General features: G+C 43.9%; 1 protein-coding gene and 1 long non-coding RNA gene across 6 annotated transcripts; both read right to left on the minus strand.

Moving 5' to 3' along the window:
* Nucleotides 1–2,883: 2,883 nt before the first annotated feature.
* On the minus strand, nt 2,884–14,045 carry LOC133088269 (uncharacterized). The gene is made up of 3 exons (XR_009700509.1): nt 13,962–14,045; nt 11,030–11,149; nt 2,884–2,923 (listed from the first exon to the last, which is right to left on the minus strand). It is a non-coding gene; the product is annotated as an uncharacterized LOC133088269 (long non-coding RNA).
* An 8,246-nt stretch (nt 14,046–22,291) lies between these two features.
* Nucleotides 22,292–48,958, minus strand: MAB21L3 (mab-21 like 3). Of its 5 annotated transcripts, none has more exons than XM_061186121.1 (7): nt 48,909–48,958; nt 47,660–47,906; nt 38,884–39,024; nt 35,779–36,070; nt 31,749–31,927; nt 31,086–31,280; nt 23,424–26,695 (listed from the first exon to the last, which is right to left on the minus strand). In XM_061186121.1, the coding sequence occupies exons 2-7, from the start codon at nt 47,705–47,707 to the stop codon at nt 26,462–26,464; spliced, it is 1,089 nt and encodes a 362-aa protein (XP_061042104.1). In that variant the 5' UTR covers nt 47,708–47,906; nt 48,909–48,958; the 3' UTR covers nt 23,424–26,461. The 5 variants fall into 5 exon arrangements, with proteins under 5 accessions (XP_061042106.1, XP_061042104.1, XP_061042103.1 ...); XM_061186120.1 differs by lacking the exon at nt 48,909–48,958 and adding an exon at nt 48,553–48,604; XM_061186123.1 differs by lacking the exons at nt 23,424–26,695; nt 48,909–48,958 and adding an exon at nt 22,292–22,583 and having other exon boundaries at nt 47,660–48,113.
* Between the last annotated feature and the right edge of the window lie 11,990 nt (nt 48,959–60,948).

Genomic DNA, 60,948 nt, shown 5'->3' on the forward strand with positions numbered 1-60,948 from the left:
TGTCCGCTGGCCTGGATGCCACCTGTCATGTACCCCCAGTTTGTTCTGTATGTAGATCCACACAGAAAAAGCACCAGACCTGGGGGCTGAATAGCACGAAGTTAGAAGCACAAATTATGGAGTCAGATGGCCCGGGTTTGAATCTGTGCTCTGCTGCTGACTAGCTGTGTGACCTGCGCAAGTTACTGAACCTCCTTAACCTCTCTAGGCCTCAGGTTTTCTCAGCTGTGAAATGAGAACAGTAATAATACTTACCTCCTAGGGCTACTGTAAGAATTAAATGGGTACATTTGAACAAAGTGCTGCGTGCTGTACACTGTGAGTGCTCTAAAGAGCTGGGTACGTGGGTGAGAGGGCTGGAGGCCCAGGCGCAGGCGACAGGCTGGCTGATAAGGAGAGGAGCGTGGGACCGGGAGACGTAAATGGTCTGAAAATGACCACAGACCTATGTCTCTGTGCTGTCAACTTTGATATTCTGGAGAGAAAATAAATAAGAGCATATTTCCTCACAGAGTAGAGTGTGCTCAACCAGAAAGCCACAGAAAACAGGAATACTTCCTCATTATTATATAATAATAGCAAAGGTAATGCCTCCTTCTCAAAGGGGCCCAGAGCACTTAGATATTGCATAGTCAGAGCCCGACCAGCATGGGCCCTGCGCTGCGGGGTGGAGGCTGCCGGCTTACCAGCTCGGGCTGCTCCTGCAGTGGGGACAGCAGCACGTGGGCTAAGGGCATCCCGGGGACCCCTCCACACACACACACACACCCCCCACCACCATACTCAACCTGAGGGCTGCATCCTCAGAACTCCCACAGCGGGTCCGCTGCCACGTGGCCAACCCACACGGAGAGGCAACTGACCTTGGAGGTCATCAGCAGCTTAGAAGCCTTGGAAGGGCTCCACAGAAGGAGGGCAGCCCTCTCAACCCACTGCACTGTCAGCAGGAGAAATGAGCTGACGGGGTGCAGGCCTGCCTGCAGCAAATTGGCGCTTCTTCCCCGCCTCTCTCGCAGGCTAAGTTTGTGTCTGAGAAGGTCCCAGGAACAGAGCAGCTAGAGCGATGCTCCACAAGGGAGGGCAGGAAGTGACTCCCCTTCTGTCCAGCGCAAGCCCTGGCTGAGTTGTGGACTCCATTTCCGGGGCAGAGAAACCCAGGTGGGCACAGCTCATGGGTGAGGGCCTCCCGTGTCTGTCCAAGCTCTGGATTGGACTACACGCAAAGAGAGTATGAAGAAGCAGAGACCCACGGAAGGATTCCATGAGGCCAAAGCAATTTCAGAGAGTTGCCGACTTGCTAGGGCCACTGAGGCAAAGAAAAGCTGTCCAGGATCAAGTGTGAGTCTGGTACCATGAAGCCTTGATACTTTTCTCCACTATTAAACATATTTGGTATTTTCCTTTTAGGAGAAAGTGGGAAGCATGTGGCTTCCGACTTGAGGAGTTCTTAACGCCCTTCTTTTGGCCAACCTGCCTCCCTGGGCTCTCAGATACCCACTCTTACGCTTGCAGCTGATCCTAAGCAACTTCAGCAAAGGATGGATGGATCATGACCATTTCCTGAACACTCCGGCAATTGGCACCAGGGAACCCCATAGTCACAACCCTTTTTGACTGGATTTCTGTGAGGTCTACGTCTCGTACAGGTGTCATAAGACAAGTGAGACCACTGTATTCCTGGTGATTCGTGTAAAGGCAGGTACACAGTAGGTGCTCACAGTTTTTCAGTGCCTTCCTATCACTGATAGCATAATAAGAGCAATGACCTCAGCAACAACAACGATCACCACCGTTCGCCAAGGGCTCATTATTGGCTGGCGCAGTTCTGCATGCTTTGTATGTACTGTCTCATCTAATGCTCTCAGCAACCCCATGGGACAGGTACTCTTCCGAACCACATGTTACAGATGAGGAAGCTGAGGCACCAAAAGGTTAAGTACTTTGCTTAAAGCCACACAGGTCCTAAGTGACGGGGCCAGCATCTGAATCTGGATAGAGTCCAGCATCTAGCTGTGAGGCACAGACTTCAGCGCTCCCCCTCCAGCTTCAGCCCGTGACACTCTCTACCTCACGTCCCGCTCACAACTTTTGCACCCCTCTGTCTCTCTCTCTCTCTCTGTCTAGGCTGTTTTCTACCTCATCACCCTCCCCCCACTTTCTCCTGGCTAATAGCTTCCTGTCTTTCCAGACTCATTTTACCTGCTGCCCCCTCTTGGAAGGCTCCCCCATCTGCACGCCCTCAGTCCCAAGGCTGAGCTGGGTGACCCTCATTTGTGCTTCCCTAGAAACATGTGTATGACCCCACTGCACTTGCTGTGAGGGCGCATTTATTCTCTCCCACAGAGGTCAACAATGATGTCTTATCCATCATGGGATCACCAGCGCCTGGCAGCGTGCTTGGTACTTGGCCATGGCTCGTTGAGTTGTGAACATTACCTATAAAGGGCCAAAGAGTAAATATAGACTTTGTAGACCGCATGCAGACTCTATTGCTGCCTCTCCTCTTCCTCCTCCCAGTTCTTTAAAAATACGAAAACCATGCTTAGCTTGAGAGTCACCCAAAAAAGCAGATCATGGGATAAATTCTGCCTGCGGTTCATAGCCTGCCAGCTCCTCTGTCATTGGGTCAGATATTTCTAAACAAAAAAATTACTAGTCAAACTAATTCAGTGATTTTCATGTGAGGGCCATTATGGGTATTTCAAAATGGTAGGAGGAGGTTGGGTGGATGTGTTTGGTTGTCACAATGACTGGGGAGGGGAGTTAGCAACACTTGGTACCCAGGCACCCGGGATGCTAAGCATCTGGCAACGCTCAGGGTGGTCCTGGGCAATGTGACAGCAACTCACCGAGGGACACAGGCTGGCCGTTTGATGCTTCTTTCTCACGGCTTCCGGTAACGTGACATAATGTTGGGAATTCACTGAAAGAAAAGGCATTAGAGAACCAATTCCTTCGCAGATCCAATTGTTTAGGTAGTACAAACAGGAGAAATGAGACTGTATGCCTTGAGGCAAGGACCCTCTTGGGTTTTTCATGGGATCCCAGGCACAACCTCAGGACCCGCTGTAGCTTACTGTGTCTTCTGAGGACACAGAAGCCCTGAGCAGGGTTGTCCCGGTAAGATCACCTGGGGAGTCTGAACGGAAGCAGGGATTCCTTAAACTGTGTCATAATCTGTTCTGAGCAGGCCAGATCCATCTGCGAGGCCTGTCCCCTGTTGAATTTGGGGAGGCACGAAACTGCAGGTGGGCAGGCTGAATCGAAAATGGACAACCAAGTGGCAGGAACCATGCAGTGCAGAGGCTTGGTTAGTGGTCAATCCAGGAAGCCCAGAGTAGCCTGTGGAATAGCCCACCTGACTCCCTCTTTCTCCCCCACTTCATCCCATTATATACTTGGAGTTTAAGCACATGTTGCAACTCAAGTAACATAGGTAAAATCTTACATACTGTCATCATGAAAACTAATGAAATATTGGTCTAAACTATTACTCAGATGCTTGCAGGCACTGTAGAAAAATGCACCAATAAGTACAAAAGGGTTCAGTCGTCTTTTGAAGAGCTTTAACCATAGTCCTCTAGACCATAGAGACAGAATTGGGCATAAGAGTCTAGGTTTGAGACTACTTCTAGCCCTTATTAGCCATGGGTGAGTTCTTTACTCTCTTGGAGTCTTCACTTCCCCATTTGTAAAGCCAAAGTGATTGATCCCTTCCCAGCCTTTTCTCTGGGGGTGATTTTGGTAATGCAAAAGAGATGAGGCATGTTAAGGTCATTTATGAACTATAAAGCACCATAAAAAATAGAAAATCCCTCAGGACATCTTGTTTTTGCATAAATCAGAAGCTAGTTCTTTATAAAAATTCTTGTTGCTTTAGAATTACCTCTCTTTAAAACAAACTAGTTTGCACAAGAAAACAGGTCATGTCGACCTTTCATTTGGGGGCCAGATACTAAGGTACCAAGATTAGTTCCAATTTTATAGCATTATATGGAAGTTCCAAGATAGGACTTCATAAGGCGTTGGGGTGATTTACTCTGTCATTGATTTATTCATGCAGTTCATATCCATACCTTGGTTCTACACTTACCCAGCAGTGCAAGGTGCTCTTAAGATTGCTATCTTATCTTCCCCGTGTCATGGCAACCCCATGAGGTAGGTTTTATTATCTCTGTTTTACAGATAAGGAGACTGAGACTGACAGAGTTTAAGTAACTTGCCCACAGAAATTCAATGAGAAATTAACCATTTTCTTTAAAAACAGTTTTTTTTTAATAAAATTGAATCTAGTTATTTTAGTCTTTGCTAGAAGACTTAAAACAAGTATTTCCTTCTTGTTAAATCACCAACACATGTACAATCATTCTTCAGTAAAAACAAAATATGCAAGTGCAAAATAAATTGATGGAAAAAATGCAAATACCAAATTTTCAGAAACATTGGTTTGGTTTTGTTTTGTTTTTATGTGCTGAAAGCAGACCCTGCGAATTAGCTTTTAAAGAAAAATGGGAAAGGAAGTGAAATATGACTGGAAACTTCAGGAAGAATGAAAAAGACGTGGTTATGAGGACTTATGGCTGTTAATTCTCACTTTCTCCAGAAGTCTTTCTTGTTGGTTGATCTCTCAGGTGTCTGGAAGGGATGGGAGCTATTTTCACCCCACATTTTCCCCTCTGTTCCTTCAGGCAATGAGCTGGAGACCTCCGGCCTGAAGCAAATGTTTTCTTTCCCACCCCTTGTCATTCTACTCTTCTCTGGCTTCAGCGACTCCAGTATTTCCCGGCTTCTGTGGGCCAGAGAGGCCAGAATCCCAAAGCTAATTTGACTCACGGTCACAACCTGGCAGCGTGTTCCAGGGTCTGCCAATGAGTCGCTTTATTGTCTCGAGTCCTTGACTTCCACGTTCTTAGCTCAATTTCTGACAAAGCTGAAGGAAAAGCTCTGTCTGTGAGTTTGCAGGATGTGAGGGAGGTAGAATACTCTTTTGATCTTCGTTTTTATTTTTATCACCCCCACCTTTACCTCTGCTGGCCCAGAAAACACACAACAATACCCCTTTCTCTAAAGGCATTGGGAGCTGCCTCCAACCTTTAGAAGACCCTCGGTCTAGTGAGTCTCATGAGTCCATTCCCCAGATACGTGTGGACTGAGCAGGTCAAGTGTGCCAAGTGGCAGCAGGCTCAGTTGGGCACGGGAGGAGAGGTGCCCACAGGGCAGGAGCTACTGCCACTACCAAGCAAAGTTCTGTCTAACTAGAAATGGCCTTCCCTAAGACCATAACTATAGAAATCGTACTCATTTTCAAGGTCCACCTCACACTCTTGACCTTGACCACCTCAGCTGGAAGAGACCCCCATTGCCGTGCTGCTCTGCACCACGCAGAAGCATGTATCACCGACCACCATGCATCCCACTTATTTGCCAGAGTCTTGGCTTCCCTCCTAGACAGTCAGTTCCTTGAAGGCTGGAATTAAATCTCATGCAGCCTTGGACCCAAAACAGCACCTAGCCTAGTGCCTTGCACACAGGAGGTATTCAATAAGTTACTGAGTTTTAAAACTAACGGCTTTTTTAGATTTCTGCAGTATTCCTAGGTTTAATGGTCATAGAAGCATATGTGAGAAAATCTCTACACTCTTGGAAATTAAATAAAACACTTAAAAATAATCCATTATTCAGAGAGGAAGTCTCAAGGAAAATTAGAAAATATTTTGAACCAAATGAAAATGAAAATATAACATATCAAAATTCATGGGATGTACTTACAACAGTGCTTAGAGGGAAACTTATGGGATTAAATGCTTACAGTAGAAAAGAAGAAAGATATCAAGTCAATCATCCAAGCTTATACCTTAGGAAACTAGACCAAGAAGAGCAAAATCAATCCAAAGCAAGTAGAAAGGAGGAAATAACAAAATAAGAGCAGGTATCACGGCTTCCCTGGTGGCGCAGTGGTTAAGAATCCACCTGCCAATGCAGGGGACACGGGATCGATCCCTGGTCCGGGAAGATCGCACATGCCACGGAGCAACTAAGCCCGTGCGCCACAACTGCTGAGCCTGCGCTCTAGAGCCCGCGAGCCACAACTATTGAGCCCACGTGCCACAACTACTGAAGCCCGTGTGCCTAGAGCCTGTGCTCCGCAACAAGAGAAGCCACCGCAATGAGAAGCCTGCGCACTGCAACAAAGAGTAGCCCCCGCTAGCTGCAACTAGAGAAAGCCCACGCACAGCAATGAAGACCCAACACAGCCAAAAATAAATAAATTTAAAAAAAAGAGGTGCTTCACAAACAAACAAACAAAAAGAGCAGATATCAATAAAGTTGAAAACAGAAAAACAATAGGGAAAAATCAATGAAACCAAAAGACGGTTCTTGGAAAAGATCAATAAAATTGATAAACGTCTAGTTTAAAAAGGAGAGAAGACACAAATCACCAACGTCAGGAATAAAAGAGAGATATCACTATAGACCCTGTAGACATTAAAGAGATAATAAGGGAAGTACTATGAACAACTCTACACACACACATCTGACAATTTAGATGACTTGGACCAGTTTCTCAGAAACACAAACTATCAGTTCAGTCATTATGAAACAGATAATCTGAATAGTCCTATAATGACTAAAGACATTGAACTAATAGTTTTAAAACCATTTGAGGGGACTTCCCTGGTGGTGCAGTGGTTAAGAATCTGCCTGCCATGGACTTCCCTGGTGGCTCAGTGGTAAAGAATCCGCCTGCCAATGCAGGGGACATGGGTTTGAGCCCTGGTCCGGGAAGATCCCCCATGCCTTGGAGCAACTAAGCCTCTGTGCCACAACTACTGAGCCTGCGCTCTAGAGCCCGTGAGCCACAACTACTGAGCCCACGTGCCACAACTACTGAAGCCCGTGCGCCTAGAGCCCGTGCTCCGCAACAAGAGAAGCCACCGCAATGAGAAGCCTGTGCACCGCAACAAAGAGTAGCCCCTGCTCGCCGCAACTAGAGAAAGCCCGCGTGCAGCAACGAAGACACAACACAGCCATAAATTAATTAATTAATTAATTAATTAATTAATTAATTAATTAAAAAACCCAAAAACCGTTTGAAAAAGAAATCTTGGGACTTCCCTGGCGGTCCAGTGGTTAAGACTCCGTGTTTCCACTGCAGGGGGCGTGGGTTTGACCCCTGGTGGGGGAACAAGATCCTGCATGCTGCGCAGTGGGGCCAAAAAGAAAAAAGAAAAAAGAAATCTCCAGGCCCAGATGGTCTCACTGGTAAATTCTAACCAACATTTCAAGAAGAAATAAGGGCAAGGACAGGACATGGAAGCAACCTAAGTGTCCATCAACAGATGAATGGATAAAGAAGATGTGGCACATATATACAATGGAATATTACTCAGCCATAAAAAGGAACGAAACTGAGTTATTTGTAGTGAGGTGGATGGACCTAGAGTCTGTCAGACAGAGTGAAGTAAGTCAGAAAGAGAAAAACAAATACCGTATGCTAACACATATATACGGAATCTAAAAAAAAAAAAAGAAAAAAAAAGGTCAGAAGAACCTAGGGACAAGATGGGAATAAAGATGCAGACCTACTAGAGAATGGACTTGAGGATACGGGGAGGGGATAGGGTAAGCTGGGACAAAGTGAGAGAGTGGCATGGACATATATACACTGCCAAATGTAAAATAGATAGCTAGTGGGAAGCAGCTGCATAGCACAGGGAGATCAGCTCCGTGCTTTGTGACCACCTGGAGGGATGGGATAGGGAGACTGGGAGGGAGGGAGACGCAAGAGGGAAGAGATATGGGGACATATGTATATGTATAACTGATTCACTTTGTTATAAAGCAGAAACTAACACACCATTGTAAAGCAGTTATACTCTAATAAAGATGTTAAAAAAAAAAAGAAAAAAAAAAGGGTCAAAGAGAAGAGGAAGAAGCACTTCCCCTCTTATTTGATGGGGCCACAATTACACTGATACCAAAACCAGATGAAGACATTACAAGAAAATAAAACTTCAGATCCATATCCCTCATGAACAAAGATGTAAAATTCTCAACAAAGTATCAGCAACTTGAATCCAGTGATGTAATACAATAATAACACAGCACAACTAAATGTCCTTCAGTGAATGAATGAGGCAATGATATTCTTCTATATTCTCACTGTGTTGATGGTTGCACAAATCTATAAATGTATCGCAAGTCATAGAAATGTACACACACACACACACACAAACCAGTCAATTTTACTGTATGTTAATTTCTACAGTAAAGTTTAAAAAATTGTGTGGTGTGTGTGTATGCTATCTTTGTGACGATGGTAACTAGCATTTGTATTATACTTTATTTTTTTATTGAAGTAGAGTTGATTTACAATGCTGTGGCAACCTCTCCTGTGCAGCAAAGTGACTCAGTTATACACATAGAGACGTTCTTTTTTTATATCCTTTTCCATTATGGTTTATCTTTGGATACAAAGTGTGCTTTCAAACACATTTCACAAAATCCCGTCAACTACAGTCATATGAGGTATGTATTACTGGTCTCATTTTTGCAGAGGGGGAATCTGAGTCTTAGGTGAAATGTCCTCCTGTGTATTAATGAGGAGAGTCAAGCTACAGGTGCAGACCCTCAGTGGAAGGTCCTATCAACCCAGATTCCCACTAACACTCCCCTGGCTCTGTGCTTGTACCACCCGATGGTGATGGCAGTGAAATTCCTTGTCCCCTGGATAGAAAGCGAATCCAGGAGCAATCCTGCTCCAGGGCAGTGGCTGCTGGGACCTCACTGGAGAAGGGGTTGGGAGCTCACAGCACAGGGAAGCTGTGGTCTAGCTCCCGACCACGGCAGGTAACTCCATCCCCCTGAGAGTTCAGTTCACCTGCAACAGAGAAGCCTTCCACTCTTTAAATGCCTGCTCTCCATGCGGTTTCTTTTCATCGTATGATTTTCTTTCCTACAGTGAAGGTAAGGTATTCTACCATGTTCCAAGTAAGCAGTGGGAGGTGTGAGTGGAGGAGCGAGCATGAAGATTGCCACAATATTCCATCCTACCAATATTTTCTCTAATTCCCTGCAACTTCATTAAACCCCTTCTCTGAGAGCTCCTCCCTCTACTCCTCACCCCCACCCTCCTCAAAAAGCACGTGAGTTATGGGCGGAGGAGAGAGCGGGACCTGGGGAAGCACACCCACTGGGGTCCTGTTGATTGAGGTGGTTGAGAGGAGCGGGTTATGTCCCAGAAACACACCAATGAGAAGCGTGCTAACGAGCGATTGTATTTTTTTTTTGTATACCTCTCCCCTTCTTTCAATTCAATTAGTATTTATCAAATATCCAGAGAGGTATTTGATACAAGTAATTGCTTATATCCCTTCTTCATCAGAGAAGTAGATCTTACTGGCCAAAAGCCATTTTCAAAGGACTTAATTTTAAAATGGAATCACAGCTCAAGGTACTACAGGAAATTTTGCCAAAATGCTAGAACCCATCAGGAAACTCCGGACAAGCAAGGGGCCGGTTTATTTACCAGTGGTCACCCTATTGAAATCACATCTTGCTCGAGTGATATAGTACATCAGGCTTGATTCTGGCTACAGCATCCCAAGGCTGAGTCATTCCCTACCCTTCCAACCTCACGGGAGTAAGTCTGGCATGGGGGCTGCAGGGATGAGAGAATTCTGGAAGGCACAGAAGATGTAAAACTGAGTCTGAGGCTATGTTGGAAGGGAGCAGTGGTCTAAGGGAGAAGTTTGCAGGGTCTTTGTAACCTGTGCTTTGTGAGCAGAGGGTATGGGCAAGCCATATTTCACATACCAGCACTAGCAAATCACAGCAAAGGGCAAGAGATGACGTCACCTTGTTTTTCTGGGAGCGTGAGACACAGGGACATGGTTTTTAAGGAAGCCAATTGTGTGGCTCCCGTGCTTGAAGCAACAAATCCTAATGGCTGCAGGAGACACAACCCTAGGAGGACATATTTTAAGGACGAGTAGGAGAGAATCCAATCACTTCTCAGGCAGCCTGAGGTTATCCTGGGAGCCCAGGACTCTTTCTTCCTCAAGAATCAAGAATGGTAGATTTAGGGGATTCCCTGGCCGTCCAGTGGTTAGGACCCTGCGCTTTTACTGCCAAGGGCCTGGGTTCAATCTCTGATTGGGGAACTAAGTTGATCCCGCAAGGTGGGGTCGGAAAAAAAAAAAAAAAGGTAGATTTAGAAATAATATTTTAAAATATCCCTATATCCAGAAGCTTTCTTCTTTGAGGGGCAAATAGCCAGCCTTAGTGTTCTGCAAAGAAAGCCAGTACAAGGCCCTAGAATAATCCTGAATTGATTTCAAGATTATGGGGTACTTTATTTTTAGTTTAAGAAGCAATTTCTCACGTGCTGTCTTATTTGATTTTCCATTTCTGTGAGGTAGGTTTTATGATTCCCCTTTTGAGGAAACAAAGGGTCCGCGGGATTAAGGAACTTGCTCGAAACTCTCCAGAGTCACGTGGTGAGGCAGGGACGAAATCCTGGGTTTGTGCAGCACCCTTGCCCTGCCCTATGTCACCTCTCCTACCTGGAGTGAGGTTCTCTCAGCGAAAGCCATCTCTAGGGATTGCAAAGCTGACAAATGCAAGATAAGAACATACTGTGAATTTAACAAATACAGCTCCACTGCTGGCTAGGAGTGTTTGTTAAATGTTTTCCAGATCCCTGTCTTCCTTCCTGCCTTCCTTTCTTCCTGTCCTTCCTTCCTTCTTTCCTTCCTTTCACAAACACACACTGAGGGGCCACTACACAGATGGGATGACGCTGGCATCCTGGAAGTTCCAAAGAGAAGTGAGACTCACATTCTTCCTTCAGAGGGTTTACCAGGTAGTGTTTGATGACAACTAAGCACGTTACAAGTAGACTGTAATCAGGGCCGGCGACTCCAAGAGTTCCCCCACCGTACTTACTAGAATCGATAATTTTCTTGTCTGTTTGCTTGTGTGTGTTCTGTCACCCTCAACAGTAAGCTCCCTGGGAGCAGAAACTCACCTATCTTATTCGTCCCCGAATTCTCAGTGCCCGGAAACAGAACTTGGGGTACAGTTGATACTCAGTAAATACTTGCTGACTGAATGAATCCAGGAGAAATTGATCCTTCATGGGGGCCTCCTAGAAAGTTTCAAGGAAAACATAGCATTTGCACTGGGTCTTGATGAAGAGGTCGTTTTTATAGGCAGGTGCGGGAGTTGTCCGTGTTCCAGACAGAACAGGAAAAGCGTGGGGACGGACAAAGAACAGTAGGCTGGGTGAGGGATGCAAAGTTTGGCTGAAGCAAAGGGGGCGTGCGAAGGGGGCATTAGGTTGGGCCTACATGGGGGGTGGCAGATGGTAATTTGTTCACTTGGCCACAGGAAACCATTCAAGTGTCCGTAGTGGGGCGAGGCTGGCTAGAGCCGGGGATTAGTGTGGTGACCCAGTAGTGACACTTCCTATGGGTGGAGTGGAGAGTGAAAGCAGGGGGGCTGTTGAGGGTGTGAGGGCAGTAGTGAGAGCTCCTGTGGCCGGTAACAAGGGCCTGAACTGGGGAGGAGTCATGAGACTATGCAGAAGAGGGGCACGTCACATAAGACAGCCTGTTCAGGTCTCAGCAACTGAAGGAATTATGGAGGCTGAAGGACAGTAAGTTTGCAAAGATGGTTTTGAGGTGCCCAGCTCCCAGGCCAGGAAGAGAAAAGGGGAAGTCAGAGGAGTTAGGCTGAGAAGAGGGGCAGAGGGGAGGGACAATGTGTCTGCGTGGGGCATCTGAAGATTGAGGGCCCACTGGGATGTCTAGTGAGAATGTCCAGTCAGCTGTCAGAATGTTAGAGATATGGGTATGGCCGACAAGCCCTCTAATCACTGAGCCAAAAATAGTCAACGGAACAGAGCTGGGGGAGCCTTTGATGGCAGCCTGCAGGATTGCGGGCTGCAGAGCACTGGCCTTGGAGGGGAACTTGGAGCTCACTCCTCCTCTGTACAGAAGGGGAATCTGAGGCCTAGAGGGGTTGGGTGACTTGCCCAAGGTCACACAGCCAATCTGCCTCCCGAATTCTTACAGGAGGTCAATGAACTTTAAGGTGATTGAAATGTTAGAACAGTCCCTAGCTTGCATTTCTCTAAGTGTAAAGCTGATTAGGGTATGTAGTAAGGAAATGATCTCTGTTGGTAAACGTAGCTGCCACCCAGATAAGAGCAAGCTCCTAAAGGAATCAGGTGCAGGATGGGTGGTGGCTTGGATTTTATTTGTTTTTTGTTTTTGGTATGCTTTGTCTCCTAGGGTCTCCTACATATAGAACTGCCCCTCCCCCCAGGGCCACAGCTATAGATGATCAACTTATTCTGAGTCCTGAATTCATAACCTCTCACTGAGAAAATGTTTCCAAACTCCTGGGAGACGGAGGGCAAGGAAGAAAACCAAGCTTTGTCCTGAACCCCAAATTCCTTTCTTCCTCACTGAAAGGACATTGGTCCAATTACAAACTCCAGGATTTTTAAGAAAAGCAAACGAAAGCCCAATCACATGGCAAAGGTCATCTGGCCTGTGGAGAGAGTGAATGATTAACTCCTGCGAAAGTGAGTTTTGAGGATTTTTTATAGTGTTCAAAGGTGCTGTTTAGAAAATTTTAGCCCAGGGCAAATTGTAAGAACAGCTCTCTCTCTCTCTCCCATCCTCATGCCATGTGCTCCACCCATCCCCCCTTCCCTGAGGACCTTGACCCCTGTCCATGTGAGGAGTGTCCTATGTCCAGAGCAGAGGGTGTGGGTCCCTTCCTGCCAGGCCCCTCTCCCTTGGTTCCTGCAGGCTGGTTTGGCTGCAGAGCCAGCAGGAAGGGCAGAGGCTTCCACTTGGAACCCAGGTCCTAGTCTGCTTTGCTCCACGTGTCTCTACTGTCACCTACATTGTGAGAAATTCATTAGGCCAAGTGCACAAAACATGGCCCTGTTCACCTCCAGCAGGGTGACCTTGGGGGAATTTCTCTTACTCCCTCAGCCTCCATTCAGCTCATCAGCAAAATGGGTTGATGATGCTTACCTACCTCAAAGAGCTATTGAGGGGATTAAATGAGAGAAAGCATAAAACACTCCGCAAATCTGCCCGGCACAATGGAAGTGTCCACATGTCTCGTTGGACGTCCTTTCCTTTCCGATCCTGGAACATTCCCCCACCCTCTCTTCAACCCTCCTACCGGGACGCCTCTGGGCTTCTACTTTTCCCTCTCCTTTTCCTACAGGCATTATCTAAGGAAAAGGGGACCACAGGAGCGCGGCAACTTTCTTCCCTCTCCCGCGGCCGCTCCAACCTTGCAGGGAAGGCGGGCGAGCGACCTACAGCGACACAGATAGGTCTGTGCTGGAGTGGCCATGCCTCCCCTCGTGCAATAAACATTCCCCACTGCAAAGGGGGGCCCAGGGAGCACGGCCCGCCCTGTGGATCGGAACAGCCTTGCTGGGCACTGGGTGAGCTGTGGATGCAGGGCCCGGGTGCGGCCGCTGGGAGCGGCTGCTGCAAGCTCCCGACAGCTGGAGAGGGCCGTGCGGCTCCGAGGTCCGCAGTGTCCCGGCCTGGTCCCCGCGGCCGGCGGGCTCTGGGCTGGCGGAATTTCCCCAGGTTCCGAGCTGCGGAGGCGGGTCCAGGGAGCCGCGGGCGCCCCCTGCTGCCCTACACCGCAGCGCCACGGCCGCCCCGCCCCACAGATCCCGTCCTTTTCATCACCCTCCCCACCCCCCGTCCCCCGCCCCCTACCCCCGGCAGCCCAGCCCGCGGAGGGTTTTACCAGGCCCGCCCTGCGCAGAGCCGAGGGTGCCCGCTTCCACCCTCTTTCCTGCTCCACCTTACTCCTTCAAGAGCCCAAGTCCTGGTTACCAAGGGCACCAGTCACTAATGGTAGCCCCTGGCCACAGTCAAGGGCAGGGAGCATTCTTGATGCCCCTCGCATCTCACCGTGTGGGCAAACATCCCGGAAGGAGGCAGGAGAGGAGAAGAAAGAGGAAGCGGAGAGGAGGGGCCCCGCCCGAGCGGCTGTGGTGATGGGGATAAGCGCAGGGCAGGAGCCAGAGCTCAGCTCCCTTTGACCCCGGCCACCACCTCCGCCCCCGCAAATGTCCCCAGCTGTGCCCTTCTCTCCCAGGGCAGCCTGGCTTGCTCGGCTGGTCTCCCAGGTCTCAAACGACGCGTTGGGGCACTCCCTAGCGAGCACGCAATATCTTGGGTGCTGGACCCAATACCCTAATATCCCTCTGTGCCCTGAAGAGGGAAGTGACATTTCACGTGATCATGAAGGGTTCTGCATTAGGCTGTCCAGGCGTTTTGTTCATTTACAACCACATTCTCTCTCACAGGAGCACTCTCATTGGTCTTTTGCACCAGTGTTCAAGGGGTGGGTCCTGACCGGAGAGTCACAGGTTACAACGTCCAAGCACAGAAGATATTAAGTTCACAAAAGAAGTCACACAGCCAAAAATAAAGCTGGCTGAATCAGCGGAAACGCATGGTCTAGACTCGGAGACTTTCTGCCACTACTATTCGTCCCCACGCTTGGCAGGAAGGGAGGGTGAGGGCCTGAGGGCCTTTCTGACATGCTTTGTTTAAATGCAAAGTGTGTGTGTGTGTGTGTGTGTGTGTGTGTGTGGCTTACAGTCACAAAACACATGTGTTGGATGCTGGCTGAGTAGCTGTATCTGGCAAACACCCTACAACAAATATGTGCCCGTATCCCCACTGGCGGTGGAGGGAGGCTGAGATGCCACCGTCGCGTCTGCAGCATGAGTGAGCATCCTGGCTTTGCTGCACCACTGCTGTGCTCTGCAACGAGAGAGGAGCCAGGCCCTTCCTGGAAAAAGGCTTCTGGAGCCAGAGGTAATTCCTCTTTCTCTAAAGCTAAAGATGTGATTCTTCAACCCCTCAGAATGTTACTTTGTGCGGGAAAGAGCCTGGCCCGAGAGTCAGAAGACGTGGGTTCAAGTCCAGGCCTTGCGAGGAAGCAGATGCCTGTCATGGAGCAAAATCATTCACTCTTTCATCCATGTAACCAATATGCATCGAGCACTTGCTGTGCACCAACGTTGTTCTGGGTGCAGCAGATACAGCAGTGAGCAAGACAACTAACCCTCTGTTGGCACAGAGCTTACATTCTAACAGGGGACCAGCCACCCCACTACGGGGAGAATAAAGCAGGGCAAGCACAGAGGGATGGGGTGCTAATTGTTAGACTGGTCACGGAGGAGTGGGCAAGGGATTTCTGAGCAGGGGGGCAGACAGTTATAAAGGCCCTGGGGCAGGAACTTGGTGTTCACTTGGTGTGTTTGAAACAAAACAAGAGAGCCAGTGTCCTGTCCCCAGCACAGAGTGAAGGGGAGTGGTAGTGGGTGAGGACAGAGAGGGGAGCGGCAGATTGTGTGGGTCTTGTGAGCCATGGTAGGGAGTTTCAAGTTTTTTCTAAGAGTGATGGGAAGCTGGTGGAAGGATTAGAGCAGGGAAAACACATGATTCGATGTGCATGTGGAAAAGACCACTCTGGCTCTTGTGTGGAGGAGAGTCTTATGGGATGGGGTGAGGTGGCATGAGTGGGTGTAAGGGACCAATTAGGAAAACCCCGCAGAGTCTAGAAAGGAGAGGAGGACGACATGGCCTGGCAGTGGGGCAGCTTGGGGGGTGTGGGGAGTCATACTTGGACTATAATTAGAAAGTAGAGCCAAAAGGATCTGCTGGTGGATTGAGGGTATGGGTGATGGAAAGAGGGCTCAAGGATGATTCCTGGGTTTCTGGCTGAAGCAAATAGTTGAATAATGATTCCATTTACAGAGAGTTCAGTTTGGGACATAATAAATTTGAGCAAATCATTTTCCATCCCCTCTTTTGGCCTCTGCCTTCTCAACTATAAAATAAAGAGGATGCCCAGGTGATCCCCAGGATCTCTCTGTGGTCATTAGGGTAATTTTTCTTAATTCTTCCACATTCTCATGTCTTTTAAACCCACCAATATATTTTGAATTCAGAGAAAAAAAGTGACAGGACTCTTCTAATTCTTCTTTGGGGAGAGAAAGAGATAGAGATAAAGAGAGAGAACAAAAGCAAGTCTCGTTTCCCACAAGGGTTCCCACCCATGCTGTTGTCCTAACAACCAGGAAGAAGGAAACAGGGTGGAAGGTGAGGGGAGTGAATCAGAGCAGAGGGCACAGATGAGGAAGAATCACCAAAAATGTATGACTGGCCAGTGTAACTTAGACTTCATTTCCTACATTTCTTAGGTTTGCACTTGAGAAGTTTCAAGGGCTTTTGAAAGGAAAAGCACTTTAGCCTTTGAATTACAAACTACCTCAAAGTTTGTGATTTGAGCCCAAAGAGTCATTCAACCTGTCTGAACCTCGGTTTCCTTTACTGTAAATGTAAAGACCTCCACTATCTCTTCAAGCTAGAACATTTTATGATTCTATTGCTTTTAAGGAAAGAAAAAAATCTGAATGCATGTCAAAGTCCAAGAAACTTGAGACCTGAATGGTTAATTTTTGAAAAAGTTTTGCAAACATTTTCATTCAACACATTATTTATGGGGCACTTACTATGTGCCTAGGGTTGTAAAGATACAACCTTGAAAATACAGATAAAAGTCCCTTCCTTATGGGGCTTTCCCTCTGGTGGTAGATAGATAGATAGATGATAGATAGATAGATCGATAGATAGATAGGGCATCCAGGTGGTGATAAAGCAAAGAAGGAGGGTAGAACATGTCAAGACTTGGGTGAAGATGGGATGGGGACCAGTGATACTATTTTATGTAAGGAAGTTAGGGAAGGTCTCCAGACAGAGGGAACAGCAAGTACAAAAATCCTAAGGTGAAGTCACATTCAGAGTGTTCCAGGAAGAACAAGGAAGGCAGCAGTATGGCTGGTGATGAGTGTGAGAAAGGGGAAAAGGAGGAGGAGATAGGTTTATAGAGGCAGGGGCTCCAGATCATCCAGGACCTTTGGATTTTCATGTGAGTGAGATGGGAAGTGACTGGAGGATTGACAGTGAGCTGAGGACTGACGTAGAAGAGTAGAGTATCCCCTTGAGGAGTTTTCTATAAGAATTACGTGATTCTGCCTGAGCCAAGTCAGGGTGCTCACCTTTGAGGGTGGGGGCAACACTTGTTAGGTTGGAACAGCCTGTGAAACATCAGGTGGAGGTGGTCCATAGGAATTATCTGGAATTCACAAGGAAGGCTTGGCTAGAGCTATGCACTTGGACATCCTGGGATGATAGATGGTATCTGGAGCTATAGGAGTGGGTCAAGTTGCCTAGGCTGAATGTGTAGAGTCTGAAGAGAAGAGAGCTCAGGACTGAGCCCTCAAGAGAGGGATGACAACATTTAGGGGTGGGCAAAGAAGGAGTCAGAAAGGAGACTAGGAAGGAGCAGAGGGAGAGGAGAGAGAGGGGCGTCACAGGAACCCAGAGAGGAGTGGTGCAAGGAGGAGAGGTGGACTGTGCTGAATGCGTCCCAGAGGTTGTGCAAGATGGGAATGGAGAAGTGGCATTCGATTTGTCATGCAGGGTTGGGCAGAAGCGACATTTGAGTTGATGTTTGAAGTTTCCAGCTGCCTTGGGTCGTGCTAAGTAGCCAGTAGTATAGCAGATTAGGTGTTCTGGATGACTCTCCCCCGACCTGAAACAGCTAAAATGCTGGGTTACATATATATTTTTTAAAACATTTATAAATGTCTCCCTGAGATAGAATGAAAGTAATAAATCCATAGACTTCAAAAATGAAGTAGAACTAGGAACCCTGGCAGGTGAGTGAACAAAGCTCGCTTTCACCCTGAGGGTTTGCTGACCCTTAGAGATCTGGACCTTTCATTGGCAACTGTGCAAGTCTAGGGGACAAATGAGATCATCTAGGGCCTGCCCCAGGTGGGAAGTCTGATAGTATTTTCCTGCATAAATCTGGACCTCAAAAGGCTGTATCCTCAGAATAAAGGTGAATAAGGAATAAATGTGCCATGAAGAAGGCAACTAGCTTGCCTTGACCTTGGCACTGGGTGGAGGGAAAAGAATCCTCCCAGGATTTGCAGCCATGAGCTACCCTCAAATATTTTCTGTCTGAATTTATCTGTCTGTTGGCCTGAAAAATCTCAAGCATTTAAATTTAATTTAAATGGCCTTGGGTTGGTAGTGCTCTCAGATAACTGGCAGAATTAAAAAGAAATCCTTTCCAGGTACCAAAACAATTTCAATCCAGACCTCAAACAATTCTCACAGGTAAAGTTTTAAGAAAAAATGAACAGTTCACCTTAAATATTTACAAAACACACAAGGAAACAAGCTCTATGACTGGCAATCAGTAAAAACAAACAAACAAACAAAAAATAGACAGCAAAACAACCAGTCAAAGATTTCAGATATTTGAATTTCAGATGTGGAATATAAAACAATTATGTTTGGTATGCTTAAATAAATAGAAGAGAAGCTTAAAAACATGAGCAAGAATAAGAGATTTTAAAGAATGAACAGGCAGGCTTGAGAAATAGGCCTAAATGAGAACTGAAAATAAGAACTGTAACACTAAAAATTTAAGACTCAGTGGATGGAGTAAACATTAGCCTAGATGCAGCTGAAGAAAGAATTAGTCAACTAGAAGGTAGATCCAAAGAAATTATTGAGAATGCAGTTTTGAGTGATAAAAAGATGCAAATTATAAAAGAGAAGATAAAAGTATAGAGAGTAGAATGATAGGGTCTACTATACATGTAAATTGGATTTCCCTCTAGAATGGAATATAGAGAGATTGGGAAGGAGGCAACATTTAGCATTAAATGCTGATAATTTTTCAGAAATACTGGAAATAATTCCTCAGACTCAGGAAGCCTAACAAATCCAAAGAAAAAGAAAGATGGGAGGTGGGAGGGAAGGGAAGAGAGAGAGAGAAAAGAAGAAGAAGGAGAAGGAGGAGGAAGAGAAGGAGGAGGAGGGGGGGAGAGATGGGGGAGGGGGAGGAGAAGAAATTAAAAGCAGCCAGAGAGAAAAAGCAGACACCCCACAAAGAAACACCAAATAGTCTAGTGATTGACTTGTCAAGAGCAACATTGAAGCCAGAAGAGCGTGGAAAATATCTTCAGTGTGCTGAGAAAAATTGTGTGAACCTAAAACAAAACACTCAGAGAAACTCTCTGTCAAGAATGAAGGTGAATAAGGACAATTTCAGACAAATAAAAACAGAGAGCTTACTCTTATGGACTCTCACTGTAGGTCATGTCAGAGCATACAGTCCAGGCAGAAGGAAAATGATCCCTAATAGGAAGTTTGAGATTCAAGGAGTGGTGAGTATGGAGAGTGGCAAATATGTGAGTAAAATAAGAAAATAATAATGGTTATTTGTATTATTTATAAAATGATAGTATAATATTATTTTATACTGTAATATAAAGTTATAATATTTTTAACATAATATTTAAATATTTTAAATATTAATTTATAATATTTTATACATGTAAGATTTATAATATAAATAGATAATAGTATATTATAATACATTTATAAAATAATAATAAAATTTCTGTTTTACATATGTGTGTGTATGTGGCAGCAGGGGGGATGGCCAACAGGCGAGAACCAGAATCCTGGCTCACAGCAGCAGGTGTCATGGGATGGGGAATGGCAGGAGCCATACCTTCTAGGTTCCTTGTTAGAGAGGAGAGTAAAAGTGTTGGCTAACTTTTGACTCTAGAGTTTAGTCTATATGGATAGGCTTTGTAACCATTAAAAGGACAGAGATAGGATACGAGCCTTCCAAACTAGTAAGGGGGGAAAAGGAATGAAAAAAAGAAAAAGAAAAAAAATCAAGGTTTTAAAAGGCAAGAAGGTGAGGTGGGAGGCAGAGGAAGACATGGGTCAAGTAGAAGGTAAATAACAAGAGACAAATGAATCCAAACACATTATTCACCGGAAGAGATGCACACGGACTAAGCATTAGAGTTGCAGATCTCAACTGTCAGATGGGATTTTTTAGAAAATCCACCATTTACAAGAGACAGTTATCAACCACACAGAGACACAAATAGGTTAACAGTTAAAGGATGGGAAAAGATATACGAGGCGACAGGGAAGCAAAATAAAGTGGTGTCCCTATATTAAGACCAGACAAAATCAATGTTTAGGCAAAACATTTATAATAGTTTAAAAAAGGTCACTTTATAGTGACAGAATCTTTAACTGGGAAGATGTAAAAATGCTAAATCTGTATGTCCCTAATAATATCATCTCAAAGTGTATTAAGTAAAAGTTTGACAGAATGCTAAGGAGAAATTGAAAAATCCACACTCAATGGAAGATTTAAAAATAACTCTCTCAGGACTTCCCTGGTGGCGCCATGTTTAAGAATCCACCTGCCAATGCAGGGGATATGGATTTGATCCCTGGTTCGGGAAGATCCCACATGCCGCGGAGCAACTAAGCCCGTGCGCCACAACTACCGAGCCTGCGCTCTAGAGTCCGCGAGCCACAGTGACTGAGCCCGCGTGCCACAACTACTGAAGCCCGTGGGCCTAGAGCCCGTGCTCTGCAACAAGAGAAGCCACCACAATGAGAAGCCCACGCACCACAACGAAGAGTAGCCCCTGCTCACCGCACCTAGAGAAAGCCCGCATGCAGCAACGAAGACCCAATGCAGCCAAAAAAAAAAAAAAACTCTCTCAGTAAATGTTGGAAAATGCAGCCAAAAGGCAATTTGTGATACATGGAAAATTTGAGCAGTGCATGATCTAACTGACATTTCTTGAACATTGTATCTAAACTTGCATCCCTTCTTTGTATGACATAAAATAAGGAAGAAATGCTAGGCTAAAAAGCTGACCTCGAGGGGTATCAGAGGATTGAGGCCTTTCAGACTTTCTCTGACTATAATTCAGTTTAGTTAGAAATCAGTAACAAAAACATAATTAGGAAACACAATGAATTTGAAAATAATACTTTTTAAAAACTTCTAAGCACCTCATAATTCAAAGAGGAAATCATGGCTGAAATTAGAAAATAAATAGAACTGAAAAAAGATGAAAACACAATATACCAAAAGTTGTAAAATTCCACTAAAGTGGTATGAAGAGGAAATTTATATAGTTAGAAAAGAAGAAAAACTGAGGATTTCTGAGCTAAGCATTAATTTAAGAAGTTATAGAAAGAACATCAGGATAAACCTGAGGAAAGTAGAGGGAAAGAAAGATATGAGCAGAAATGAATGAAACAGAAAACAAGTATACAATGGATAAGATCAACAAAACTCACAACTGATTCTTTGATAAGTCTCTAACAGATTATCAAGAAAGATGTGTATAGATGCATCAGAGTTTAAATAGATAATAAAATATTATGAACAAGTTTGTCAGTAAATTTGAAAACTTGGATAAATGGGCAAATTTCTAATAAAATACAAATTGATAACACTTGCTCAAGAAGAACTAGAAAACCTGAATATCCTTTATCCCTAAAAGAAAATAAATAGTTTAAAATCTTCTGACAAAGAAAACAGAAGGCCCAGTCGGCATCTTAGGTGAGTTTTACCAAACTTTCAAGAATAATTTATGCATGAAATAGAATAGAATAGAAAAAAAAGAGGGCACTTCCTAAACCTGGTGAAAGGCACAACTATAAAATTTTAGAGAACAATATAGGAGCATATCTCCATGACCTTAAAAAAAATGAATGGGAAAGATTTCTTAAACAAGACACAAAATGTGCTTCATTATAATGGAGAAAGTCACTGAAAATTCACCTATGTTAAAACGAAGAATTTAGATCAGTGTTATCACTTCAGAAAATATGTTGACATTACCTCATAAATTTAAACACACATTTATTCCTTGAACCTGAAATTTCACTCCTATGTATACACCCTTAAAAGACTTGAGAGCATCAGAAGACATATATAAAACTGTGCATAAAGACAGTTCAAATCACTGAAACTAGAAACAACCCAAATGCCTAATTGCAGTAACATAAATATATAAAGTGGCATAATCTTACAGAGGAATATTATACAGCAGCTAAAAGGAACACACCACTCCACATGCATCCACATGGGAGAGTCTCAAAGGTGTACTGTGGACATAAGAAGCAAATCACAGACGACTTCGTTCAGGATGGTTCCATATACATAAAGCTTAAAAACAGGCAAAACTAAAAGACAATTGGGATGTACGCAGGTCACATTTTTTAAAAATGATTTCTGACTGCATCTTTATCAAGAACAGTATTTCTTTTTTTTTTTTTTAATAAATTTATTTATTTATTTACTTTTGGCTGCGTTTGGGTCTTTGTTGCTGTGCACGGGCTTCTCTCAAGTTGCGGTGAGCGGGGGCTACTCTTTGTTGTGGTGCGCGGGCTTCTCATTGTGGTGGCTTCTCCTGTTGTGGAGCACAGGTTCTAGGCGCACGGGCTTCAGTAGTTGTGGCATGTGGGCTCAGTAGTTGTGGCATGCGGGCTTCAGTAGTTGTGGCTCGTGGGCTCTAGAGCGCAGGCTTAGTAGTTGTGGCGCACAGGCTTAGTTGCTCCGTGGCATGGGGGATCTTCCCGGGCCAGGGCTTGAACCCGTGTCCCCTGCATTGGCAGGCAGATTCTTAACCACTGCGCCACCAGGGAAGTCCCGCAGGTCACATTTTGTTGATTCTAAAATTTACTTTTTCACCTTTTAATCTCTAAAATTAGGATGCATCTTATAATCAGTGGTGTTTTGTAATTACCCTTAGCAGCACTTTTTCTTTCTTAGACATGAAATAATGATGAATCTCACAATTGTTGAGGGCTTAGGTTCAATGAAATATGATAGGTGGTAGAATGAAAGAAAAGCAGCAGAATGACTAACCTAAAATTTGGGATCACAATTACCTATGTTCAGAGGGAGGGGGCTAAGGAACGGAAGGGTCACCTAGGAGAATTCTGAAGTATCGGCAAAGTGTTATTTTTTCACCTAGACAGTGAGTATATTCGTATTTGTTTTACTATAATTCTTGAAACAGTTTAGACTCTCGCACGTATGATATTTTTTACAATTAGAAAAGTGTGAAGAGGTAAGGAAGTGGAGACACATGTATAATAATTAGGGAAGCTGGATAGAAAGGGGGGAAGAGAGGCAGATGGTGGTTGGGGGAGGGTGTGGAGGATGCTACAGGGAAGATGGCCCTGAGAAGCTGGGAGGCCAGCGCATCGCACGTGGAGAAATCAGGAGAGATATTCCTCTATTGCAGCAAGAGTGACAAAGGAAAAGATGGGTTTATGGAATATGTGGTGTTATTTTGGGCATGTTTTCCTTGTGATGGTTTCTAATTTCTTTGTGAAGAATTTATCTGTGGGGTGGTGGTAGTTATCAAATGGACAAATGGACATGAGGAGAAGGCGTCTAAAATGCTACACATTTATTCCACAGTTACTCCATGCCACGTCTAAACGAAGAGTTTTGTACGTCCATTGTTCTGTTTATTCCCCCCATCAAAGCAGTGAGGTATATATTCTCTTATGATGTATTCATTTCCCAGGGTCGCCATAACAATATACCACAGACTTAAACAGCATGGCTTAAACAACAGAAAATTACTTTCTCACAGTTCTGGAGGCTGCAAGCCCACGATCAAGGTGCTAGCCTTGCTGGTTTCTCCTGAGGCCTCCGCTCAATTTGCAGATGGCCTTTTTCCTTTGCACCCCTGCCCACGGTGTCTCTACCTCTTCTTCAAAGAACATCAGTCCTATTGGATTAGGGCCCAAACCCTAACGGCCTCATTTTAACTTAATCACCACTTTAAAGGCCCTAGCTCTAAATACAGTCACATTCTGAGGTTCTGGAAGTTAGGGCTTCAACATGTGAATTTGGGGGCTGGGGGACACAATCCAGCCCATAACAATGCCCATAAAGAAATGGAGATTTAGGGAGGTTGAACAACTTGCCAAGGGCATGCAGGTACAGTGTAAGAGCTGGGATGCGAATGCAAGCAGACCAATTGCAGTCTCTGAATGCCAGCCATTCCACTAAAAAACAGTCTGGTGCCGAGAAGAGTGGAGATGCATGAAAAAAGGCTTTTGGAGAATTAAAAAAAAAAAAGCTTCCGAATAAAGGAGTACTATTATATTATTAGACTTTCAGAGCTGTGCAATCTGTCCCAGGAAACAGAATAGATGGACTGTCCTCTCATACACTCCCTTTTAAAATCTGAGCTTTAATCAAAAAGACTGTAGTTTTTGGCCAAAACGGCAGTAAAGGCCAACAACTCAGCATCCGCTGAAGTCCTCAGTCCCTGGTTCCCTTTTTGGAGAAGCCCGGTGTAAATTATGAGCTGAGGAGGGCGACACCTGCTGGGCTCTGCGGTGCATGGGTGGGAACCTGGCTCTTTTCATAGGCAGTCCCCCACTGCTCTCTGCTGGCCAGCAGTTAGGAACACCCAGGAATGTGCAGACAGCCCTACTTCATTCAAAAACTACAAATCCATAGGGAAAGGTGGGAAGAATCTACTGGAATCAGACTGTGGAGTATGTCAGTCCCACTCCTTTCCATACATATACATACATTTCAAATCAATGGTACAGTCAACTTTCACTTGGCATTCCGTGACTGTGCAGCTGTTTTAAAACTTGTGTCAGTTGTTTTCATCATTAAAAAATATATATCTGCCACCTTCTCGAAAATGATGTTTCTCAAGATCCAAGAATGTGAGAATTCGAATGCAGGTTTTGATGACTTAATAAAATATTGGTTTGTTCATACTTTCATGTTTTCAAAAACTATAGACTGATTTTAAGTTTGTTCAACATTTTAAAACCATGATTTCCTATGTGATAGTCCAAGGACCCCACCACTTGGTTACAGTATTTTTGTAAAAATAATTGTTTTCATTTTCATATGTGACTTTTATTTAAAAAAGAATCAGCAGTTCATGCTTTTAGAAATTATTTATCTGGGGAAAATGTTCTAAGTAATAAAGGATTCCCTTGAATTGAGAAGCATAAATAAGTGCCAGAAGAAACTATGGATCTCCCGAGAACTCCTAGAATTCCTGGTGTGTGTGTGTCACAGGACGTGTGGCCTTGAGGACCTCGGTGAAATTCAAAATGAGTGGGCTCAACGGCCTTTAGTGTCCCCATCCTCGTGTGGGTCCCCAGACTCCCTTGACACAGTTGGAATGGGCATTTAAAATACAAATCAAATCATAATACCCTTCTGCTTCTGGAGAGGTCAAATATCACACATCTGATTTTAGAGTAATATACAAATTCCTTACCAGGTTTACAAGGCCAAGTGACCTGGCTCATGCCAGCCCCTCTAAGTCTGCCCTTGGCCCCCTTTTCTTCCCTTTCAGCTGTTTGCATTTTCATCCTTCAAGGATCTCTCTGTGGCTCTATTTCAATATTCTGTTTATTTTCTTCAGGCCACTTGCTACCATTTGTAATAATCAGGGGTGTTTATCTGTTGTTCATTTCCTGTCTTTACCATTAGGCATCATCTGCATCAGGTAAGTCCTTGTCCATCTTGCTTTTGCTGCATCCCCAGTACCTAATGAGTATATATTTATCAATGAATGAGGAAGTGAACCACTAAGTGAGCAAAGGAAGGAACTGAGAGGTGAGTGACACCAAAGTCATTCCATGCAGATCACAGTACCGAGTTCATTCCATAAACAGAAGGAAGTCTCATCCCTGACCCACGGCATGGGAAGCAAGGAAGGGCAGTCACTGGGGTTGCTGCGCTCTCATCTTTGACCGCACTAGTCATCAAAACCACTCCTCCCTTCTTAGAGAACACCAGGGAAGCAGGCAGATCCACAAGGCTGAACCACTGTTTAGGAGAACTGGAGGGCACACGGGCAACACAGGCATGCTAACCCATCAGACGTAATCATTTAATCAGTGGTGTAGATACTGATCCTGAATGCAAACACCAACCACTAAACCAACGAGTAACACTTTGTGTTGATCCAGCACCTTCCCCTTGAAAGGGCAGCAGCACAGTCCGTAGGCTCACAGCCCTGCTCTGAGGGAGGCATATGAACAGTCCCATTTTACGAATGGAACAATAATGAGCCCGTGGTCAGTGGGCTGGAGAACCACTCGCGGGCAGCAGGCTGATGCCTGGCCTTCCGGGGGTTCTCTCTACATCGTCCCTGACAGACAACCAGAGCCTGAGCAAGGGAAAATAAATTCAGAACTGTCATCAGTTCAGAAATTATGGCTCGGGGAAGCTTGATGAGAGCTGTCTCCCAAAGAGGTAGCTAGTGGGGGCAGAAATGCTTGCTTGGCTGCAGGGAGGCCTAGACCAGACATCCTGGGGCACAGTTTTTCCCCCCTGAAGTGCTGCTGGGTTGATGTAATTTTCCTCTGCCATCCGTTGCTTCTCTCCTGGGCAGGATCCTGGCCTCTGACTGAGGAACGATCCACAGAGAGTGAGGTCAAGCTTGAATGAAATGTCCGAGAGCGTCCCACACAGGGCAGCATCAGGGCAGGCTGATCTGGGGGTTCTTCAGGAAGAAGGCCAGCTTCTGGGCCAGGGCCGCCAGCTCGCCTGAATTGGCGTACCGCAGGAGGTTGCTCTTCCGCACGAAGTAGTGTTTCAGAAAGTGCTGGCTCACGCACTTGTGCAGCTTCCTCACCAGGCGCAGGAACGCTCTGCTGAAGACCCGCCAGTCCTTTGGGTGGGGATACTTCTCACAAGTCCAGAAGAGCACTGTCTGTGGAAGGAAGAGGCGGTGTCAGACATCGTCCCGGGCTATTGAAGGAGAGTGTCTTCAGGAACGTTCCTGAGCTCATGTGGCCTTGGAAGGAGGAGACGGGAGCCCCAGGGGCAAGCTGGGTCTGCCGTGGATTTATGATCCCCAGCCTTGGACGGGCTCTCAGCCTCCTCCTGCTGGTCTCCTATGCCTCTTTGGTAATTTATTCTCTCCGCAGGCATTTCCAATGATCACCACTCTCCTAAAATTCACAATTCCCCACACCTGGCAGATGCCTTTGCCTCCTTTACAGGGAAGATGCCTCGTGCGTGCAAACCAGCCATCGTTCCTTCATTTGGTATCTTCCTCTCTGCATCCCCTTAGCCTGGGAAAATCCCTCTGCAGGGCTGGGATCTCCCCTTCCAGGAACTGTAAATGATTGAGTTTCTTCTTCCTCATTGGCTTTTAAATCTATTAAAGCTCTCCTGCTCCCCAAGTGCCACATCTCCCTCCTGCCCTAACTCTCACCTCTCTGCGAATCCAGGCTTCTGCAGAGAATCGTCTTAATAATTTGGCATTTCCTCCCCTCTGATTTCCTGCCTTAACCCACTCCAATATGGATTCTTCTGCCATCAGTCCTCAAAGGCTGCTCTCCTTAAGGTCCAGTGATCCCCATGTTTGCTAAATCCAGCAGGCTCTTTCCAGCTCTCACCCTACCTGACCTTTCAGTGGAATCTGGTTCTCTCATGCATACCCTCACTCTTGAGCCATTCTTCACTTGGCTTCCAAGTGGGTTTCTCTGAGCAGTGCAGCTACTCCTTGGCGTGCTCACCTTCTACCTGCCCTAATGCTGGAGTTCTGGGGGCTCAGTTCCAGGCCCTCTTCTCCCACCAAATATAGATAACTTGCTATTTCTTTTCTCCAGTTCACACTTCTCCTCTGACCTCCTTACCTGGTATCTCTTGGCCATCTGAAAGTTATCTCAGTCCATATGTCCAAACTGAACACCTGGCCCTCCCCCACATACCTCGTGTGCTTCCAGGGTTGTTTATCCAGCCTGTTACGTAAGACGCAAGCCTAGGAGTCATTCCCCTCCCTCACCACCTCCAATCAAGTCCGGCCAGTCCTCCTGCCTATGTAGTTCTCAATCCACCCACTTATCTTCACCAATACGATCACCCTCTCCCACCGTGTCTCACCCGGACCTCTGCCACAGCCGGCACCTCTTCTTGTCACCATCCTATCTGTCGTCATCCACACTGCAGCCAACGTGATCTCTTTGAAATGTAAATCTGTCTACGTTTCTTCTTGTCTAAAATACTTCAAAGTCCTCCCATTGTTTGTTAATTAAAAAATACCATCCTTAGCATGGTTTGGTAGACAAGGTTTGGTCCCTCCCTTCCTTTCCAGCCTCATCTCGCCCTGTGTTCTCCCTCGCTCTTTCCTTCTAGCCACACTGGCCTTGTTTCATGCTCTCTTCTATCACAGGGCCTTTCACAACCCACTTCTTCCGTATGGAGCGTACTTCCTTCCCCAACTTGTCCAGGAAACTCATCCATCAGATCAAACTTCCCTATGACACCCATTAAGCACTCTCTTCATCCCACACTTCTCATATGCAGCAGTGATGACAGTGGTGGTCATTTTCCTATGTATTTAGGTGATTCCCTACTAGATGGCAAACTCTATGTGAGCAGAGGACTAGACCTATTTGTATTCACGCTGATGTTACTACATTCAGCAGAGGAACTGGCCCGTGGGAGGCAGTCAATTGACATTTATTGACTGAGCGAAATAATTAATGTTTGGGTTTAGATGTTGAGTATTTTGAAAATATAGTCTTTCCTAAAAAGTAAAAGAGCAGTTTTAGGTTCACAGCAAGATATTGAATGTGTTTTGATTTGGAGTACATTGTTTTGAGTAAATGAGTTGGAGATAATTTCATGCTAGTCAAGATAACCTAGATACAAAAACATGTTTTAATTCCTCTTGTAGTTAAGCTTTTATCTCCCTAAGCAAACAGAAGCAGTTAAGCCTATTATAAGCAAGCCTCCGTGCCTTTGATTAGGTTTAGGAATAAATAAGTCGATGAAAAGATAAGCTCTTTCTTCACATGAAATTGCTATGGGGGAGAAACCTCTTTGGGGAGGAGGTAAAGACCTTCTAGGAGGTGCCCATGATTGGCACATCCTTCCTGATGCTGTTTTGCAACCCAGTGTCTTCCACTTTCCTCCGACTAAAGTCTTGGCAAGGATCCTGCACACTTAAGCCATCATCCAGGATGGTATCTCATACCACATTACCAGCAGCCATATCCATCCCAGTGCCTCCATGTGAGAGAATTCTACCCTCGGACAAGGGTGGAAGATGAGGGGAAAAGGCAGTCAGTACTGTTTCGATTTCTCAACAAATAACCCCCTTTTAAATGCTAATTCTGGAGAATGCACAATTTTATTATGCCGTGTAGGTGGGTTAGGGAAGACTAAAATAGGGGACCTTTAAGGAGTTGCCCTGAAATCCTCTAGATGATTTAGAAGCCCCTGGAATACAAGTAAATCCTGGATGGAATGCAGTTTTGAGAGCAGTCAAGGGCTGGGAGGCCCGTGGTGGCCCTATTCAATCTTTCTAAAATACTCATGGTACTTAAAGTGTTTTCCTCCATCCTAATTGTGGAGCAATGAAGTCAGTGGTTAGTTAAGAGTATGAGACTTGATATGAGGCCGCCTGGAGTTTCCTTCTCAGCTCTGACTTTTCCTAGCGTGGCCAGTGGAAAGGCAAGTAAGAAAGAAGCTAAATCCCCGAAATGAATTAGACTAGCTTCAGAAAGTACATGTCCTCGATCCAGGAGAACAGGTGTGTGTTTTTAGGGGGACATGTTTGGGGACACTTTAAGAATGTTGAAACTGGAGAGAAAGGCCCCAGTATGTGCAAATGAGATGTTAACAGATTCTTGGGCAGGTCAGGGAGAACAGGTTATCAGAAAAGATAAGAAAGCAAGGCAAAGATGAACAATTTTGCTGGGGGGAAAAGTGGAGTAAAATGTGAAGTCATTCATACAGATGATCAGCAAATATTTACTGAGCGACTACTACATACAAAGCATTGGGAGAGACACAAAGGGTTCGGTATGAGTTGCCCTTAAATAGCTTGTGTTAGGCCTGAAAGAGTAACACAGGGCTGGGAAATGGTTGTCTACTGGATGAGACGAGGCCCAGGTAGGAGCATGCAAGGAAGGCACCGCACACCCCAGGGACCTGTGCTCACCTGTGTAGAAGGTCGGGGAGAAGGGCTGAAGCTCCAGGATGGATACTAGCTGGGCTGGGGCTACTAAGAGCCTGACCTACCCCGCCACAGTGTGTTGCACGCAGTATTACCCGAGCATCCAGTTCAACATGGGTGGTCAGAAATTTGAGAAAGAGGAGCTGAGAGTGTGATCAAAGGCCATCTCCCCAGGGGGGACCCCCTGATCCCCCGGTCCAGGTCAGGTTCTGCTACCCTGATCCTTCCTAGAGCAACGCTCCTCTCCACCCCAGCTTTCCCCCACGTGGCACGATTCCACGCACACCTGCAGACTGTTTGACCAACGTCTGTCTCCCCTGCTGGACCACAAGCTCCATGAGAGCAGGAACCACATCTGCGTTTGTTCACCTTGTACCGCCAGGTGTAGAGCACACAGAAGGTACGGGGGCAAGTGACTGGCCCGCGGGGATCTCAATAAACATTTGCTGAGTGAGTGAGTGAATGCATTTATGGCTGTCTGATAGTAAGTCCTTGCCTGGTGATTTGCAACCCAGAAGTTCAGGTTTGCTGCCAGGTTTGTCGGGTACCCCAACATTTCCTGGTTTTCTCCTCTGCACAGAGTGCGTGTGTGAGTGTGTATGTGTGTGCACATGAATGGCTGCACTTGGGCTAGAACGGGGACTGAATGAGTCATAACGTGAGGGAAAATGTGAATCCATCTCAGGTTTGAGGAACTCCCAAGATTTCACCAGACTGTAGATTTCTCAGGGGCAGAGACTGCATGCTGTAATTCATTTCTGAACCTCAGCAGGGTTTCTGGCACATAGTGGGCGCTTGTGTTGGTTTGTTGACTGAAATAAAAGGAGGGGAGAGGGAGAGGGAGAGAAGGCAAGACAGAAAGGAAGAAAGGGAAGAGGGAAACTGGAAGAGGGAAGAAAGGAGGTGGAGGACAGGGACCCTGGGCAGGGGTGCTGTGGACATGCACGCAGCTGGGGCTGTATAGCGCCATAAGGAGTACTAATTTGTGAGATGGCAAATATGGACACTAGGCCCCCTCCTACTCGTCACACACACCCACATTGTGACTGGCTCTGGTGACCCTGCAGAGGCCGCAGAGGGACCCACCCAGCCCCAGCTGCCCTGGCCCTCTAGGCCGGGGCGGCACACTCACCTGAAGGTGGTAGGACGTGATCACAGGTCTTTTCCCTGGACACCAGACGTCCTCCTTCATCTGTCTCATGGCCTGGAGACACTTCTTGCGGCAGCCCCCGTCCTCATCCAGCTGCTCCAGCAGCACCTGTTCGGCCCGCAAGAAGCTCAGCTGCCAGTGATAGTTTGAACAGGCCAACAAGCTAAACCCAAACGACTGGGGGAAGAGAAAAACAGCGGGAAACGAGAAGGATGATGCTGGTTGAGGAGAAAGCCATCTCCGAAGCCGTCCACTAGGAGGGGGAACCTGCCACTGGGCGAGCAGCACATCCCACGTGGGGACACGGAGGGAGCCTCAAGGGAGCCCCTTGCACGCAGGCAATTAACTGGGGAGGCTGCGTCCACTTTCTCTTGGGCAGTGGTTCTCCAACTTGAGCCTGCCCCAGAATCACCTGGAGGGCCTGTGAGAACACAAATTGCTGGGCCCTGCCCACCGAGTCTCGTTCCCTAGGGCCAGAGCGGAGCCCAGGAATCTGCATTTATAACAGATTCCCAGGTGCCACTGCAGGTTCTGCGGATCTAGTGAAATTTCAATTTTCCTTCCGAAGCTGGTTGGTGGTTATTGATGCTGTGGTTGGTTAAGGTGAGAGCATCTCTGGTGAGCCGGGACCCTGCAGGCTAATACCTTGATGCACTGCACTCTCTCTGCAGAAGGCCAGCGCTTCAGACACGAAGGCCACCGGGCTTTCTTGGACCAGGCAGTGGGGATCTCCACTGAGGGGGTCAGCTCTAGTTCCACCCGACCTGTGGAGGTTTCCACGGCGACTCGAACTGCAGGGCGGTCCATTAGCATGCTGACCTTACCTGGTGGTAAATGACAGACAATGGGAAGACAAAGCTTGGCTCAATACTAGCGTTCAAAGAAGGAATTTGTGAGCTGTGGCTCCTACCAGCTCCTTGTAACTGGTGGGGCAAATTTCAGAGTTTCAGTAGCACACCAGGGCAGCGTGTTTATGTCAACACTAGACAATTAGCTAAGTAAATATTGATAAAAACATTGCTAGAAAATCTCATTGTTGGTGGGGTTTACTTTTTTCTTTCATCCTCCTCCCCTACCTTTTCTAAAAAAATTAATAGACTCTTTCCAGAAGGCTCGACTGAAAGAGACAGAGAATACAAGGAAAAGGTGTAGCTTTTGCTACTGTAAGATGAAATCCAAGCATTTTTTTATAGCCCCATCCATTCCACCCAGATGTCGATGACCCCATTTAGGACAGCCTCAGACCCCTTACTTATTCATTTGCCTTTGGTGGAGTTCAGCTTAACCTGTCTCTTAACTAAGTCACACAGTCTCAGAGATGGTATTTGTTCCCACCACCCATGAACCAGCCTAGCCTCAGATGGATTTATCATCATAAGCCTTGAAATCATAAAATACTTCCAAGTGTGGCTTGAAGAGTCACGTAAGCAGAAAGAAGCCCTCCCTGTCTTTTCCAACCAGGCAAAGAGAGGGAGAGAAAAGGAATGGATCTGGGAAAGTTTTCCAGCTCATACATTAGAATTCATTTCCAGTTTGTTCCCCCTTCTTTCAACAGATACATAATAATGTTTTGTTTGTTTGCTTGCCTTCATTGTAGATAAGGATGAGCCGTCTTGAATCGGGATCTGTTATTTTGCTTTTCCTTGCTCAGAGAAGGAAACGGAAACTCATTTATTAATTGTGTTAGGCTGTTCAAAAGGAAAACACTCCTCTCCTTGGCTGGGGTATGATAAAGAGCTTATTGTCTGCATCTCATCAGAGCTGCCCAGACAGGAACATGACAACGTCTGGTACTTAAGCATTATTTACTGAAAGTACCCCATCAACCTGGCCCAGTTTGAATCTCTTACATGCACTTTCACTATTAACAGTGTCGCAGAGTGAGGAGGTGAGCAAATGTTGGCACCAGCCTGCCTGGCCCACACCCTGCCTCGGCTACTCTGCTAACTCGGTGTGTGACCTTTGACCTGTTACTTAATCTCTCTAAATCTCAGTTTTCTTGTCTGTACAACAGTTAGAAAAATGATCCTAACTCTAACAGGGTTGCTATGTGTATTAAATGAAATAATCCATGATCGCACCCTCTACATGGTAAAAATCCATTCAACACGAGCTATTTCCATTACAGAATCTTTCAGAACTATTCTGTCTAGACAAGCAAAAGTACATGCAAATCCTTTTCTTTCTTTACAAGTGGAGTTGCATATTATTCAGCAATTTGGTTTTTCACTTAATTATGTTGCACGGGCATTTTTCATAACTCTGTGTGTGCATATATACACACACACCCCATTCTTTTTTTAATCCTAATTTATCTTTTACTTCAATTTACTCCACCAATGAGAAATATATGCAAATGCAAAAGTCAACAAAGTATTTTAAAAGGGAAATGAAAAGGAGGGATTTCTGTTAAAGTCATATGTTAGATTGGAGATCCCCAAACCCACTGCCAATAAGACATATAAAAGTTTAAAAACATTATTTGTATGTAATGAGACTGCCAGAAAGTAGGAGAATCATTTGAAACTAGCAATGAAGCAAGAACGCCTACCCAGGAAAGTACTAAGTGGGAGAATTGCCAAAATACCTTCATGGCGTTAAGCCTCGGTACTTACAGCTTCTGTGTATAGAAACTGCACAGAGAGGAAGAGAGGAGGTCTAATGGGCTGAGCCTGGGGCTTATGCTAGGTGGTAAGCCTCACAAACCTGGAATCAGGAAAAGCTGTATCTTGAGGGAAATTATGAACTAAGAGAAGTAGGCAGATTTTCTTGTGGGCTCTGGATAGTTGATTTAATACAAAAAACAACAACAACAAAAACCAAGCTCTTCCCTCCTCCCTAGAATTTCAAAGGCATTAGTCACCATCCTGTGTTTAGGGCCTGGATGTTTACATTCCCAAATCATCTAGGTAAGATGGTACTTCTGAGAGTACCAGGAAAAATCAAACACAAGTCTTCTAGGAGAAACACAGCCCGATATGCACATGGAGTGTGAATGGTGTTGCATAGACAGCGGGTGTGGGGCTCCAATCCAATATCGACACACCTCGTGCTTTTTAAAGGCCTCATGATAGTCCGCTAGGCAGAGGTGGCGTAATTGATGAAGTCAGTTTTCCTTTGTTAGCCATCAGATGATTTCGAATTACTTACTATTACAAAGCCGATTCAGTAGATATCCTCATGCATATTTCTTTGTGTATCTGCAGGAATGTATCTTCAGAACTGGAATTGTTGAATTGCCAAGTAAGCACATAACAAAAATAAAAATGGGCTAGCTGCCCTTTAAAAAAGGAGGCACCAATTTACACTTCCAAGAACAATGCATGAAAATGCCTATTTAACCATACTGACTCCTGCAGGGAGCATGATTATATGTCAGCCTAATAGGTGTTTTAATGTATATTTCTTGAAATGTATGTTAGATGGAGCATGTCTTATTTTTACTAGCCATTTATATTCTTTTTCTGTGACTCGTGCTTTTTGGTCAGTATTTCTATTGGTCTGCTCATAGCTTTTCTTAGTGGTTTATAAATACTCTTTTATAATTAAGGAAATTAGCCATTTTCCCAGTTTGAAATTCACCTTTTTACTCTGTGTGAACAGAAACATGTGTGTGGGCAGGTGTGCACATATGCTACACTGTACAGTAGCTTAGGATTTTGGGGTTGTGAGAAAATTATAATTCGAAAAGATTCATGCACCCAAATGTTCATTGCAGCACTATTTACAATAGCCAAGGCATGGAAGCAACCTAAATGTCCATCAACAGATGAATGGATAAAGAAGATGTGGTGTGTATATATATAAAATGAAATATTGCTCAGCCATAAAAAAGAATGAATAATTTGCGGCAACATGGAATAACCTAGAGATTATCATACTAAGTGAACTAAGCCAAAGACAGATAATCACTTATATGTGGAATCTAAAAAAAAAAAAAGATATAAATGAACTTATTTACAAAACAGAAATAGACCCATAGACATAGAAAACAAACTTATGGTTACCAAGGGTGAAAGGGGCGTGGGGAGGGATAGATTATGAGTTTGGGATTAACATATATACACTACTTATAAAATAGATAACCAACAAGGACCTACTGTATAGCACAGGGAACTATACTCAATACACCGGAAACTAACACAACATTGTAAATCAACTATACTTCAATAAAAAAGAAAAGAAAAAAAAAGATTTGGGGGTTGTCAAACATAATCAGTTCCTTATGGCTTCTGGCTTTTTGTGTTTTGGTATGTCAGTGGTTCCCAGATGTGCTGTCCCAGCACACTGGAATACTGCCGTCAGTTGGAGGGTGTTGTAGTGGAAATGTGCTAATAACAAAGATCTGAGGTTGATGAGTAATTTGCGAAAGTACCCAGGTTTTGAAGCTAACATCTTGGAAATGGCGCATAACCCAAAGACTGTCTTATCTACGCCAGGGCAGTAATCCACTGAGGCCACGGAAGTGTGTAGTGAGTATGAATTCCATTCTGTGTGTCACAGCAGAAAAAAGAGCTAATTCATATTATGGGGATTAGACAGATGTAAAAAGCACATGATTTTATCCTCAATCTAAGGGCGTGAGCTTCAGGAAACACCCAAGCAGAGGTTTTTTTTTTTAAGAGCAAAATGGAAATGCCAGACATTTTCCTTGTACATTTCCTGATTGGCTCACCTGACAGGTGACAGGTTTCAATCGCGTTTTCGACCAGTTTCCGGAACACCTGGAGGACCTTGGCGGGCACAATGTCTCCGTCAATGTTCACATCTGCCTCGTGCCACTGCCACAGGCTCTTCAGAAACTGCTCCACCTCCAGCCACTGCTGCAGGCCCTCCGGGTCCCGCAGCGGGCAGGGCAGCCGGGCGCCCTGCAGGGTGTAGTAGCGCCAGCGCTGCTGCCGGGCTTCCCTGTACCCGGCCAGGCCTCTCATCGGCACTGTGATGAGGAGCTGGGTGGGGGCCAAAACCTGGGGTTAGGAAAGGAGGGAGAAGGAGTGTGAGTTCCTAGACTCGGGAGGTGACAGAAGCCCTCAGGGAGCCGCCCTGCTGACCCAGGCCGCTCGGTTAACCACTCAACCCTTAGCAACGTGACAAGGAGGACAGAACTGCGCCCACCTGCCCGCCTGTTGGCAGAGGATTCCGTCTCTGTTGTGCCACTAGCCCATTGTAACGCTTCGGGCAAAGAAATTAACTCAGTGAGGCCTGGGTTTCATGGATCTGCAAGGAAAAAGAGTGAAGTGGACCCGGAACTCTAGAGGCACCTAAAGCTTGAGGGGAGGGGGACAAAAAAGCAGGGAGGGGAACTAGTAGTCACTGCTTTCTGCACATATCAAGCACTGCAATTCTTGTGCATTAGCCTATCTTGTGTTCACAGCCACACATGAGGCAGGCTTTGCTAACATTTCCCAGATGAGGAACCTGAGGCTCAGAGGGGCTTCAAGTCTCCCCAGGGACACACAGCCAGTCAGTGGTAGAGCCGGAACTTGACTTTAGGTCTTCCGATTGCTTGTTCAATGGTTAATTGTCTCTCCTGAGCTGGTTCTTAGTCAAGAATCAATGACCCGGGATGGGTGAAAGATCCGGTATGAATTAAGGGTGGGAAGGGATGGGACAGGAGGTGAAAGAATTCTGCAAAATGCCTCCCTTTCTTTTTGCTTGTACGGATGACCCACAGACAGCGTTAATGACTAATCCTTACAGAATCACAGGTGACATGAAAGCCTGTTTGTTGAGACAAGGTGAGCTATTGAGATGATTCTAAGTTTAATGGGAAAAAGTAAACACTAAGAATCTACTTACTTTGTTTCTACAGGAACCGGGAAAGCAGTGGTCAGGCCAATAGTCCAAGAGATAGAACAAATTAGTCCACAGTGTGGTACCACCAAAGGGAAATGACCTTTAATCACATCACACAGCAGCCCACTCCACCCTGCATGTTTCCCCATCACTCAGCTATACACTGGATGAGCCACCTCCTTTCCACGGAAAGTTCTGACAGTGGAATTTGGATAACCTTTGCCCAGGGACCAGTCAGTGGCGAATTCAGGGGTGAATATCGAAATCAGCAATAACTGATTCTGCCTCATTTTCATGGAACAGTAGTTTGGATGCTTTAGATGATGGGTGCACATGACTTCTGGTGTCCGTTGAAATGTGGTGGGATTAAAACAAGGGAGGGGGGGATCTGAACTATGGCATTTAAAATCTATATATTTGTGGGGACTTCCCTGGCAGTCCAGTGGTTAAGACTCTGCGTTTCCACTGCAGGGGGCACGGGTTCGATCCTTGGTCGGGGAACTAAGATCCCGCATGCTGTGCGGCGTGGCCAAAACAAACAAACAAACAAAAACAAACAAAAAACCCCAAATCTATACATTTTTTGAACCCACTTGCATGTGAATCCAAGAACACAACTATCATGTTATTAGTCACAAAAATGGTGGTTAATAAATGCTTATTGAATTTGGGCCAAGATAAAATAAAAGCATTTTTATATGCCCCACTGTAACTATTTTCAAAACTTATATAATATGCAGGATACAGTGTATATAAATGCAAGATATATTTTAAGCTGTGAATTCTAAGTGAGACCACAGAAGGAAATTTCCTCAGATACAGTTCTAGGAAAAGTGGTGTGATGTTTCTATTCCTAGTCACTTGCCTATATTTGTCCTGTTTAGGTTGGCAAGGTAGATAGAGGTGGGCAGATGATGCTCTGACATTCCAGGATCCAATCTAATTTTATAGTTTTCATCCTGGAGTAAATTTCCTAAAGTCTGATTCTGTCCCCAAATCCACAAGTCCCAGCATCTTGTGGGTGGTCCTTGTACCCACCAAACTTGAAATGTACTGGACTAGCAATGGTCTTTCGTTCAGGTACTAATTCTTTTGCTTTCTCATTCATTCAACAGAAGTTGAGTGTCTATCATGGGCCACACACTATGCTGGATGCTAGGAAGGGAGCAATCAAGAAACATGATCCTTATAAGCAAGGAACTTATGGTCTCGTGTGAGAGCTGGGGCATGCGTACACATACGTTTCATACTTATAGGAAAGGGGTTCTTGTGTGTCACAAGAAAAATCAAGATAAAGGAGCACAGGGGTTCAGAACGATTCAGAGTCTCATTTCTCTCACCTCTAAAAGGGAGCAAACCATAATGTCTGTTCCACTAGGTTGTGTGCAGGTTTGGGTGAGATCATTTCTGTGAGACTGGCTTTGCCCACACTACAATGTTGCATGAATGCTGGTTGTCACACACGCGCCCTGGGGGCTTACAGCTCTGTGAGATTCCTCAGCAGGGACAGAGTTGCCAGGCTGCTCCTGCAGTTCCTAAGGGCCACCTCTTCCACTTTCTTCCTTCCCCCACCTGTAGCCCATCCACTATCACTTTCAACTCTTTTCTCACCAATGCCTTGAGTTCCCTCTACCCAGTCCCCAATCTATTAAATGGATGCTTAATAAATGAATGTGTGCTTAACTGAACTTTAATTGGTACAGTGGAACATGCTTTGGAATCAGAAGCCACAGGTGGAGTTCTGGTTTTAGTGCCTAATATGACTTGATCAAGTCATTTGACTTTTTTAAGCCTCCATTTTTATCATCTGTAAAGTAGGAATGTGGGGCTTCAACTGCAGTAACATCTATGCGATGAGTGTAAATGGTAAGTACTAAGAGATCTTGTTAGTAATCTTAGTGGTGCGAGTGCCTGACACATGCTGAGACCACCCCCCATTTCCTGGCTCGCTGGGTGGGCACTTAGAGCCAAGTGACCCACATACCTTAATGTTCTCATTGTACGTGTCAGAGTAAAGGACGGCTTGAAATCGAATGTCTTGGTAGCTGATTTCTGTGGTCAGATGATGGACAATTTTCTGCACCTCTTCCACCATCTGGGAAATCCACTGGCGCCTCAAGTCCACCTGGGGGTGAAAGGATCAGCAAAGGCAGTTATTCCCGCATCGGGCCCCAAGGAAGTGACGAGACAGGGTACCAAGCAGTCAGCTCAGAAAATCCTGCCCTTCCAAGAACTCCGGGAGAGATGAACTTAGGTCTGATGACACTCGTTGGCGCCTCCGTGTTCTCTTCTGAAATAGAAGCGTTACTCAATATTTATGTAGTACCTGCCTTGCGGTAGGTGCTGTCTAGGTCCTCGGCATGACAGTGAACAGGACAGCAGCGAACAAGATACAGATACTCGCTTTCTAGTTGAAAATACAGGACATATGCGTATGTGTGTGTGTATACATACATACAGACATACACACAAACATATATACATATATGTGTACACACATATGTATAATGTAAGATCAGGTATAAGTCCCAAGTAGAACAATACAATAGGATAAGGGACTAGAGAATAAAGGGGCTGCTATTTTAGACCGGGTGGCCAGGGAAGGCCTCTCGAAGGAGGTGAGATTTGAGTGAGCCCTGATGACAGTTTGGGAAAGCAAATTCCAAGGCCCCTAAAGGAGGAGCAAGCTTGGCAAGGCTCAAGGGCCAGCAAGGAGGCCTTTGCTGTGGTTATAGGAAAAGAAGAAGGAGGGTGATAGGAGATGAACTTGGAAAGGATGGTGGGGGCCAGGGCATCCCACAGGGTTTTGTGAACCATGGTGAGACTCTAAAATGGGATAAGAATGCCTGCTGTCCAGGTTGGTGAATATAAAATAGTCTAATGCACATGAACATGTGGCGGATTGTTTTCTGTATGTCATCAATAAATGATGGTTCCCTTCTCTCCTGAGCTCACCCCCTCCTTTGGCTCCTAGACCCTTAAGAAAAGGCGTGCACTGATGTTTCTTCTGAATCTGCACGGCAAGTCTCCAAGAACTGGAAGGGACTCTTTGTTACGTTGCTCTGGAGGCACCTGCAGGCTGGTGTATGATAAGGGTCTCCCTCAGAGATGCTGCAGAGCATGTGTCTTATATGACCTTAAGTACGATGATCAGGTCTATACTAGCTTTTAATATCATCTTCTTGCCACCAGCAGCCACCCACCCCTCTCCGTGTGTTCATCTCACAACATACATCATGGGAGAAGGGACAAAGGGGAGCTTTCTTGAGCATCTGTAAACTATCAAGATTCTGCATCTTTTGGAGTATGTAAGTGGAAGAGAGAAGGTAGTCACAGAGAGGGGCAGGTCATTTGCCATGCCCCAAATAAAGGCGAATGCTTGTAGAAGCATAATTAAGGGTCTCTCCAGTGTAGGACTTCTCTGATGTGTTGGGATTCAATTCCATTCGACCAATTTTTGTTGAACATCCACTTCATGCCAGGTTCTGTGCCTACAGTGTTGTCAAGAGGTTGACAGATAAGATGACAAAGCAAGCTCAATAAACTGGAAATTAAAATTACAGCCATTAGTGCCAAGTATAGGTTTGCAAAGGATGCTAAGTGTACACAAAAAAGGGAAACTGCATCTAGCCTGGAGGCCTTCCTGAAGGCATGGTATATCAGAGTTGTATCTTGAAAGGTTAGCAGGAGTTAGCTAGAGAGAGAAGGTTGTTCTAGAAAGAGAAAATGGTAGATACCTAACACAAGGAGCACAAGGGGAGAACTGCAATTGTTTCTACTTTGTTGGAGCAGACGTTGCCTTGGAGGAGAATGGTGAGGTGGGAGAACAAACGGTGAGCGGTCTTGAAAGTGCAGGAAGAAGAATTTCAAGAACAAAGTCAACAGTAAGTGGCTGAGTGAGATAAGTCCCCCCAAATGCCCGTAGAGTTTGGTAACTAGAACAGGACTGATGTGTTTGGGGAAACCGTGGGCGTCAAGCCAGATGGCAGTGGGTTTAGAGAGAATGGGAAACCAGCAAGTGAAGTCAGAGGTAAGCGACTCCTCCCGCAAGTCTGGCTGGGGGAAGGAAAAAACAAAAACAAGGACAGCAACGGGTTTTTTCAAAAGGACACACAGGTTCAAACATGTTTAGATGCTGAGAGAAAAGAGGCAGTGAAGAAGGAAGAGGGCAGAGAGGAAAACCCCTGAGCAAGGGTTTCCCAGCCAGGAAGCATTGTGGAAATCCAGAAACCTGGTGAGGAGCTCGTCTCCGTGTGTCAGAAGGAGAAGAAGATGGGTGAAAATGCAGATAAAAGCATAGAGATTTCCTGCCTGACGTCAGCAGGAGACAAGGCAGTGCATTGAGAGTGATGTGAGAAGAGGAAGGCAGGGGACTTCAGGGTGACAGACATTGGCAATAGCTTCTCTAAGGGATGAGGGGCCATTTGGGCACATGGGTAAAGGTTGCCAGGCAGAACCAGGACTCAGCTGTGGGTGCATGAGGCTGTGGGATACCAGTGGACTCAGTTATAAGAGGTTGTCCAGTACCTCCCGGCCCTCCAGGGGTAACAGTGGAGGTGCTGAGATTAGAGTTTGCTGGCAAGATCTGGAGAAGAGCAAGGGAAGGGGTCAGTGGAGGGCCATGTTTTCGAGCCTGGGCAGAGAATGGATGAAGCCAGTTTGGTAGATTAGGGGACATTGGACAAGTTCCGGGGCCAGACGTCTGATCAGGAATAGTGGGGAAAAGTAAGACAAGGGCTAACTGGATAGAACGTTGCAGTCAGAATGGTTGGGAAATAGTAATCTCGAATAGTTAAGTTCTCAGAATGTGTTGAGGACTAAGGCTAATTTCCCAAATCTTCCAAGTCCACTGATGTGAGTCCATAGAACTTGACTGTTAGTAACCCAGTGGTGACTCTATATATGCAGATACATTTTGTTTCCTATGTTAATAAACTAATGAAAGATTCATTACCATATTGATACTATCAAATAATTTTTAACTGATAAAAGCTTGAAAATGTGTGTGTGTGTGTGTGTCTGTGTGTGTGTGTCTGTGTGTGTGTGTCTGTATGTGTGTTTGTGTGTGTGTGAGTGTGTGTGTGTGTGTGTCTGTGTGTGTGTGACTGTGTCTGTGTGTGTGAGAGTGTCTGTGTGTGTGTGAGTGTGTGTGTGTGTCTGTGTGTGTGTGTGTGTGTGTGTGTGTGTGTGCACCTAGTGGGAACAGTTCTCCATTGTGAATGTCATCTACAAATTATGCCGCCATTTGATGGTAGAATTTTCTTACCGGCAGGACAAGTCCAGACACCCCTTAGAAGACACCTATAATTTCTCATTCATTTTTCCTCTTTATGACCTGTTTTGACGTGTGAAGATAAAAGTCAGAATAAGGAAATACTTTTTCTGGGCCTAGAGCCACAAATTCTGGTTTTGATTTTCTTTATCTGTCACTTTTGCTGCAATTTAAACTCAGGATCTTAGAATTGGAAGAGTCTCAGAAACCATCTTGTCTGGTATCCCTTTACAGAAGGCCAGAGTGACAGGGTGGCCCTCCTAATATCACACTGGTACTTAGCAGTATGACTAGACCTAATGCCCAGGTTCCCCAACTCTTCTTTCTGTCACACTGTGCTACACTCTCAATTAGGAGTTCCAGAAATAATACCTACCTTTATCCTCTTTCTGAACCTGACCATGCGCTCAATTTGGAGTTCATGAAATAACAAGTCCAAAGTTGTTCTGGCATGCCGCACCACTGACTGTTCTGGCATGCTGCAGACACATAAGGGCGACACAGCAGGGGCCGGACAGTGATGCAGGGCTTAACCAGAGCTGTGGAGGGAGAGCCCTGCCTTGGACAGGCCCGCCCCAGGACCCAAGCCACTGGAGTCGAGGGGGAGCCGCTTTCCTGTTAGGTGATGGGCAGCCCCTTCCTGCCTATGTCTCTGGATACACTTCCTGCCATTGGTTCTTACCAAACAGGATCACAGAGCTATTCACCGGCCCCCAAAGGGGTTTGGGCTGGGGGTTTCCCAGGCTCAGTCCCACGTACCTCTTGTCACTCCCATGGTCTAAACCACAACCCAGAAGCCCCAGGCTGTTTCCCTCAGCTTGTCCTGACCATGGCCTAGCAAGGTGCGGTAAGAAGATTCCATTTCACGGTGTGGAAAAGCAGGAAATGGGGCCTGAGGCAGTTTTAGAGGGAGTGGTCTTGGTGAAAGAAGGAGGCTCCACCACAGGTAGAGAGAGACCTGTCGCCAGCCCAATGTCAGAATCCCTTTGTTGCCTCTCAAACTTCAGGAAGCAAAAGCTAAGATACCAGTTGTAACCTTGAAGCAGACTCGTCACTAAATTTATTTCACAGCAAAGCTTTGAAACAAACTTAAGGAGGAAATATGATAATTTAAGAAGATGGATCAAAGCCCATTCAGTCCAAATTTTTTTTTTTTTTTTGGCTGCTTCCCGCGGCTTGTGGGATCTTAGTTCCCTGACCAGGGATCGAACCTGGGCCCTAAGAGTGAAAGCACCAAGTCCTAACCACTGGACCACCAGGGAATTTCCTCACGCAGTCCAAACTTGACCTCGAGTGCCTGTTTAAGTTTCATTCACATCCTCTGCTGATTAGGTCAATGCACAAAGGTTGGGACTTCCCTGGTGGTCCAATGGTAAAGAATCTGCCTTCCAATGCAGGGGATGCATGTTCGATCCTTGGTCAGGGAACTAAGATCCCACATGCCAAGGGGCAACTAAGCCCACGCGTGGCAACTACTGTGCCCGTGTGCCTCAACTAGAGAGCCTGCGTGCCGCAAATTGCAGAGCCCACGTGCTCTGGAGCCCGCGCACCACAACTAGAGAGAAGTCTGCATGCCTCAACTAGAGAGAAGCCCGAGTGCCACAACGAAAGAACCCGTGCGCTGCAATGAAGATCTCGTGTGCTGCAACTAGGGTCTGACGTAGCCCAAATAAATAAATAAGTAAAAGAGACTTTGTCTTAAAGAATAAATAAAGAGAAACACTTTGTTTCTAAAGAGAAGCATTTGTGGGTGTGGCAGAGCAAAAGCAGAAATGAACTGTGGTAAGTTAACCAGGCCCATGATGTTAGATGTGGTTAGATCATCTAATCCGACCCCTGCATTGCACTGATCCTGCAAAAGTTATGCCACACTCCTTAGCATGCAGATTTAGTCACTCTAACTAAGCAGAGTTTACGCAGAAACAGTCATTAGAGACTGTTGGCACCTTTAAGGTTGCCATCCATTTTTTGTGGGCCTCCTTCCAGGACGTGTCTATGTGCCCACACGCATGTCCACCTCCCCAGGCACAGCGTCAGGCCCATTGTTGTCCCACATCATTTGCTACTATTAATAGCTCAAGTTTGTGAACAATTTCCTGTTGCAAATATAAATTATTGAGAATTCAAGGTTATTCCTTATAATTACATCAGTCTGACTCACTTGTATTCCCACATGCTTTCCTGAGAGGGAGGTAGGGGGTATACTAAATAGTGCACCAGGAATGACACACAGGCCTGGCCATACCCAGGAGCATGTGACCAAAGCGAATGTCATCCATGGTGAGTGCCACTGGGGAAAAAGGCTGAGAACTTCCTTCTAGACAACAGGAAGTCAGACTATTAATTCTGGAACTGCATTAACTCCAATAATCAGTTTAAAAAAGTGATGGGGCAGGGGGCACAGACACTGTCTCTGTCTTCCAGGGGTTAATAATTTAAAGGCACAGAGACTTAAATTCAGTGATCCATACAGATAAGACATCACATTCTCCATCTTTTTAGACTAATTCTTCCATGAACCAAATGCTTGGGCCCCACAGGATATTTGCAGCTCCTAAACACAGCAGAAGCCATAGCAGCAGCAGCACTGTGGAGCTAAGACTGGTGAGGCATTGCTGTGCGCAGGATACTTTATAAGGGTTAGCTCCTTTGAAACTCCCGATAATCCTTTAAGGTGGAGGCTATGATAATCCCTATTTTACAGAGGACGACACTGGAGTTCAGAAAGTGTAATAATTTACCCAGGGTCCCAGAGTCAGTAAGTCACAGAACAGGAATCCACACCCAGGCAGTGCCCTTGTTCATAATCACTGCACCGCTCCGCCTCCCCAAGGACAAGGAGACTGGGAATGAAACCCGCTAACTGCTTGAATGGGGTTCCAGTAGCTGGAAGGCCTCTCCTCCACTTGTTAAAACCCTATGCATTACGCATGCACTAAGGCTTTGTCATCACTCTTTCTGTGAAACGCCTCTCCCATCAGAGGTCACACTGCTCTCTTCCCCTCCAGCACCCTGTTTAAATCTCTATGTAGTGGGCTTCCCTGGTGGCACAGTGGTTGAGAATCCGCCCGCCAATGCAGGGGACACGGGTTCGAGCCCTGGTCCGGGAAGATCCCACATGCCGTGGAGCAACTAAGCCCGTGCACCACAACCACTGAGCCTACGCTCTAGAGCCTGCGAGCCACAACTACTGAGCCTGTGTGCTGCAACTACTGAAGCCTGTGCGCCTAGAGCCCGTGCTCCACAATAAGAGAAGCCACTGCAATGAGAAGCCTGCGCACTGCAATGAAGAGTAGCCCCCGCTCACTGCAACTAGAGAAAGCCCGCGCGCAGCATTGAAGATCCAATGCAGCTGAAAATAAAATTAAATAAATAAATAAATAAATAAATAAATCTCTATGTAGCGCTTGTGATGTTAAGCATTTGCTGTCTGCATGGGGAACTTCCTCCTTTTACCTTTGGGGTTATGTGCAAAATCTGCAGGTGAGATAAGGCCACCCTTAAAGATACCCAAACACACAATTTCTCTCTCACTAAGCAGGCCACATCCAGACCTGTGTTTTGGGCACTGTGTTTTGCGCTGTGTGTGTTTATGGTGATATAGAGGGTTTAGCAGAGGAAATGTGGTTTGGCGTAAAAAAAGAATAGGCTGAAACCGCAGCATCTTCACTAACTGTGTGACTTTGGACACGCTGTTTAATCAGCACGAGCCCTGCTTCCTCCTCTGTTAAAATGGAGGTAATATGCACGTGTCACATGATTGTTGATTAAATGAGACACTGTAGGGCCTCAACCTGCCAGCACCTTTAACGCTCGTCTTGCATTATCTTCAATGAGCCCTGAAGATACTTCTGACCACATACGTGCAATGATACTATATGAATTCAAGGGGAATAAAGATATCCAAGACACTGTTCTTCTCCCTGGAAACTTATAAAGAATAAAATGATATACTATTTAAGTTGCCACCAAGATAACAATAGGAAAGGTGTCGGGAGTCAAGATACAATTGATCGCCAAATAAATATGATCAGTGATCGTTATGATGGGAGTTCACAGGAAGACACAGACGTTTTGTGTTGGGGTGTCAGATTAATCTTCCATCAGAAAGTGGACTCTCAGCTGAGTTTGAAGGATGAGGCTGAGCCAGAAAAATGAAGAAGAGACAGGACATCTCCCCAGGTGTGGGGGGGAGGGACGCTCTGGCCTGAGATCTTCTCAGGGCACAGTTCTTGTGGGACAGGGCTGTCAGACTCAACCACCTATGGGGCAGAGTAGGGGACACACATGGGGCGGGGGGGCGCGGAGGCGGGTGTCAGACCCAGCAGTGCCGCAGCCTCCAGTGGGACAGACACTCAGCTCCAGCCCATGGCTGCCAGGTAAGAAACTGGGACCTGTGGTTGCCAGATAGCCTGATTTTTTTTTCCAGAGAAGATGGAAAGCTGGATTTCTATGCAAAATCTCACTGTTTTGAAATGTTTGTAACAAATGGGACAAAATTTAAAAATTCTCTGCAGGCCAAAGAAAACACACGCACAGGCTGGATTCAACATAGAGAGCTTTTGTTTAGAATTTCTGTGATTGAAGATGCAGGGAAGCAGAGAGTAGAAAGATAAAGTATTACTTGAATGCCAGGCTAAAATATTTGGATTTTTTTCTTTCAGAAAACACAGGACAATGGGGAAATGCCAGCTAACGCCTCTTCCACTTATAGCCCCCAAAAGGAGAAATCATTTTGTTTGCTATAATTTTTATTATGATACGTTTTCCCTATTTATCCCTCTTAATGGTTTTGCCTAAGAAATCAACTTGACTTATCACTATAATAATGAACTCTGCTTTGTTTACTCGTAAAGGCATGAAAACCCTAGACTAGTGCCTAACTCTTTGTTTAAATGTTTTAGTTTTAAGGGTGGCTCTGTGCCTTAATTGCTTCGGCTGTAAATGGAAAGGTTTAAACTAGATAATATTGAATGTCCCTTCAAGTTCTAACATCCAAAGAGCCTATGACTCTATCGAGAAGAAATTAAATTAGTTCTTAATTGATGCATACTAAAAATATAGTGGTAATACATACATATTTTAATCTAGCAGTTTTACAGTTTTCAAAGAGCTTTCTTATTTACTTTTTTTCAAAGACCCCACTAAGATCCTATTATCACTCCCATTTTACAGAGAAGAAAACTGAGGCTCAGACAGGTTAAGTGTCTTGCTCATGACCACCCAGGCATCAGTGGCAGAGCTAGAGTTCCAGCCCAAGTTCTAACTCTTCTTTCCACATTCTATTCCCAACATACCTCTTGCACTAGAACCTCAAAGAGAGGACTGAAATATGGTAAGTCCCTGAACACTCTTATGGGTGATGGTCTTGAGTTCCTGAGGAGCATTTTCTGTATCTTTGGAAACAGCCTGAAATTCTTTCTGCATCAAGGTTGGTGGGGCGGGAGGGTGGGAGGGGCGCATGGGAGAGACCCGTATCTGTCCTTACCTTATTCAGCAGGCAATCTTCTAAGTTTTCTTCCATTAGGGATTTCATGTCTTCTTGGTCTATGCTGAGCAGAACAGCAACGTCTTGGTTTGTCTCTCAGCAGAGAGAGCACTTGTGCGTAGATTTCCCAGTGATATTAGTCTCTGGGTGCTGAATTTCTCTGGGAATGTGTATGTGGACCACAGACTTGCCTTCTCAATTCTTCATTCAAGCTCTCATTTCCAAATTGTGAGCATCCATCTTTCATCTTTTGGGAAATTTAAAAAAAAAAAAAAGAATTGAAGAAGGAGAGTTGATGAAACTGCATTTGAGTCCAGCCAAATTTTACTCTATTTAGCTCTGTTGACTGGTGCTTTGACCGAAGGGCAATTTTCCAAGTTGTATTTCCCACTCAAATACTCAAAAGTTCCATTCAAGACGGAAATGCCCTGTAGTTGGCTTCTTCCGAACTATGTATGCTCTTATCCTGACACTAGATGCACCTTTGAGCTCAGTATCTTATATCTCCTTGTTCTAATCCTGTTGACAGTAAATATCCCTTGCCCTCCAATCCAGAAAACCCCACAGATGGATTTACCTTCTTTACAATAAACAAATAAGAAACTGCCAAACAACCAGCCTGGCACCCATGATTATGCCTACAAACAAGTGATCAGGACACAATAATCCGCATGTGGAGACACACACACACACAGGTATGGACACACACAGGCACAGACACAGAGGCACACACAGTCATGGACACACACAGGCACACACACACACACACAGGTATGGACACACACAGGCACGAACACAGAGGCACACACACACAGGCATGGACACGCACAGGCCCCCCCCCCCCCACACACACACACACAGGTATGGACACACACAGGCACACAGAAGCACACCCAGGAGTGGCAGGACGGGATCCTTCCGCTTGCCTGCTGACCTTTAAATCTCCCTCTTCCCACCTGAAAGCTAGCAGTAAAAATAAAGTCAGTGTAAAAATAAAGTTGAGGAAACACTCACATCTGGTTTTGCCAGCAAAACTATGTTGGAAAACAGCTCAGGCAGCAAATTCCCAGTCTGGCTGGCTGGGGCTAGTTTTATTACAGAAAAAAAAAATTTCACAATGGCTTGATCTCCCTGAAACTGGTAAACATCAGAGTCTGCTATCAGATGATCTAAAGGTGTTAGAGCACTTCTGGGAGCCCAGCTCAATTCGGAGCAATGTTCCAAAGGCAAGTGTTTTCTCCAAACCCACCTCTGAGTGCATCCTCTGGGTGCTCAGCAACCATGCTGGGCGCCCGGGCTGCTCTGCGTTCTGTAACCACAGCATTTGCATATCTTCCTGAACTTGGCACCATCTGAAAGCCACATCCACATCAGAGCTCTGGCTGCTCCATGCTCCACCCACCTCACTAATCCGGGTGTTCCGTCCAGCTTCTACAGCTCCCCTCTGGGAACCTGCAGTCTGATATGAATATGGTAAAGCCACCCCTCCTCAATACCGCCTCTACGTTTCATTTACTTCCATTCGTAATTTTAAACCTCCTTCTTTTGATAGCAAATGTTCCTGAATATTTCAGAATCTTCTTCTTTTGCCTTCTCTTACTGCTGGTCAGTCGTTCCAAACTATCAGTTTTTCACAGACCAAGAGTCTCTTCCCTCTGTGCTTCTTGCAATTCAGAGTTCTCTTTCCACCTCATTTTCAACTTCACCAAAGTCCTCCTGTTTTTCCCAGGTGTTCTTGCTTTTGTCCTTACTTCTGCTTCACTGCAATCATTCATGCAGGAGTCCCTTTCCTCTGGTGGGGCCTTTCCTACTATTCTAAGGTTACCCCAGTCGCCCGTCATCAGATGCACAAACTTTCATCCTTTTGTGCCTGTGGTGGCCTTACCTCGATTGCTCCAGTACCGCAGCTGATCAAAATGCTGAAAGTGGCATTCTTCTCTCGTGCTAGGGTCCAGTGACACTTGCCAGATGTGAGCGGGGAGAGCAATGAACAGGGCCAACTGAGGAGCCTGGGAGAAGAAGAAGGAGCACGTGCTCAGGGTGGCTTGCTAGAGTTTAATTTTACCTGGATGCTGTACCCAGGAAATGGGGTGTTGTATAAACGCAAGCAGTTCCCTGCTCCATGATGTTCCTTACGGGCAAAGGTTCTGAAATACAGGGCAGTCCCACAAACACAGGTGCTCTGACAGATTGGCAAAGACAACATTTCTTTGTAGATAGAGATCTCTGGCTAATTGGATATTGGATCAGCAAATACTTATTGAGCAACAGATTGCCCAGGGCACTGTGCTGTGTCACTGAGAGGGATTAAAAATGGACTCAGATTCCCCTCTTTCCTCGGGAAATAAATATCCTCGTTTCTCATGACTCACACCAAATACAAGTATGAACATGTAAACCAACTTTAGCTCAATTTCTGTGGTGAGGACCAAGAAGTTATTCTTTAAAGTCAGTTTAACAAGGCATTCAAACCCTAAACCATCAATATGAGAAGCCCTGGGAAGATCATGTCACCTGGTTCACCAGCAAAGGTGTTTGTTACTGATTTACCTTAGTGGCCAGGATTTTCATACCAAAAAGGGGAAGGGTTGGCTTGATTCAGATCAATCTTAAATATACAAATTTGTTAAACTTCACCAAGATTACAAATTCTGACTTATTCTTTCAAAGATTTCATTTAATCCCAGGGTGACTCAAATCTGACAGTTCAGAGGACCAAATAGAGATAATTGTTTAAGCTGTGAGGAAGCCCCCAACAATGAACAGACCCTGTCTGTTCTGTGTCACCTGTGTAGCCCGGTACCTAACACAGGGGTCCCCAACCCCCGGGCCGTGGACCGATACTGGTCTGTGGCCTGTTAGGAACCGGGCCACATAGCAGGAGGTGAGCGGCAGGCGAGCGAGTGAAGCTTCATCTGCTGCTTCCCAAAGCTCTCATCACCACCTGAACCATCACCCCCCCACACACCCAGCCCCCCACCCTGTCCGTGGAAAAATTGTCTTCCACGAAACCAGTCCCTGGTGCCAAAAATGTTGGGAAGCACTAACCTAACACATAACCGACCCTCAATGAATAGTGGTGAATATTTCTTTGCCTTAAAGTGACCATTCTAATAAATAAAATACTTTGAGATGCATAAAACAGCAAAGATGACCTGTTACAAAATAGTATATACTCAGTGATCCCAGACTGGGCTAGCTAGAGGAAAGGAAAGGAAAATATCTAGATCTGTGTCCATCTGGCTGTGTGTCCATCCATTTATATTTCTGTGCACTGGAATGTCATTCTGGATCTTCCTCACTCAAATGGCCCAATGCTGAAAGGCAACCCAGAAACTTATTTTTAACAGAGACCAGCTGTCGATGTAATAAAGCTCCTGCTATGGCTTGGATGACACTTTATTTTCAAATTAAATAGTAAGGTATTTCCATGTTCATATCTCTCTACCTGGTAAACAGAGTTATATTTTCATCTGAAACTTTTCCTTAAGTCAGGGTGCAACTCCCTTCCCTCTGCTCTGAGTCATGTGAGGCTGGCATATTTTTCAGTTGACATCACCAGGAAAACACTGGGAGTGAAGAAAGCCTTTAAGGAAGAAGACATTTGGTTTTATTAATTTGTTATACCATGAAACTAACTGGTTCACCTAAGTTTCTGTGATACCTGAGTTAGGAAGTGGCAGGAAATAGGTGATGGGAGGAATTAATTGTTCCTAGTTCTTGGGAACACAGGGGACTGCTTTTCCTCCCCCCTCTACTGCTCATGACACGTGACAAATTTATCTGTTTTTAGTTAAAAGAGACCCAGCCAGAAGATAAAGACATAGAGATCGAGGGAACAAAATAGAAAGTCCAGAAATAGACACACAAACACAGTCATTTGATCTTTGATAAAGCATAAACACATTTCAGTGGAGGGAAGATATTTCTTTCCACTAATGTGTATTGGAAAAATTGGTTGCCCATAGGAAAAGAAATAAACCTTGATATAAATCTCATACCTTACATAAAGATTAACTCAAAATGGATCATAGATCTTAATGAGAAACATAAGCTAAATCCTTGTGACCTGAGGTTAGGCCAAGAGTTCTTAGGAATGATGAAATTGATAAATTAGACTGCATCACATTTAAGAACTTTTGTTCTTCCAAAGATACTGTCATGAGAATGAAGAGACAAGATATGGCCTAGGAGGATATATTTGAAAACTACATACCCAACAAAGGACTTGTATCCAGAATATGTAAAGAACTCTCAAACTTAATAATAAGAGAACAACACAACTTAAAAATGAGTAAAGGGCTTGAACAGACACTTCACCAAAGAGGATATAAGGATGGCAAATAAGCATGTGAAAAGATAGTCGGTATCATTAGACATTCAGGAAATGCAAATTAAAAACATGAAAAGATACAATTACATACTTAATTGAATGGCTAAAATGAAAAAATGGTGACAATACCTAGTGTTGACAAGTATACGGAGCAACTGAAACTCTCATACATTTCTGATGGGAATGAAAAATGGTTTGGTAATTTCTTATGAAGTTAAATATATATTTGACCCCCAGCAATTCCACTCCTAGGCATATAGCCTAGAGAAATGAAAACCTGGTTTACACAAAAACCTGTATATGAATGTTCACAGCACTGTTATTTGTGACAGTCAAAAGTTGGATGCCACCCCAAAGCTTCTCAACAGGTGAATTGATAAACTGTGGTACATCCATACCATATAATAATATACAACAATAAAAAGGAAAAAATTATTGATATACACAACTTGGATGAATCTTAAATACATTGTGCTGAGTGAGAGAACCCAGTTTCAAAACATTACATATTGTATGATTCCATTAATTTGGCATTCTCAAAAATTCTTGAAAAAAGACCAAGTTATAGTGGTGGGGAACAGATCAGTGGTTGCCAGGGGTCTTGGGTGAAGTGAGGGTGTTAGTACCAAGGGATAGCATGAGATAGTTTTTTGGAATGGTCTAACTGTTCTGTGTTCTGATTTTGGTGGGGTTTTCATGAATCTGTATATATGTTAAAATTCATACAACTTTTCATCAGAAAAAAAAGTGTTACTGTAGATCATTTTTAAATAGAGAAACCCAAAGATATTGATTATAATGAAAATACAATCAAGTTACCAGGTCCTCATAGATAATACATTTTGTGTTATTTTATGGGAAAATGTAAGTATTGTGTAATCAAATAGTATCTTTTTTAAAAAAAATTTTTAGAGCAGTTTTAGGTTCACAGAAAAATTGAGAGGAAGGTAGAGATTTCCCACATACTCCCTCCCCCAAGACATGCATAGCCTCCTCCATTATCAACATCTGCCACCAGAGTGGTACATTTGTCACAGTTGATGAACCTACACTGTCACACCATTTCACCCAAAGTCCTAATTTACATTATGGTTGACTCTTGGTGTTATGCATTTATGGGTTTGGACAAATGTATCCATCCTTATAATACTGTACGAAGTATTTCCACTGACCTAAAAATACTCTGTGTTCTGCCTATTCATCCCTCCTCCACCCCCACCCCCCACCAACTCCTGGCAACTATTCTTTTTTACAGTCTCCATAGTTTCACCCTTTCCAGAATGTCATATAGTTGGAATCATACAGTATGTAGCCTTTTTAGATTGGCTTCTTTCACTTAGTAATATGCGTTTAAGTTCCTCCATGTCTTTTCATGGCTTGATAGCTCATTCTTTTTAGTGCTAAATAATATTCCATTGTCTGGATGTACCACAGTTTATTTATCCGTTACCTACTGAAAGACATCTTGGTTGCTTCCAAGTTTTGAAAATTATGCATAAAGCTGCTACAAACATCCAGTTACAGGTTTTTATGTGGATATAAGTTTTCAGCTCCTTTGGGTAAATACCAAAGAGGGTAATTGCTGGATCATATGACAAGGATATATTTGGTTTTGTAAGAATCCACCAAACTGTCTTCCAAAGTGGTTGTACCATTTTGTATTTCCACCAGCAATGATTATAATTTCCTGCTGCTCCACATCCTCTCCAGCATTTTGTACTGTCAGTGTTTCAGATTTTACCCATTCTTATAGTTGTGTAGTGGTATCTCATCGTTGTTTTAATTTGCATTTCTCTGATGACTTATAAGGTGGAGCATCTTCTCATATGCTTATCTGCTATCCGTATGGCAGTGGTGAGGTGTCTTGTTAAGGTCTTTGGCACATTTTCTAACTGGATTTTTTATTTTCTTCTTCTTAAATTTTAAGAGTTCTTTGTATATTTTGGGTAATAGTCCTTCATCAGATGTGTCTTTGGCAAATATTTTCTCCCAGCCTGTGGCTTGTCTTCTCATTCACTTGCCATTGTCTCTCATAGATCAGAATTTTTTACTTTTAATGAAGTCCAGTTTATTCATTAGTTGTTTCACGGATGGTGCCTTTGGTATTTTATGTAAAAAGTCATCACCATACCCAAAGTCATCCAGGTTTTCTCTAAAGTTATATTCTAGGATTTTTACAGTTTTGTTTTTTACATTTAGGCCTATTATCCATTTTGAGTTAGTTTTTGTGAAGAGTGTATGTGTCTAGATTCTTTTTTCTTTTTGTTTGGCATATGGATGTCCATTTTCCCAGCACTATTTGTTGAAAATATTATGTTTCATTGTATTACCTTTGCTCTTTTGTTAAAGATCAATTGACTAGGGCTTCCCTGGTGGCGCAGTGGTTGGGAATCTGCCTGCCAATGCAGGGGACACGGGTTCGAGCCCTGGTCTGGGAGGATCCCACGTGCCGCGGAGCAGCTGGGCCCGTGAGCCACAACTGCTGAGCCTGCGCGTCTGGAGCCTGTGCTCCGCAACAAGAGAGGCCGCGATGGTGGGAGGCCCGCGCACCGCGATGCAGAGTGGCCCCCGCTTGCCGCTTGCCGCAGCTGGAGGAAGCCCTCGCACAGAAACGAAGACCCAACACAGCCAAATAAATAAATAAATAATAATTAAAGGTGCTAATAATTTAAAAAAAAAAAAAAAAAAAAAGATCAATTGACTATATTTATAGGGGTCTGTTTCTGGGTTCTCCATTCTGTTCATCCATTTGGCTATTCTTCTGTCAATACTACACTGTCTTGATTACTGTAGCTCTATAGTAAGTCTTGAAGTCAAGTATTGTCAGTCCTCCAACTTTGTTCTTCTCCTTCAACATTATGTTAGCTATTCTGTGTCTTTTGCCTTTCCATATAAACTTTAGAATCAATTTCTCAATATCCACAAAATGACTTGCTGGGATTTTTATTGGGATTGCATTTAATAAAGTTGGGAAAAACTGACATCTTGACAATATTGTCTTCCTATCCATGTACATAAAATATCTCTTCAGTTATTTATGGATCTTGTACCTAAGTATTCCATTTTGGGGGGATGTTAATGTAAATGGCATTGTATTTTTAACTTCAAATTCCACTTGCTCATTGCTGATATATAGGAAAGCCATTGGCTTTGTATATTAACCTTATATCCTGCAACCTGTCTATAATTGCTTATTAGTTGCAGGGGTTATTTTCTGTTGATTTTTTCAGATTTTCTACATAGAGGATCATGTCACCTGAGAAAAAAGGAAGTTTTATTTTTCCTTTTTAAATCTGTATACCTTTTATTTACTTTTCTTGCCTTATTGCATTAGCAAGGACTTCCAGTATGATGTTGATAAGGAGTGGTGAGAGGGTACATCCTTGCTTTGTTCTTGATCTTAGTGGGAAATCTTCTAGTTTCTCACCATTAAATATGATGTTAGCTGTAGGTTTTTTGTAGATATTCTTTACCAAGTTGAAGAAGTTACCCTCTATTCTTAGTTTACTGAGAATTTTTATCTCAAACAAGTGTTAAATTTTGTCAGATACTTTTTTTGCTTCTATTGATATGATCATGTGATTTTTCTTTCTTAGGCTGTTGATGTGATAGATTATATTAATTAATTTTTGAATGTTGAACCAGCCTTGCGTACCTGGGATAAATCCTACTTGGTCTTGGTGTATAATTCTTTCTATACATCGTTACTGATATTTCGTTGAAGATTTTTGCATCTGTGTTCATAAGAGATATGGGTCTATAGTTTTCTTTCCTTGTAATGTCTTTGTCTCATTTGAGTATTAGGGTAGTGCTGGCTTCATAGAATGAGTTAGGAAGTATTCCTTCTGCTTCTATCCTCTGAAAGAAATTTTAGGGAGTTGGTATAATTTCTACCTTAAATGTTCAGTAGAATTTACCAGTGAACACATCTGGGACTGGTGCTTTCTGTTTTGCAAGGTTATTAATTATTGATTCAATTTCTTTAAAAGATATAGGCCTATTCTTCTATGAGTTTTGGCAAATTATGTCTTTCTAGGAATGGATCCATTTCATCAAGGTGATTAAATCTGTGGGCATAGAGTTGTTCATAGTATTTCTTTATTATCCTTTTAATGTTCATAGGACCTGTAGTGATATCCCCTCTTTCATTTCTGATATTAGTAATTTCTGTCCTCTCTCTTTTTTTCTTAGTCTGGCTAGAGGCTTATCAATTTTATTGATCTTTTCAAAGAATCAGTTTTAGTTTTGTTGATTTTCACTATTGATTTTCTATTTTCAATTTCATTTATTTCTGCTCTAATTCTTATTCTTTTCTTCTGTGTATTTTGGATTTTTTTCCTAGTTTCCTAAGGTGGAAGCTTAGATTATTGATTTTAGATCTTTCTTCCTTTTTAATATATCCATTCAATGCCATAAAATTCCCTCTAAGCACTGCTTTCACTGCATCCCACAAATTTTGATAGGTTGTGTTTTTTCATTTAGTTCAAAATATTTTAAAATTTCTCCTGAGATTTCTTCTTTGACCCATGTATTATTTAGAAGTGTGTTGTTTAATCTCCATGCATTTGGGGATTTTCCAGTTATCCTTCTGTTATTGATTGGTTTTTTAGTTTAATTCCATTATGGTTTGACAGCAGACATTGTATGATTTCTGTTCTTTTAAATTTGCTTTATGGCCCAGAATGTGGTCTATCTTGGCGAATGTTCCATCTGAGTTTAAGAAGAATGTGTATTCTGCTGTTGTTGGATAAAATAGTCTGTAGATATCAATTATATTCGGTATTTTTATTAGATAAATATTTAGTTGTTTTTTAATTGAAATATAGTTGATGTGCAATATTATGTTAGTTTCAGGTTTATTATAAAATGGTTGAACTTTTGCATACATTGTGAAATGATCACTGTGATAAGTCTAGTAACCATGCATCCCCATACGAAGTTATTACAATACTATTGACCATATTCCTGATACTGTATATTACATCCCTATGACTTATTATATAACTGGAAGTTTGTAACTCTTAATCCCCTTCACCTATTTTACTCCCTCCATCCCCTTCCTTTCTGGCACTTATATCTAGTGTTGATGGTGTTGTTGAATTCAACTATGTCCTTACTGATTTTCTGCTTGCTGGATCTGTCCATTTCTGATAGAGGGGTATTGATGTCTCCAGCTACGATAATGGTGTCATCTATTTCTCCTTGCAATTCTGTTGGTTTTTGCCTCACATAGTTTGACACTCTGTTGTTAGGTGCATACATGTTAAAGACTGCTATGTCTTCTTGGAGAATTGACTCCTTTATCATTACATAATGTCCTTCTTTATCCCTGATAACTTTCCTTGCTTTGAAGTCTGCTGTCTGAAATTAATATAATTATTCCTGCTTTCTTTTGATTAGAGATAGCATGGAGTATTTTTCTCCATATATTTACCTTTTATCTTTATATTTAAAGTGGGTTTCTTGTAGACAACATATAGTTGGGCCTTGGGTCTCGTTTTTTGATCCACTCTGACAATCTTTGTCTTTTAATTGGTGAATTTAGACCATTGACATTCAAAGTGATTATTGATATAGTTGGATTCATATCTAACATGTTTGTTACTGTTTTCTATTTGTTGCCCTTATTCTTTGTGCCTGTTTTTGTCTTCCACTCTTTTTTCTGCCTTTGGGGGTTTTAATTAAGCATTTTTTGTGATTCCATTTTCTCTCTTTTCTTAGCATATCAGTTAATTAATAAGTTAACTTATTTTAACATTTTTTAAGTGGTTGACCTAGAGTTTGCAATATACACTTGTAACTAACCCAAGTCTACTTTCAAAGAACACTATACCACTTCACAGGTGGTGTGAGTACCTTATAATAACGAAATAATCCTAATTTCTTCCTCTCATCCCTTCTATCCCTTGTATCATTGTTATCATTCATTTCATTTATATATAAGCATACATAAATGTGTGTGTATATATATAAATGTATTATATATATACACACACATATATATAATATACAGAAATACACAGTCAAATTCATTGTTGCCATTATTATTTTGAACAAATTGTTTTCTGTTAGATCAATTAAGAATAAGAAAAATAAGTTTTTATTTTCCTTCTTGTATTCCTTCTTCAATGCTCTTCTTTTCTTTATGTAGATCCGAGTTTCTGACTTATATTATTTTCCTTCTCTAAAGAACTTCTTCAACTTCTTTAACATTTCTTGCAAGGCAAGTCTAATGGCAACATATTCTCTCAATTTTTGTTTGTCCAAGAAAGTCTTTCTTTCTCCTTCATTTCTGAAGAATACTATATTGGTGGTTTTTATTCTTTCAACACTTTAAATATTTCACTCCACCCTTTTCTTGCATCATTTCTGAGAAATCAGATGTAATTTCTTTGTTCTTTTATAGGTCAGTGTTTGTTTCCTTGTCTTTGATTTTCTGTAATTTGAATATGATACTCCTAGGTGTAGTTTTTATGGCATTTATTACACTTGGTATTCTCTGAGCTTCGTGGATCTGTGGTGTGGTATCTTCAATTTATTGGGGGGAAATTACCAGTCATTATTGTTTCAAATATTCTGTTTGTTTCTTTTCCTTCTGGTATTCTCATTATGTGTATTTTACACCTATTGCAATTTTCCCACAGTCCTTAAATATTTTTTTTTATAGTCTTTGTTCTCTTTATTTTTCAGTTTTGGAGGTTTCTATTAAGATAGCCTCTAGCTCAGAGATTTTTTTCCTCAGCCATGTCCAGTCTGCTAATAAGCCCATCAAAGGCATTTTCATTTGTTTCAATGTTTTTTTTTTTTCATCTCTAGCACTTCTGTTTGGTTCTTTTTTAGAATTTCCTTCTCTCTGCTTACATTACCCATCTGTTATTATATGCTGTCTACTTTATCCGATAGAACCCTTAGCATATTAATTATAGTTGTTTTAAATTCCCTATCTGAAAGTTCTGACATCTCTGCCATGTCTGATTCAAACTGTGTTTTTTGTCATTTCATATGCCTTGTAATTTTTTCTTGTCAAACATAATGTGCTGGGTAAAAGGAACTGATGTAAATAGACTCTAGTAATGTGGTGGTGGGGAAATATTCTAGAGTCCTATGATCAGTCTTTTAGTGAGCCTGTGCTTTGGACCATGGACCTCACTAGTGTTTCTCAGGGTTTTTTTTTCCTCCTTCCTGAAGTGGGACAGGATGGCTAGAGTGGGCTGAAGTTGGCTATTCTCCTTCTCCCTTATGGAAGGCTAGAGCTTACTAGAGTTGGATATTTCCCTTCTCTCAGGTCTGATAATACCCCAGCAGGTTAGGTTTTGGTTAACCAGTTTCTGCTGAGTACAGACCTTGCTAAAAAGAATAGATTGCTCTGGTTCATTTTCCCTTCCCTGCAGGAAGCACGAGGGATTTTTGGTTTTGTTTTGTTTTGTTCTTTCTGATATTTACTGTGAGGATCTGGTGGAGAACCTAGAGGTAAGTCTCACAAAATTGTGGAGGCCCCCCCATGACCGGGTCCCTGGAGTTTTCTGCATTGAGCTTCCAGCAATTCATCAATTACAGTGCAGGTTTCCCTACCTTGGTGCTGGTTCCCGTGGTGGTTTCTACGTCCATGCCTCTGCTCTGTGACTCCTTGTATTTGCTTGTCTGTCTCTTCAATTTGGGGGAGAGTGGTCTGCCTTGTGTTATCTCCTCTCCTACTAATCCAAGAAGAGTTGTTGATTTTTCAGTCTGCTCCGCCTTTTTTGTCATTGTGAGGGTCAAGTAGCAACTTCCAAGCTCTTTACATGTGGAACCAGAGACCAGACATCCAATAGTGTCTGTTTTGAACTCTCATTATTAGATCTCAAATATTTCTAGTTATTAAAATGCTAATAGTAATTTAAAATTTTAAAATCAGACAGCTAACAAGTCAGATTTAAATAATTAAGTCTAATATTATGAGTGAAAATCAGGCGGGTAATTCTGCATAAGTAAATGTGCTATTACTGCCTTGGACAGTGGTCTTTCTGAATGATATATTTTAAACAGACATTTTGGAAATTTTTAAGAATATGTAGAAGAAAGAGGAGAGGGAGAAAAATATGCGATGAAATTAACAGTTGTTATTTTTGGATGGTGGAATAATTATGGGCTTATTTCTTTTTGTGAATTGGTTTTTATACATTTTCTACAAAGAGCATATGCTATTTATAATCAGAAAAAAGGTGTAAATGCTACAAATGCTATTTAAAATAAAACAAAATGAATTCATTTCTTGATGCTTCTTTTTATATTTGCTTTCCAGTTTTGCCAACATTATTCTGCATAATCAGAAAACAGATCCAATCTTATAAATGTTCAAAAGTAGGAAAATACTATTAGCGCAACTGTAACGTATATATTTCTATGTTGGTTTTCTTTATTAAGATGTATCATGCTGAGGCAGGAAAGATACAATCAGAAAAAGAAACAAATGTAGGTCAGAGGCAGTAAGAGAACATTCATAAATCATTTTGCGGTACATGTCTATCTTTTCAAGGTAGCTACACAATTTCAAGGGCAAGCATTTAATATTTGAAAGTACACTGGGAAATTTTAAAATAATCTTCAGATGATACAACCAAACTCATTGCCCTCCTGCTTTGTCCAAGTCCTGTGCTGGGTGCCCAAAATGCAAAGATCCTATTGATTCCATAGGTTCCTCCCTCAGGTAAAATTAGAGCGTTGAGGCCATAGTATAAAGAGTGGTTATCATCAGTCCTATACTGAAGAGTCAAGCCCCAGCTGGCCCAGACAGGAATTGCTGTAGGGAAGCATGGGAGGGAAGGCTGAGTGTACATCGAGGAGTTGAGTGATAAGAGAGGTAGGTGGGAGGTGGCATCCTAAGCCAGGGATAACAGCTGGGCACAGGTATAGAGACGTAGCCAGGGACTGTGGTCAGAGCAGAACACCTGAAGGATGCCAGATTAGTTTGAAGAGA

Source organism: Eubalaena glacialis, chromosome 3 (assembly GCF_028564815.1).
Source record: "Eubalaena glacialis isolate mEubGla1 chromosome 3, mEubGla1.1.hap2.+ XY, whole genome shotgun sequence".
NCBI lineage: Eukaryota > Metazoa > Chordata > Mammalia > Artiodactyla > Balaenidae > Eubalaena > Eubalaena glacialis.

What these genes read in the sequence shown, in the direction of transcription:
- MAB21L3 (XM_061186121.1), bottom strand. Translation starts at nt 47,707, where the DNA reads ATGAAATCCCTAATGGAAGAAAACTTAGAAGATTGCCTGCTGAATAAG. An exon ending in CGTACAATGAGAACATTAAG is followed by an intron (nt 36,071 to 38,883) that starts GTATGTGGGTCA and finishes TCCTAACCCCAG; the next exon opens with GTTTTGGCCCCCACCCAGCT. An exon ending in AGAGAGTGCAGTGCATCAAG is followed by an intron (nt 31,281 to 31,748) that starts GTATTAGCCTGC and finishes CTCTTCCCCCAG; the next exon opens with TCGTTTGGGTTTAGCTTGTT.